Raw genomic sequence first — 72089 nt, 5'->3', positions numbered from 1 at the left:
CAGCGGGTTGCGGGAGAGTGGACCGCTGAATATAGATGGGGGAAGGTGACGGAGATGTTGGTGAAGATGGCGGAGGTGTTGGTGTAGATTGCGGTGATGATGATGGCCCCCGGCGGCGTTCCGGCGCCACCGGAAGCAAGGGGGAGAGATCCCCCCTTCTTCTTCTTCCTTGACCTTCTCCCTAGATGGGAGAAGGGTTTCCCCTCTGTTCCTTGGCTCCCATGGCGTTGGAGGGGCAAGAGCCCCTCCAAGATTGGATCTGTCTCTCTGTCTCTCTCTGTTTCTGCGTTCTGGAATTTTGCCCTCGCACCGTTTCTTTTATATCCAGAGATCTGTAACTCCGATTGGATTGAAACCTTTGCCTAGATCTTTTTCCAAAAATTAGCTTTCTCGCGGCCAAAGGAGGGCATCAACCACCTTACATGGGGCCCACGAGGGTGGGGGCACGCCCACCTAGAGTGGGCGTGGGCCCATGTCTCGTGGCCACCTCGGGTACCGTCTCGCGTTGATACTTCTTCCCAAAAATCACAAATATTCCAAAATAATTCTCCATCTGTTTTTATCCCTTTGGACTCCGTTTGATATTGGGTTTCTGCGAAACATAAAACATGCAACAAACAGGAACTGGCATTGGGCACTGGATCAATATGTTAGTCCCAAAAATAGTATAAAAAGTTGCCAAAAGTATATGAAAGTTTAATATTGGCATGGAACAACCAAAAATTATAGATACGACGGAGACGTATCACTCCTCAAGACCTCAACCTATCAAGCAAAAAAACATGCCACTCATAATTCCAAAGCTTAGTTGTTGAAATATGAATCTGATATGATGCTGATATTACTAAAACAAAGAATGTTTAATTGGTCAGCTAATGTTCCTATATTCGTTTCGAAAAGCATGGGCGCTACACACTGGCGAAGCTATAATTAAAATGTTGGGTGGGCCAGATGGCTTAGGCTACAGGGGAACCCAAATTTTGGTACATACCTTCACTCCTTTGTATATTGGACTAGGGCTGGGCAGGCCAGGGCATTGTTTTGTTCTTATGTAGCTCCACTAGTGGTGCCACATATAGAGAGACAGCAGGGATATGCATTTCTCTGTGCGCTCTGGTTCATCATGGGTGGGAAACACACATTGTATTATCTAACTAGCAAGATGCTCATGCATTGCACGGAACATCAAGATGCATCTGCATGAGTAGTTTATCTTGTGGGAGAAAAGGATGAACGAGGGAAGGCCTTATCTGCAAATGTGGAGAGGAGTGCGGGTAAACTATCATAGTTTCCTTCCTATCCGTTAGATATAGATCGGACAACCTATATTGCAGGATGGCAGGCACACCATCATCATCAACTCTGCTTTTTATAAGAGTAGAGAGATAGCGATAAGAGTATAAGAGTAGAGAAAAAAGTAGAGAAATCTGCTTGCTCTTTGTTATCATATTCCTCTTCTGTTCTTCTTAATAAGTATATTACTTCCTCCGTTCCTAAACTGCCTTGGGTGCGTGTGTGTGTTGTGGGGGCATGCGTTTGTACCGGGTGTTGTTCATCGTTGCTTTATTTAAAAAGCGGGGCGAAAGCCTTTTTAAGTAAAATATAAGTCTTTTTAGATATTCCAATAAGAACTACATACGGATGTATATAGACATATTTTAGAGTGTACATTCACTCATTTTTCTCTGTATGTAGTCTGCATTTGAATCTCTAAGAGATTTATATTTAAGAATGGAGGGAGTAGTACAGTATGTTCCTTGTCGGGAAGTGGAGCAGGGACATTTGCAGTTGACAGGTCTATTGGGTTGCTTCAGATGGATGCTTTCAACGATTCTAGATGGTCTGCCATAATATCCGGAAAATGTTGGGAGCTATGTCATCTTTGATAGTCTAGACTGATAGTAGCAGTATTGTGCCTTCAGTTGAACAGAGTTGCCCCTTTTGGGGCTGAAGCCTTTCCGAACCCTTTCTTGTCGTACCGGCAATACAAACCCATATGGTCCAGCTAGTTCCACTTTCCTGATTTTACTCTTGATGCTTCTGGTTTTCCCCTTTTATCTACCCTGTTATGATTTGTGTAGGTGCTTTTTATCGTACTAGCAGTACTACTTCAAGCTAAACAACACAACACTCATAATTCCAAAGCTTAGTTGTTCAAATATGATACTAATATTAGTTAATAGACACAGTTAATTGGTTAGCTAAAGGTCCCACTTGAGTTTTCAAATGCATGTCGCGACATATAGAGAGATAGCAGAATTGCATTTCTTTGTCACTTCTTGATTGTACTTTCTTGTCCATACCAAATCTTAGTTGTTATTTCAAAGCAAACATTGGTTGCTAACTACCCTTTGCGCGGTTTGCAGCTTCAGATCTGCCATCCCACTACCACGGTCAACACTATACTCATCATGCTTATGGTTTCCCCATTTTATGATGACCACGATCAGCCTACGTGGTTCGTGTTGTAATGGCACTGCTCCACCCATCGAGCTAAACAAGCTTAGTTGTACAAATTCGAATTTGATATTATGCTGATATTAGTAAAACTGAGACATGTTTAATTGGTCAGCTAAATGTTCCTACTTTAGTTTCGATATGCATGTGAGCCACATATGGAGAGACTGGAAGGAATAGTATTTCTCTGTGTGCTCTGGTTCATCATGGGTGGGCAACAGACATTGTATAGAAAGACTTGTAATAGCTTCAATCTACTTGCTCTTTTGCTCTTCTTTAACATGATCCTCTTCTCTTCTTTAATAAGTATGTTCCTTGTTGGGAAGAGTAGCAGAGACATTTGCGGTCGACTGGTCAGGTCGAGTTGTTCCCCTTAGTATATTTTGAATCTGTCAGGTCAGGTCGACTTGTTCTTCTTTACCATATGTTGAAGATGTCATCTGCGAAGTATCATCACTTCTGGAGCTCTCATATTTTGAGTAGTAGGCCACATTGTGTCAATGCACACACCAAATTACAGCATGCATGTCATCTCTAAGAAGAATTGCAGAGATAACACAAAGGGGCTTATAGGGAGGCAGTATTGGATTAGAATCACTTCTGCATTACAAAGATAATCTCACTTGTTTTTATGTTTTCATTCATGTCAGGTATTGAACATGATAAAAATGGATATGACAATGGGAGCACGAGAGGAATATTGCGGAACAATCCACTGGCTAACAAACTTGGCATGGCGGAGGATGGCCTATCTTATTCACCCATCAAGGTGCTTGCTCTAACTTGGCAAGGTTGTATTGGTCGCACATATTTTGCAAAACCTCTTGCATTACTTCTACTTTGTTACACCACCATCTTCTTAGTTTAAGCATCATATATGAGTATATGCCATACCTATCCATTTTATGCACCTATTCCATGTGTCATCATACTATGTTTTTCCAGTCAAATATTGTTCTTTCGTAATAGATGTCCAAAAGGAAGAGGGTGAGTGCAGATCCTCAAGGAGTACAAACTAGTTATTTGGAAAAGGTAGTGATACATGTTAAATCAGATAGATCAACAGCCACAGAAAACACAGGCCCAACTGTACCACACTTTACCCCTACTCCCCTGGCCAAACCCCTATTAGAACTGCAGAGAGCCCAGCGTCAGGTATTGTCTATGATATCAATTCAAAATTTGAACTCAAAATTTTCTGCATGTGTGATACGTCCATTTTGCATCATGCTTTTATATCAATATTTATTGCATTATGGGCTGGTATTACACGTTATGTCACAATACTTATGTCTATTCTCTCTTATTTTACAAGGTTTACCATGAAGAGGGGGAATGCCGGCAGCTGGAATTCAGGCTGGAAAAGGAGCAAATATTAGAAACCTATTCTGCACAGCTCCAAAAATCCTAAAACTCTACGGAAGTCACTTTTGGAATTAATAAGAATTATTGAGCGAAGAAAATACCAGAGGGGGCCCACACCCTGGCCAGGAGGGTGGGGGCGCGCCCACCCCTACTGGGCGCGCCCCCCGTCTCCTAGGCCCCCTGGTGGCCCTTCGGTGCCCATCTTCTGTTATATGAAGGCTTTTACCCTGGAAAAAATCATAAGCAAGCTTAAGGGACGAAACTCCGCCGCCACGAGGCGGAACCTTGGCGGAACCAATCTACGGCTCCGGCGGAGCTGTTCTGCCGGGGAAACTTCCCTCCAGGAGGGGGAAATCATCACCATCGTCATCACCAACGACCCTCTCACCGGGAGGGGGTCAATCTCCATTAACATCTTCACCAGCACCATCTCCTCTCAAAACCCTAGTTCATCTCTTGTATCCAATCTTGTATCAAAACCACAAATTGGTACCTGTGAGTTGCTAGTAGTGTTGATTACTCCTTGTAGTTGATGCTAATTGGTTTGTTTGGTGGAAGATCATATGTTCAGATCCTTAATGCATATTAATACTCCTCTAATCATGAACATGAATATGCTTTGTGAGTAGTTACATTTGTTCCTGAGGACATGGGTGAAGTCTTGCTATTGGTAGTCATGTGAATTTGGTATTTGTTCGATATTTTGTTGAGATGTATGTTGTCTCTCCTCTAGTGGTGTTATGTGAATGTCGACTACATGACACTTCACCATTATTTGGGCCTAGATGAAGGCATTGGGAAGTAATAAGTAGATGATGGGTTGCTAGAGTGACAGAAGCTTAAACACTAGTTTATGTGTTGCTTCGTAAGGGGCTGATTTGGATCCATTAGTTCCATGCTATGGTTAGGTTTACCTTAATACTTATTTTGTAGTTGCGGATGCTTGCAATAGGGGTTAATCATAAGTGGGATGCTTGTCCAAGAAAGGGCAGTACCCAAGCACCGGTCCACCCACATATCAAATTATCAAAGTACCGAACGCGAATCATATGAGCGTGATGAAACTAGCTTGACGATAATTCCCATGTGTCCTCGAGAGCGCTTTTCTCATTATAAGAATTTGTCCTGGCTTGTCCTTTGCTACAAAAAGGATTGGTCCACCTTGCTGCACTTCATTTACTTTCATTTCTTGTTACCCGTTACAAATTATCTTATCACAAAACTATCTATTACCTACAATTTCAGTGCTTGCAGAGAATACCTTACTGAAAACCGCTTGTCATTTCCTTCTGCTCCTCATTGGGTTCGACGCTCTTACTTATCAAAAGGACTACGATAGATCCCCTATACTTGTGGGTCATCAAGACTCTTTTCTGGCGCCGTTGCCGGGGAGTGAAGCGCCTTTGGTGAGTGGAACTTGGTAAGGAAACATTTATATAGTGTGCTGAAATTTTCTGTCACTTGTTACTATGGAAACTAATCCTTTGAGGGGCTTGTTCGGGGTATATTCACCCCGACCAGTAGAGCAAAGAGTTGCTCCTCAACCTACTAAACCTACTAAAAGTGTTTACTTTGAGATTCCTTTGGGTATGATAGAGAAATTGCTAATCCCTTTGCAGGAGATGGAACATTGCATCCCGATTTACACCTTATCTTTGTGGATGAAGTTTGTGGATTATTTAAGCTTGTAGGTATTCTTGATGATGTTGTCAAAAGGAAGGTCTTCCCTTTATCTTCGAAGGGAGATGCATTGACATGGTATAGGCTATGTGATGATACGGGATCTTGGAATTATAAATGATTGAAGTTGGAATTTCACCAGAAGTTCTATCCTATGCATCTTGTATCGTGATCGTAATTACATATATAATTTTTGGCCTCGCGAAGGAGAAAGCATAGCTCAAGCTTGGGGGAGTCTTAAGTCATTGTTGTATTCATGCCCCAATCATGAGCTCTCAAGAGATATAATTATTCAAAAAAATTATGCTCGGCTTTCTCTCAATGATCGCACCATGCTCGATACTTCCTGCGCTGGTTCTTATATGTTGAAGACTACTGAATTCTAGTGGGATTTATTGGAAAGAATTAAATGCAACTCTGAAGATTGGGGTTTCGACGATGGTAAGGAGTCAGGTATAACACCTAAGTTTGATTGTGTTAAATCTTTTATGGATACCGATGCTTTTCGTGGATTTAGCGCTAAATATGGACTTGACTCTGAGATAGTAGCTGCTTTTTGTGAATCTTTTGCTGCTCACGTTGATCTCCCTAAGGAGAAGTGGTTTAAATATAATCCCCTCATTGAAGTAAAAGTAGTTGCACCTATTACAGTTGAAGAAAAGACTATCACTTATAATGATCCTATTGTTCCTACTACTTATGTCGAGAAACCACCTTTTCCTGTTAGGACAAAGGATCATGCTAAAACTTCAACTGTTGTTCGTAAGAGTAATACTAGAACTTATACACCCCCTGAGCAAATTAAAGTTGAACCTAGTATTGCTATGGTTAAATATCTCTTGGATGCTAATTTATATGGGCATGTTATTTATTTCTGTGGTGAAACTGCTAATATTGCTAGGCTAGATGCTAAGATACATAGACCTGTTGTAGGCATGCCTGTTATTATGTTAAAATAGGAGATCATTGCTATCATGGCTTATGTGATATGGGTGCTAGTGCTAGTGCAATACCTCATTCCTTATATGAAGAAATTATGCATGATATCGCACCTGGTGAATTGGAAGGTATTGATGTTACTATTAAGCTTGCCAATAGAGATACTATTTCACCAGTTGGGATTGTTCGAGATGTTGAAGTCTTGTGTGGGAAAGTTAAATATCCTGCTGATTTTCTTGTTCTTGGTTCCCCACAAGATGACTTTTGTCCCATTATATTTGGTAGACCCTTCTTGAATACTGTTAATGCTAGGATTGATTGTGAAAAGGATATTGTTACAATTGGCTTAGGGGATATGTCTCATGAGTTTAATTTTTCTAAGTTTCGTAGACAACCCCGTGATAAAGAATCACCTAGTAAGGATGAGATTATTGGTCTTGCTTCTATTGTCGTGCCTCCTACTGATCCGTTAGAACAATATTTGCTAGACCATGAAAATGATATGTTTATGAATGAAAGAAGGGAAATAGATGAAGTGTTCCTTCAACAGGGTCCTATTCTGAAACACAACTTTCCTGTTGAAATCCTAGGGGATCCCCCTGTCGGTGTCAAAACCGGCGGATCTCGGGTAGGGGATCCCGATCTGTGCGTCTTAGGTAATGGTAACAGGAGGCAAGGGACACAATGTTTACCCAGGTTCGGGCCCTCTCGATGGAGGTAAAACCCTACTTCCTGCTTGATTGATATTGATGATATGAGTAGTACAAGAGTAGATCTACCACGAGATCGTAGAGGCTAAACCCTAGAAGCTAGCCTATGATGATTATGATTGTGATCGTCCCTCTAAGGACCAAACTCTCCGGTTTATATAGACATCGGAGAGGGCTAGGGTTTACATGGAGTCGGTTAAAAAGAAGGAAACATAATATCCGGATTGCCATGCTTGTCTTCCACGCAAAGGAGAGTCCCATCCGGACATGGGACGGAGTCTTGAGTCTTGTATCTTCACGCTCCAACAGTCCAGACAAAGCATATAGTCCGGCTGTCCGGATACCCCCTAATCCAGGACTCCCTCAGTAGCCCCTGAACTAGGCTTCAATGATGATGAGTCCGGCGTGCAGTTTCATCTTCGGCATTGCAAGGCGGGTTCCATCTCTGAATCCTACAAAGTAATCATCAAACACTTGAACCGTGTCCGGATCTGCAAGATGATCTTCACATACCACTGTAGGGGGCATAAATCTGATCTGCTAGCAATCTTTGTGCGTCGTGCCCTTGTATCGTGGCCTGGCCCAACACGAACCGGTTTTGCTTAGCCCACCTCGATACACATTGCGGGGCGGTTTTATTGGCACGCCTTGCCAAAGCAGAGATCGTGTTCCCCTTATTATGGGATCTTCCACCAATACGGGCGTGCGCCACCCCACGACGACTGTTGGTATGACTCCGTGTTTTCAGATAAGTCCCAAACGGCTACGCTGAGGACTCTTGATATTCACCCCCTTTATAAAGGGGCCGAGGCCTATACCTCTTTTCCACCACCCTTGCCCTTTCACATCTCGAGTTCGAACACCTGAGACTCAAACTCAAACACCCCAGATCCTCCAATATGTCCGGATCCAACCTTCAAGGCCAGTGGGTGGCTTCCTCGATCAAAGAGGAGGACATTGCGAGGCTTAGGGAGGTCAGATATCTGACTGCCGACATCTAGCATAGGCTTCCTGCTTCAGGGCAGGTCATCCCTACTCTCGAGCCTAATGAGAGCGTCGTATTTGTTCCTCACTTCCTCCGCGGCTTGGGCCTCACCCTTGATCCCTTTGTGAGGGGGCTCATGTTCTATTACGGGTTAGATTTTCATGATCAAGCTCCGGACGCTATCCTCCATATCTTGTCGTTCATCATTGTGTGCGAGGCTTTTCTCCACGTCACCCCACACTTCGGCTTATGGCTCAAGACCTTCAATGTGAAGCCAAAGATGATCGAGGGGTGACATGCGGAGTGCGGAGGCGCCATAATAAGCAGGAACGCCAATGCCCCATGGCCAAAGGGTTCTTTCCCAGAGGTATCTGATTTATGGCAGCGGAGGTGGTTTTACATCACGGCTCCCAGAGGCACAAAGTGGGTGGCTGCCCCCGACTTCCTCTCAGGCCCTCCGTCACAACTGGCGTCATGGACCAACGTGGGACGAGATTGGGGGTCTGCTAGTGATGTACCAACACTGCAGATCTGTACCCGGCAGCTTCTTGAAAGGGACATTAACCTTGTCAGCATAATTCAGGTAATGCTAATCTGACGGATGTTACCGTGCAAACGCCGGCCTCTCCGGATGTGGGAGTTCAATCCAGAGGGTCCGCGGACTATTAAGCACTTCTTCGGCCTGAAGCTCGAAGGGATGTGTAAATTATTCTTCGAACCACAAGTAAAGTGTCCGGACACCACCGAGGATGCGGGCCTAAGCTGCAATCGCCTAGATACCCCAGTAAGTAACCCCGAAACCGGACACTTCGTTTATGTTTATCATAATCATCATTCTGAAAATCCTCCATGGCCAGGAATGGCTCAGCAAAGCAAAGAGAATCAGGTGTCCGGCGCCACTTCTCGAAGGCTCGCCTAGTCCTACCATAGCCAAGATGCTTGGCTAGGTGCTTAGCAAAATGCCCTTAGGGAAAGACGAAGGGAAGAACAGTGAAGCCGAAATTCACACACTGCGCATCCGAACCGGGGGAATTGCTACCTCCCCTAAGGAGGATAGTCGGGGAGGGGAGTCTAAAGCCTCCACCCCGCGCGGGAAGAAGAGGCCGCCTCCGAAGACTTGTAGACGGAGGTGCCCAAGCAGGGGAAGAAAACGTCACCAGGGGGCCCTGTCCCGAAGGATGCCCTTACCGCGTCATGCCCGCCGACGGGCCAGCCCTCAACCGAGCTATGAGTTAATCGTTAATTTGTAGGTACTGCATTTCTCCGAAAACAATAACCAGGATTCATTTTTTGCAGTCCGGCTAGCAGCTCTTCTCAACAGAGTTCGTCTTCTGGGGGTCTCCCTCCGGAGATGATGGAGAGTGAGACCCCACCAACTTCTCTGCCTCATGAGGCGGGCGACCCCGAGGTGTTGTCACGGAGGAATCCAGACCTGCCGAAGCCAGAAGCTACTCCTTCGGCTGCCCTAAGCCCGGAGCGGTCGGCTCCCACGGGGGGCGATGAGAAGGGTCCGGCACAGGTCGATGTCCGGCCGGACATACTGACGGGCCTTCTGGAACAAGCTGCACTCTCGAAGGAGCACCGCTCATTAATGAGCACGGTGCTCAAGAAGATTTCATCCGCCACAAGCGATTTGAATGAAGCATTTATGAGCCTGCTCAGAGGCTTCGAGGTATGTAATGAAAAATACATAATTTCTTGGCTGTGAGGCACGCGCTAGGTGTGCTCCATATGGATAGTAGCCCCTGAGACTCTGGTTGCCCGCCCTAGGTGGCAAACGGAGGATTGTATTGTGTAAGTAATGAATGCGCTGTATATATGCGCAGGTGTCTAAGGATCCGGCAGCCGACCAGTCCGTTGAAGTTGCCGAACTAAGGAGGCAGATTGGAGCTGTTGATGTCGATATCACGCTGGTGAATGAGCGGCTGAACGAGTCACAAGGTATGTGCCCTGCTTTCCTAAATATGTTTTATAGGAAAATTTGAGAGGCACATGATATTAATGCAATATGCTTGGACTGTAGACGGTGCTGCTGCCGTGGAAGCCCTGAGGGCGGAACTTGCCCAGGCCAAGGAACAAGCTCGGGCTAGCAATGCGGCTGCCCTAAAGGCGGCCGAAGAGTTGAGAGCCGAACAGGCTGCTCATCGCTGAAGCGAGGACAAGATGGCCGAAATGGTTGTGGAGTTGAAAAACGCCGCCGACCGGTATGAGCTCCTTAAAAAGGAGAATTAGGTTAATTCAGCTGACCTGAACAAGGCACTTAATGCAACCAAGGAGATGCAGACCGAAATCAGGGATGTGCGGGAGGAGCTTCGACAGGCCGGGAAAATCACGGCTGGGAGCCCCTACTTATTGCGGATGAAGTTTTTGGATCCGAAGTATGCTCCCCTAGATCGACGCTGGAGTCCTACAGACGCGTATGCGGACTTGGCGAAGAGTACAGCTGATGCGGCCAAGTTTTTCGAGGATCAAGGTGATAAAGAAGTGGAGAAGTTGTTATGGTCTCAATTTAATGCTCCCGCGCGCCCATTGCCGTTGAGTGAGAAAATGGCTGCTGTGGCTGAGCTTCATAGGTTGTCCGGGCTTGCAATGCGGTCTATAATAGACCATCTTTAGCCGAAGGGTCCTAAGCCGGACAGTTATTTTGGTTTGGTGCAGCAATTCCTCGGTGCCGTATCTCAGATCGACGCCATGAGAAGGTCGGCGTGCATAGAGGGTGCACGAATGGCTCTTGCCCGCGTTAAAGCATATTGGACAGATATGGAGGCCACCATCATTGTGACCCAGAATCCGGCGGGAGGCTAGGATCCGGCCGAGCACTACTTGGAGCAGGTAAAAGAAGGTGCTCGTTTGATAGAGGCTCTGTGCTCGAAGAATGTCATGTTCGAGTGACAAATCGTGTCATTGTAAAAACAATGTTATTTTGGTTATGAGGCTATATTTATACTTTGTGCCCGAAAGTATTATTGTGCCTCCTGTGCGGCCGTTTTTATGTATAGTATAATCTGAAAGTTAGCAGTCGTTGGCTTCAGCCCCCACAAATACAATGCGGGGGTGTTCGAGAAAAATATGCGTAATCACACTTGATCCAATGTCTTGGTCCGTTAAGGAGGTGATCGCACGTCGAACTTGGCAACCGGACTATATAGTTGTAACACTTTCACTTAGCCATAGGAGTTTGACGGTGGGGCTACTATATAGCCCCTGGTACCTTTGCATGCATCCGAATACGGGTGCGTGTGTACATGGCCGAAAAACGGTCCTTCGTTAATGCAGCGGAATCCTAAAGATTCCGATAAGTCTTCGAGTGGTTGAACAGTCTCTCACTGTATCATGAGAGTCAGTTTTCGGCTTTCTCTACTGAGGTGCTCGTCCGGAATAACCAGGGCACAATCGCAGTAGTTCTCCTTTGGCTGCCTTAGCCGATAGGAACGGAACGTAAGGTGGCAAACCCAGGAGCCGGGCAAACCCAATATTTGACCCAAGACATGATTCGGAGCTGATGCATATAAGGCCAAACTCATGACGTCGAACACTCCCGAAGGTATTCAAACTTTATAACATAAAATGGGCTGAAGAGTGCCCTTTCTTTATGAACCCTGTAGGTCCAGGTACGTGCATTAATCTGTCGTGGCGAAATGCCAATAACGACAGTAACCTCTATGGGTATAGTACCCATGGGATGTGAAAACAACAAGAGACAATAAAAAGGTTTACACAGGGGCTTAATCTAGAGAGAAACCTGTGAGCGGGGCCCTGCTGCACGTCTGCGCCTTTGTCTCCATTGTGCCATTTCCTGGAAGGGTATCGCACGAATTGTGTCTATAAAAAAGAAAAACTCATGTAGAAGAGTATAACGTAAGCGTGCGGTGGATAGTAAAAGTGTAAGACATTGGCCTGCTAATAAGGTCAAGCCAAGAGTGGGGCTAGTATTAAATATCTAAAGCCCCTGGTGTCCTCTATGGGATTACGTACATGGCGCCCTGGACCAGTTTTATCTGGGCTGCCGGACTCGTCTAACCGTGTCCATGGTCTTAACGACCAGTCATGTTTTCTGGTATTGGAGGCTGCTTAGAGTCCGGCTGATGGAGTCGTCGCGTATTCCTCCGCGCATGAAGAGCGCTATGTGTTTCCGTTAACGGTGATGATGCCTCGTGGACTGGGCATCTTGAGTGTGAGGTAGGCGTAATGCGGTACTTCGTTGAAGAGGGCGAAGGCCGTTCTCCCAAGCAATGTGTGATAGCCGCTCTGGAAGGGTGCAATGGTGAAGAGTAGTTCTTCACTTCTGGAGTTGCCTGGGGAGCCGAATGTTACCTCCAGTATGACGCAGCCCCTGCCGTAGGCTTCAGCGCCTGGTATCACCCCTTCAAAGTGGTGTTGCTTTGGTTGATTCTGGATGAGTCTATCCCCATCCTGCGGACAGTGTCCTGGTATATTAAATTGAGACTACTGCCACTGTCCATGAGGACGCGAGTAAGATGGTATCCGTCGATTATTGGGTCGAGCACCAAGGCATTTGATCCTCCACGCCGAATACTAGTCAGGCAGTCCATGTGATCAAAGGTGATCAGACAAGCCGACCAGTGGTTAGGTGTGGGTATGACGGGCTCTGTAGCGTATGCGTCTCTGAGCGCGCATTCGTGCCTTCTCGTGGATGTGTGAGTTGCGTGGATCATGTTTACTGTTTTTACCTCTGGTGGGAATTTTTTCTGTCCCCCAGTGTTCGGCTGGTGAGGCTCATCCTCGTCTTCACTTGGTGTTTCCCTTGCCTTGTGTTCGGCATTTATTTTGCCGGCCTGCTTGAAGACCCAGCATTCTCTGTGAGTGTGGTTCGCAGGTTTGTCGGGGGTGCCATGAATTTGGCACCGTCTGTCCAGGACTCTATTCAGACCGGACGGTCCCTCTTTACTGCCTTTAAATGGCTTCTTTTGCTGACCAGGTCGAGATCCCCTGAATCCGGCGTTGACCGTTGTGTTGTCCGGGCTCTCTTCCTTGTTTTGGCGTTTGTGTTTACTACGCCATGGCTTCCCGTTGCCATCCCTTATTTCGGATGTGCTTGGGTCGCTGGTGCCTTTACGGGCCAACCAGCTATCTTCACCCGCGCAAAAGCGGGTCATAAGGCTTGTTAAGGCTGCCATTGTCCTTGGCTTTTCTTGGACGAGGTGTCTGGCAAGCCACTTGTCTCGGATGATGTGTTTGAAAGCCGCTAAGGCTTCGGCATCCGGACAATCGACAATTTGATTCTTCTTAGTGAGGAATCTGTTCCAAAGCTTGCGGACGGACTCTCTGGGCTATTAGATTATGTGACTTAAATCATCCGCATACGGAGGCCAGACATAAGTCCCTTGAAAGCGTCCTCGAGTTCCTCCCAACTTCCAATTGAATTTTTGGGGAGGCTATTCAACCAGTGTCGAGCTGGTCCCTTCAGCTTGAGGGGAAGGTATTTGATGGTGTGGAGGTCATCCCCACGATCCATGTGTATATGCAGGATAAAATCCTCGATCCAGACCCCTGGGTCTGTGTTCCGTCGTATGCCTCTATGTTCACAGCTTTAAAACCCTATGGAAATTCATGGTCTAGTACTTCTTCGGTGAAGCACAGGGGGTGAGCAGCCCCTCTGTATCTGGACGTGCTGTGGCATGCCGTCGGCTGTTGTTGTGTCCGGTGCTTATTCCGGACTGGTATCCGATCGGTATGATTGTTTTGGTGACCATAGTCCCGCGCTGGGGTGTGTCCTTTAGATCCGTAGATGGACCTAGCCGCGCCGGCTTTCTTATCCAGGAGCTCTCGTAAATCGTGTTCGGCGTCGGTAGCTGCTCTGTTGCGGTTATGAAGTGGTTTGTCCGGCCTCCTGGCCGTGTTGTCACTTGGTGGAACGGCCTCGTCATCGAATTCTGGTAGCAGCTTGCATTTTGGGTAGCTCTTTGTATGGCGATCGTCGTCGTACTTTTCTTCAGTGTCTAGCACTTTATTCCATCTCCGATTGAGCGTTTCCTATGCGGCCCTTAGCCGTTGCTTCTGCTTCTTTAGACTTCTCACAGTGGCCATAAGCCTTCTATGGAGGTTATCTCGTTCAAAGCGTGTTTCCGGGATGATGAATGCATCGTCATCCGGACTGTGTTCTTGTCCCGGGGCGGTTTGATTAATTTGTCCCTCGAGATCATTGTGATCGGGCATCTGCTCTGAGCTGTGTTCGGCGTGACCTGGCTCATCCTGCTCCATTGCTAGGTCCATATGGTCGCTTTTGCCTTCGGAGTTGACTGGGGTGTCGATCTTTCTGGCGCTATTGTCGCTATTTTTACTGTTGCTGGACTTGGAGCGGCGTCTGTGTTGTCGTTTTGGCTTTTGCCCGGGGGGTTTATCTTCCAGATTGTCGCCGTCGTCCTCCTTGGGCGTATCCACCATGTATATATCATATGACGAGGTGGTAGTCCAGCACCCCAGTGATTCTGAATCTTCTCTTGCATCGTCGTCCATACCGTCGATGTCTTCGGAGTCGGAGTCAAGCACGTCTGATACATCGTCGACAGTGGCGATGAAGTGGGTGGTGGGTGGGCAACGAATTCCTTTGTCGCTTGCTTCCCACTCGAGCCGGACATAGTTCGGCCAAGAGTCTCTTGACAAAGAGAGAGATTTTAATGAGTTCAGCACGTCGCCAAAGGGTGAGTGCTGGAAGATATCCGCAGCGGTGAACTCCATTACAGGAGCCCATCCAGGTTTGGCGGGCTCAGGAGCGCGCGGACTAGAACCTACAGCCGGATACGAGCCCGGGGGTCGTGTCATAGGCTTCTTTAGGGATGAGGCCTGTGTTCAGATCTAACACTGATGGGTGGGCGGCCCGCGGGATGGGGTCCATCCACCCGTCCTCGGGCGACGCAATCTGCTCCGGATTTAGGTCCGAGGCTCCTGCAGGGGCGATATCCCGAGGTTGCCCGACAGCAGGTCTAAGCCGTGCTCATCGTGATTGTCCGGTGCTCCTGGCGCAGGCCCGAACCCGTCAAAGATCAAGTCTCCGTGGATGTCGGCCGTGTAGTTCAGGTTTCCAAACCTGACCTGGTGGCCAGGGGCGTAGCTGTCGACCTGCTCCAGATGGCCAAGCGAATTGGCCCGCAGCACGAAGCCGCCAAACATGAAGATCTGTCCGGGGAGAAAAGTCTCACCCTGGACCATGTTGTTGATGATTGAAGGAGCCATCAAGCCCTGCAGCGACGACATAGAGGAACTTTCAATGAAAGCACCAATGTCGGTGTCAAAACCGACGGATCTCGGGTAGGGGGTCCCGATCTGTGCGTCTTAGGCTAATGGTAACAGGAGGCAAGGGACAAAATGTTTACCCAGGTTCGGGCCCTCTTGATGGAGGTAAAACCCTACTTCCTGCTTGATTGATATTGATGATATGAGTAGTACAAGAGTAGATCTACCACGAGATCATAGAGGCTAAACCCTAGAAGCTAGCCTATGATGATTATGATTGTGATCGTCCCTCTAAGGACCAAACTCTCCGGTTTATATAGACACCGGAGAGGGCTAGGGTTTACATGGAGTCGGTTACAAAGAAGGAAATATAATATCCGGATCGCCATGCTTGTCTTCCACGCAAAGGAGAGTCCCATCTGGACACGGGACGGAGTCTTGAGTCTTGTATCTTCACGCTCCAACAGTCCGGACGAAGCATATAGTCCGGCTGTCCGGATACCCCCTAATCCAGGACTCCCTCACCCCTCCACCCAAGGGTGATCCCGTGTTTGAGCTCAAACCATTACCTGATAATCCTAAGTATGCTTATCTTTATGAAAAGAAAATATATCCTATTATTATTAGGGCTAATCTTTCAGAGCAAGAAGAAGAAAGATTATTAAAAACTCTAAAGAAACACCGTGTTGCTATTGGATATACTCTGGATGATCTTAAGGGCATTAGTCCCACTCTATGCCACCACAAAATTAAAGTGGAGAAAGAGGCCAAACCAATTAGAGATCCTCAACGACGGTTAAATCCTAAGATGAAAGAAGTGGTAAGAAAGGAGATACTAAAGCTCCTTGAGGCAGGTATAATTTATCCCATTGCTGATAGTGATTGGGTAAGTCATGTCCATTGCGTTCCTAAAAAGGGAGGTATTACTGTTGTTCCTAATGATCAAGATGAATTGATCCCGCAAAGAATTAGTACAGGTTATAGGATGGTAATTGATTTCCGTAAATTAAATAAAGCTACTAAGTGTTGGGAAATGTAGTAATTTCAAAAATTTCCTACGCACAAGCAAGATCATGGTGATGCATAGCAACGAGAGGGGGAGTGTATCTTCATACCCTTGAAGATCGCTAAGCGGAAGCGTTTATCAACGCGGTTGATGTAGTCGTACGTCTTCACGATCCGACCGATCCAAGTACCGAACGCACGGCACCTCCGAGTTCTGCACACGTTCAGCTCGATGACGTCCTCGCCTTCTCGATCCAGCAAGACGGGCGAAGTAGTAGATGAGTTCCGACAGCACGACGGCGTGGTGACGGTGTTGGTGAAGAACAATCTCCATAGGGCTTCGCCTAAGCACTATGGAAACAATGACGGAGGATAAACTAGAGGGGACGGGGTTGCCGGCACACGGCTTGGTGTTTCTTGATGTGTCTTTGGTGCTAGCCCTGCCCCTCTATTTATATGTTGAGCCTTGGGGTCGAAACTTGGAGTAAAAGCCTCCACAAAGTCGGTTTTCACCCGAAAGGCAAGAGTCCTTCTCGGACTCTAGGGCCAGACGCCAGGGTTCCCGGCGTCTGGACCCATACGCCAGGGACCCTGGCGTCTGGCCCCTGGACTCCGCAAAACTTCTTTTTGCGCTTTCCAAAAACCTTGTGGGCTTTCCCCTTTGTCCCAAATAACGTGTTCTCGTACCCAAACATTTCGAGAAACATCCGGAACTCCTTCCGGTGAATTCCGGAACCGTTCCGGAGATCAAACACTATTATCCCATATATCAAACTTTATCTCCGGACCATTCCGGAGTTCCTCATCATGTCCATGATCTCATACGAGACTCCGAACAACATTCGGTCACCAACATACATAACTCATATAATACTATATCATCAATGAAACGTTAAGCGTGCGGACCCTACGGGTTCGAGAACTATTTAGACATGACCGAGACACGTTTCCGGTCAATAACCAATAGCGGGACCTGGATGCCCATATTGGCTCCCACATATTCTACGAAGATCTTTATCGGTCAAACCGCATAACAACATACGTTGTTCCCTTTGTCATCGGTATGTTACTTGCCTGAGATTCAATCGTCCGTATCTCAGTACCTAGTTCAATCTCGTTACCAGCAAGTCTCTTTACTCATTCCATAATACATCATTCCGCAACTAACTCATTAGTTGCAATGCTTGCAAGGCTTTAAGTGATGTGCATTACCGAGTGGGCCCAGAGATACCTCTCCGACAATCGGAGTGACAAATCCTAATCTCGAAATACGCCAACCCAACAAGTACCTTTGGAGACACCTGTAGAGCACCTTTATAATCACCCAGTTATGTTGTGACGTTTGGTAGCACACAAAGTGTTCCTTCGATAAACGGGAGTTGCATAATCTCATAGTCATAGGAACATGTATAAGTCATGAAGAAAGCAATAGCAACATACTAAACGATCGAGTGCTAAGCTAACGGAATGGGTCAAGTCAATCACATCATTCTTCTAATGATGTGATCCCGTTAATCAAATGACAACTCATGTCTATGGTTAGGAAACTTAACCATCTTTGATTAACGAGCTAGTCAAGTAGAGGCATACTAGTGACACTATGTTTGTCTATGTATTCACACATGTATTATGTTTCCGGTTAATACAATTCTAGCATGAATAATAATCATTTATCATGAAATAAGGAAATAAATAATAACTTTATTATTGCCTCTAGGGCATATTTCCTTCAGTCTTCCACTTGCACTACAGTCAATAATCTAGTTCACATCGACATGTGATTTAACACCAATATTCATATCTGTATATGATTAACATCCATAGTTCACATCGTCATGTGACCAACACCCAAAGGGTTTACTAGAGTCAATAATATAGTTCACATTGCTATGTGATTAACACCCAAAGAGTACTAAGGTGTGATCATGTTTTGCTCGTGAGAGAAGTTTAGTCAACGGGTCTGTCACATTCAGAGTCGTATCTATTTTGCAAAATATTCTACGTCTACAATGCTCTGTACGGAGCTACTCTAGCTAATTGCTCCCACTTTCAATATATATCCAGATTGAGACTTAGAGTCATCCGGATCAGTGTCAAAACTTGCATCGACGTAACCCTTTACGATGAACCTCTTGTCACCTCCATAATCGAGAAACATATCCTTATTCCACTAAGGATAATTTTGACCAATGTCCAGTGATCTACTCCTAGGCCACTATTGTACTCCCTTGCTAAACCATGGCAGAGTATACAATAGATCTGGTCCATAGCATGGCATACTTTTATAGAACCTATGACTAATGCATAGGGAATGACTTTCATTCTCTTTCTATTTTCTGCCGTGGTCGGGATTTGAGTCTTACTCAATTTTACACCTTTGTAAGACAGGCAAGAACTCTTTCTATGACTGTTCCATTTTGAACTACTTCAAAATCTTGTCAAGGTATGTACTCATTGAAAATCTTATCAAGCGTCTTGATCTATCTTAATAGATCTTGATGCTCAATATGTAAGTAGCTTTACTGAGGTCTTTCTTTTAAAGAACTCCTTTCAAACACTTCATTATGCTTTCCAGAAAGATTCTACATCATTTCTGATCAACAATATGTCACTCACATATACTTATCAGAAAGGTTCTAGTGATCCCACTCGCTTTATTGTAAATACACGATTCACTGCAAGTCCATATAAAACTATATGCTTTGATCAACTTATCAAAGCGTATATTCCAACTCCGAGATGCTTGCACCAGTCCATAAATGGATCGCTGGAGCTTGCACACTTTGTTAGCACCTTTTGGATCGACAAAACCTTCTGGTTGCATCATATACAACTCTTCTTCTAGAAATGCAGTTTTGACATCCATTTGCCAGATTTCATAAAATGTGGCAATTGCTAACATGATTCGGACAGACTTTAAGCATCGATACGAGTGAGAAAAAACTCATCGTAGTCAACATCTTGAACTTTGTCAAAAACCTTTTTCGACAAGTCTAGCTTTCTAGATAGTAACACTACTATCAACGTCCGTCCTCCTCTTGAAGATCCATTTATTTTCTATGGCTTGCCGATCATCGGGCAAGTCAATCAAAGTCCACAATTTGTTCTCATACATGGATCCCATCTCAGATTTCATGGCCTTCAAGCCATTTCGCGGAATCTGGGCTCATCATCGCTTCCTCAGAGTTCGTAGGTTCATCATGGTCTAGTAACATGACTTCCAGAATAGGATTACCATACCACTCTGGTGCGGACCATACTCTGGAAGACCTACGAGGTTCTGTAGCAACTTGATCTGAAGTTTCATGATCATCATCATTAGCTTCCTCACTAATTGGTGTAGAAATCACTGGAACTAATTTCGGTGATGAACTACTTTCCAATTCGGTAGAATGTATAATTACCATATCAAGCTCTACTTTCCTCCCACTCACTTCTTTCGAGAGAAACTCCTTCTCTAGAAAGGATCCACCTTAGCAACGAATATCTTGCCTTCGGATCTGTGATAGAAGGTGTACCCAACAGTTTCCTTTGGGTATTCTATGAAGACGCACTTCTCCGATTTGGGTTCGAACTTATCAGGTTGAAACTTTTTCACATAAGCATTGCAACTTCAAACTTTAAGAAACGACAGCTTAGGTTTATTGCTAAACCATAGTTCATACGGTGTCGTCTCAACGGATTTTGATGGTGCCCTATTTAAAGTGAATGTAGCTATCTCTAATGCATAACCCCAAAACGATAGTGGTAAATTGGTAAGATACATCATAGATCGCACCATATCCAATAAAGTGCGGTTACGACGTTCGGACACACCATTACGCTGTGGTGTTCCATGTGGCGTGAACTGTGAAACTATTCCACATTGTTTAAAATGAAGGCCAAACTTGTAACTCAAATATTCTTCTCTACGATCAGATTGTAGAAACTTTATTTTCTTGTTACGATGATTCTTCACTTCACTCTGGAATTCTTTGAACTTTTCAAATGTTTCAGACTAGTGCTTCATTAAGTAGATATACGCATATCTGCTCAAATCATCTATGAAGGTCAGAAAATAACGATACCCGCCACGAGCATCAACACTCATTGGACTGCATACATCGGTATGTATTATTTCCAACAAGTTAGTAGCTCGTTCCATTGTTCCGGAGAACGGAGTTTTAGTCATCTTGCCAAAAAGGCACGGTTCGCAAGCATCAAATGATTCATAACCAAGTGATTCCGAAAATTCATCTTTATGGAGTTTCTTCATGCGCTTTACACCGATATGACCCAAATGGCAGTGCCACAAATAAGTTGCACTATCATTATTAACTTTGCATCTTTTGGCATCAACATTATGAATATGTGTATCACTATGATGAAGATTCAATAAACCATCACCATTGGGTGTATGACCATAGAAGGTTTTATTCATGTAAACAGAATAACAATTTATTCCCTATCTTAGATGAATAATCCTATTGCAATAAACATGATCTTATCATATTTATGCTCAACGCAAACACCAAATAACATTTATTTAGGTTTAACACTAATCTCGAAAATATAGGGAGTGTGCGATGATGATCATATCAATCTTGGAACTACTTCCAACACTCATCGGCACTTCCCCTTCAACTAGTCTTTGTTTATTCTGTAACTCCTGTTTCGAGTTACTAATCTTAGCAACTGAACAAGTATCAAATACTCAGGGGCTACTATAAACACTAGTAAGGCACACATCAATAACCTGTATATCAAATATACCCTTATTCAATTTGCCATCCTTCTTATCCACCAAATATTCAGGGCATTTCCGCTTCCAGTGACCATTTCCTTTGCAGTGTAAGCACTCAGTTTTAGGCTTTGGTCCAGCTTTGAGCTTCTTCGCGGGAGTGACAACTTGCTAGTCATTCTACTTGAAGTTCCCTTTCTTTCCCTTTGACCTTTTCTTGAAACTAGTGGTCTTGTCAATCATCAACACTTTATGCTCTTTTCTTGATTTCTACCTTCGTTGATTTCAACATCGCAAAGAGCTCGGGAATGGTTTTCGTCATCCTTTGCATACTATAGTTCATCACGAAGTTCTACTAACCTGGTGATGGTGACTAGAGAACTCTGTCAATCACTATCTTATCTGGAAGATTAACTCCCACTTGATTCAAGCCATTGTAGTACTCAGACAATCTGAGCACATGCTCACTAGTTGAGCGATTCTCTTCCATCTTTTAGCTATAGAACTTGTTGGAGACTTCATATCTCTCGACTCGGGTATTTGCTTGAAATATTAACTTCAATTCCTGGAACATCTCATATGGTCCATGACGTTCAAAACGTCTTTGAAGTCCCGATTCTAAGCCGTTAAGCATGGTGCACTAAACTATCAAGTAGTCATCATATTGACTAGCCAAACATTCATAACATCTGCATCTGCTCCTGCAATAGGTTTGTCACCTAGCGGTGCATCAAGGACATAATTCTTCTATGCAGCAATGAAGATAAACCTCAGATCACGGATCCAATCCGCATCATTGCTACTAACATCAACACAATTTTCTCTAGGAACATATCAAAATAAACATATGAAAGCAACAACGCGAGCTATTGATCTACAACATAATTTGCAAAATACTACCAGGACTAAGTTCATGATAAATTTAAGTTCAATTAATCATATTACTTAAGAACTCCCACTTAGACAGACATCTCTCTAGTCATCTAAATGATCACGTGATCCAAATCAACTAAACCATGTCCGATCATCACGTGAGATGGAGTAGTTTTCAATGGTGAACATCACTATGTTGATCATATCTACTATATGATTCACACTCGACCTTTCAGTCTCCGTGTTCCGAGGCCATATCTGTATATGCTAGGCTCGTCAAGTTTAACCTGAGTATTCCGCATGTGCAACTGTTTTGCACCCGTTGTATTTGAACGTAGAGCCTATCACACCCGATCATCACGTGGTGTCTCAGCTCGAAGAACTTTCACAACGGTGCATACTCAGGGAGAACACTTCTTGATAATTTAGTGAGAGATCATCTTAAAATGCTACCGTCAATCAAAGCAAGATAAGATGTATAAAAGATAAACATCATATGCAATCAAAAATATGTGACATGATATGGCCATCATCATCTTGTGCCTTTGATCTCCATCTCCAAAGCATCGTCATGATCTCCATCGTCACCGGCATGACACCATGATCTCCATCATCTTGATATATATCAATGTGTCGTCACATGGTCGTCTCGCCAACTATTGCTCTTGCAACTATTGCTATCGCATAGCGATAAAGTAAAGCAGTTATTTGGCGCTTGCATCTTATGCAATAAAGAGACAACCATAAGGCTTCTGCCAGTTGCCGATAACTTCAACAAAACATGATTTATCTCATACAACAACTTATATCTCATCACGTCTTGACCATATCACATCACAACATGCCCTGCAAAAACAAGTTAGACGTCCTCTACTTTGTTGTTACAAGTTTTACGTGGCTGCTACGGGCTGAGCAAGAACCGTTCTTACCTACGCATCAAAACCACAATGATAGTTCGTCAAGTTAGTGTTGTTTTAACCTTCTCAAGGACCGGGCGTAGCCACACTCGGTTCAACTAAAGTTGGAGAAACTGACACCCGCCAGCCACCTGTGTGCAAAGCACGTCGGTAGAACCAGTCTCGCGTAAGCCTACGCGTAATGTCGGTCCGGGCCGCTTCATCCAACAATACCGCCGAACCAAAGTATGACATGTTGGTAAGCAGTATGACTTGTATCGCCCACAACACACTTGTGTTCTACTTGTGCATATAACATCTACGCATAAAACCTAGGCTCTGATACCACTGTTGGGGAACGTAGTAATTTCAAAAATTTCCTAGGCACATGCAAGATCATGGTGATGCATAGCAATGAGAGGGGGAGTGTATCTTCATACCCTTGAAGATCACTAAGCGGAAGCGTTTATCAACGCGGTTGATGTAGTCGTACGTCTTCACGATCCGACCGATCCAATTACCGAACGCACGGCACCTCCGAGTTCTGCACACGTTCAGCTCGATGACGTCCTCGCCTTCTCGATCTAGCAAAACGGGCGAAGTAGTAGATGAGTTCCGGCAGCACGATGGCGTGGTGACGGTGTTGGTGAAGAACAATCTCCGCAGGGCTTCGCCTAAGCACTACGGAAACTATGACGAAGGATAAACTAGAGGGGATGGCATTGCCAGCACACAGCTTTGTGTTTCTTGACGTGTCTTTGGTCCTAGCCCTGCCCCTCTATTTATATGTTGAGCCTTGGGGTCGAAACTTGGAGTAAAAGCCTCCCCAAAGTCGGTTTCACCCGAAAGGCAAGAGTCCTTCTCGGACTCCAGGGCCAGACGCTAGGGTTCCCAGTGTCTGGACCCTGGCGTCTGGCCCCTGGACTCCGCAAAACTTCCTTTTGCGCTTTCCAAAAACCTTGTGGGCTTTCCCCTTTGGCCCAAATAACGTGTTCTCGTACCCAAACATTTCGGGAAACATCCAGAACTCCTTCTAGTGAATTCCGGAACCGTTCCGGAGATCAAACACTATTATCCCATATATCAAACTTTATCTCCAGACCATTCCGGAGTTCCTCATCATGTCCATGATCTCATCCAGGACTCCAAACAACATTCGGTCACCAATATACATAACTCATATAATACTATATCGTCAACGAAACGTTAAGCGTGCGGACCCTATGGGTTCGAGAACTATGTAGACATGACCGAGACACGTTTCTGGTCAATAACCAATAGCGGGACCTGGATGCCCATATTGGCTCCCACATATTCTACGAACATCTTTATTGGTCAAACCGCATAACAACATACGTCGTTCCCTTTGTCATCGGTATGTTACTTGCCCGAGATTCGATCGTCGGTATCTCAATACCTAGTTCAATCTCATTACCGGCAAGTCTCTTTACTCGTTCCATAATACATCATCCCTCAACTAACTCATTAGTTGCAATGCTTGCAAGCCTTTAAGTGATGTGCATTACCGAGTGGGCCTAGAGATACCTCTCCGACAATCGGAGTGACAAATCCTAATCTAGAAATATGCCAACCCAACAAGTACCTTCGGAGACACCTGTAGAGCACCTTTATAATCACCCAGTTATGCTGTGACGTTTGGTAGCACACAAAGTGTTCCTCCGATAAACGGGATTTGCATAATCTCATAGTCATAGGAACATGTATAAGTCATGAAGAAAGCAATAGCAACATACTAAACGATCGAGTGCTAAGCTAACGGAATGGGTCAAGTCAATCACATCATTCTTCTAATGATGTGATCCCGTTAATCAAATGACAACTCATGTCTATGGTTAGGAAACTTAACCATCTTTGATTAACGAGCTAGTCAAGTAGAGGCATACTAGTGACACTATGTTTGTCTATGTATTCACACATGTATTATGTTTCCAATTAATACAATTCTAGCATGAATAATAAACATTTATCATGAAATAAGGAAATAAATAATAACTTTATTATTGCCTCTAGGGCATATTTCCTTCACTAAGAAAGATCATTACCCTTTACCTTTTATTGATCAAATGCTAGAAAGACTATCCAAACATACACATTTCTGCTTTCTAGATGGTTATTCTGGTTTCTCTCAAATACCTGTGTCGGCGTAGGATCAATAAAAAACTACTTTTACTTGCCCTTTTAGTACTTTTCTTATAGACGTATGCCTATTGGTTTATGCAATGCACCTGCTACCATTCAAAGATGCATGATGGCTATATTCTCTGACTTTTGTGAAAAGATTTGTGAGGTATTCATGGATGACTTCTCCATTTATGGATTCTCTTTTGATGATTGCTTGATCGAGTTTTGCAGAGGTGCGAAGACACTAGTCTCATCTTGAATTGGGAAAAGTGCCACTTTATGGTTAATGAAGGCATTGTCTTGGGGCATAAGATTTCCGAGAGAGGTATTGAAGTTGATAAAGCTAAAGTTGATGCTATTGAAAAGATGCCATGTCCCAAGGACATAAAAGGTATAAGAAGTTTCCTTGGTCATGCCGGTTTTTATAGGAGGTTCATTAAGGACTTTTCTAAAATCTCTAGGCCTCTGACTAATTTATTACAAAAAGACATTCCTTTTGTCTTTGATGATGATTATGTAGAAGCATTTGAAATACTTAAGAAAGCTTTGATCACTGCACCTATTGTTCAGCCACCTGATTGGAATTTACCCTTTGAAATTATGTGATGCTAGTGATTATGCTGTAGGTGCTATTCTAGGGCAAAGAGTTGATAAGAAATTTAATGTTATCCAGTATGCTAGTAAAACTCTTGATACTACCCAGAGAAATTATGCTACTACTAAAAAAGAATTCTTAGAAGTTGTGTTTGCTTGTGATAAGTTCAGACCTTATATTGTTGATTCCAAAGTTACTATTCACACTGATCATGTTGCTATTAAATATCTTATTGAAAAGAAAGATGCTAAGCCTAGACTTATTAGATGGGTTCTCTTGCTCCAAGAATTTTATTTGCATATTATTGATAGAAAGGGAGCTGAGAACCCCGTTGCAGACAACATGTCTAGGTTAGAGAATGTTCTTGATGACCCACTACCTATTGATGATAGCTTTCCTGATGAACAATTAGCGGTCAGTAATGCTTCTCATACTGCTCCATGGTATGCTGATTATGCTAATTACATTGTTGCTAAATTTATACCACCTAGTTTCACATACCAGCAAAAGAAAAAGTTATTTTATGATTTAAGACATTACTTCTGGGATGACCCACACCTTTATAGAGAAGGAGTAGATGGTGTTATTAGATGTTGTGTACCTGAGCATGAACAGGAACAGATCCTACGCAAGTGTCACTCTGAACCATATGGAGGACACCACCCTGGAGATAGAAGTGCACATAAGGTATTGCAATCCGGTTTTTATTGGCCTACTCTCTTCAAAGATGCTCGTAAGTTTGTCTTGTCTTGTGATGAATGTCAAAGAATTGGTAATATTAGTAGACGTCAAGAAATGCCTATGAATTATTCTCTTGTTATTGAACCATTTGATTTTGGGGGCTTTGATTATATGGGACCTTTTCCTGCCTCTAATGGTTACACACATATTTTAGTTGTTATTGATTACATTACTAAGTGGGTTGGAGCTATTCCAACTAGTAGTGCTGATCATAACACCTCTATTAAGATGCTTAAAGAAATTATTTTTCCGAGGTTTGGAGTCCCTAGATATCTTATGACTGATGGTGGTTCACATTTTATTCATGGTGCGTTCCGTAAGATGCTTGCTAAGTACGATGTTAACCATAGAATTGCATCTCCTTATCACCCGCAGTCTAGTGGTCAAGTAGAGTTGAGCAATAGAGAGCTCAAATTAATTTTGCAAAAGACTGTGAATAGATCTAGAAAGAATTGGTCCAAGAAACTTGATGATGCATTATGGGCCTATAGAACTGCATATAAAAATCCTATGGGTATGTCTCCGTATAAGATGGTTTATGGAAAAGCATGTCACTTACCTCTTGAACTTGAACATAAAGCATATTGGGCTATTAAAGAGCTCAACTATGACTTCAAACTTGCCGGTGAGAAGAGGTTATTTGATATTATCCCACTTGATGAATGGAGAACCCAAGCCTATGAGAATGCCAAGCTGTTCAAAGAAAAAGTTAAACGATGGCATGACAAAAGGATACAAAAGCGTGAGTTTAACGTAGGTGATTATGTGTTGCTATTCAACTCTCGTTTAAGATTTTTTGCAGGAAAACTTCTCTCTAAATGGGAAGGTCCTTACGTTATCGAGGAAGTCTATCGTTCCGGTGCCATAAAAATCAACAACTTCGAAGGCACAAGTCCGAGGGTAGTTAACGGTCAAAGAATCAAACATTATATCTCAGGTAATCCTATCAATGTTGAAACTAATATTATTGAGACCGTAACCCCGGAGGAATACATAAGGGACACTTTCCAGAATGTTTTAGACTCCGAAAAGGAATAGGTATGTGGTACGGTAAGTAAACCGACTCCAAAACAATTCTAATGGCAATTTTTCTTCGTTTTGGAATATTTACGAATTTTGGAAAGCAAGAAGTAATTCGGGAAGGATACAAGGTCTCCACGAGGGTGGAGGGCGCGCCCACCCCTACTAGGCGCGCCCCCCTGTCTCGCGGGCACCTCGTGTGCCTCCCGGACTCCGTTTTCTTGCACGTTACGTATTTTGGTCGGTAAAAATTCATTATATAATCTCCCAAAGGTTTTGATCACCGTATCACGCAAATATCCTCTGTTTTCATTTCGAGCTATTTTTCTGACAGATCTAGAGCACCATGACGTCTCCAAGCGCTCCCAAGGACAAGTTTTTCGAGAGGGTTATCAACACCTATCTCGTGGAGGTGCTGCAACACCCTCAAACCATTGAGATGCGTGAGGGGGTGCTGCACATCCGCGATGTGGAGGGACCAAGGCGTACCAGAAGCATGGAGACAAAGCTCGAAGCCATGGAGCAACAAGTTTTCAAGTGCCAAGGGATGGTGGAGCGTGGACTCAAAGCCAACCAGATGATGATCACGGAGTTCACTAACAACCACAAGCTGGATGCCAAGATCATTGGGGAGACCATCTTTAAGCTTCAAGAGAAAATCAAACACCTCCAAGCCCATATCTATGACCTGTAAAACCAAAACTGTGAGTATGAATATAGATTCAAGAGGATGAATTTGGCTGCAGATTTGAGGATCCTGGAGACTCGATCATCCTTCTATGATGGTGAGCCTATGCCTTGGAAGATGGACGACAAGCCTACATCATCAACAACTCCTACTTCATCACCTCCGAGGACATAATTAATCACATGGGTATGGGCACTCCCCTTGGCAACTGCCAAGCTTGGGGGAGGTGCCCCGGTATCGTATCACCATCACGCTCCTATCTTTACCATTTTATTTAGTTCGATCCTTTTAGTAATATCATGATCTAGTATATTGAAGTTTTGGTATCAAGTAGTTTTGAGTTTTGCTTTGTGATCCCTTTATGTAATCGAGTCCGTGAGCTATCTATAATAAAGATTAGTGTTGAGTCAAGGGCTTTGCTATCTTGCTATGATCTTGAGGAAGTAGAAAGAATAAAAAGAATAAAAGAGTTCATATTGATTTTATGGATAGTAATGACTTCACATATAAAGAGTATGAGGCATAAAAGTTGTTGAGAGTTGACAAAACATAGTTTTAGTCATCGTTGCAATTAATAGGAAGTAATAAGGAAAGAGAGGTTTTCACATATAAATATACTATCTCGGACATCTTTTATGATTGTGAGCACTAGTTAAGTATGACATGCTAAAAGAGTTGATGTTGGACAAGGAAGACAACGTCATGGTTTATGTTTTCTCACATCTCAGTTAAAGTATATTGTCATTGATCTTCCCAACATGTTGAGCTTGCCTTTACCCCTCATGCTACCCAAAACTCCTTGCACCAAGTAGGGATACTACTTGTGCTTCCAAATATCCTTAAACCCAGTTTTGCCATGAGAGTCCACCATACCTACCTATGGATTGAGTAAGATCCTTCAAGTAAGTGGTCATGTTGCAAGCAATAAAAATTGCTCTCTAAATATGTATGACTTATTAGTGCGGAGAAAATAAGCTTTATACGATCGTGTGATATGGAAGTAATAAAAGCGACGGACTGCATAATAAAGGTTCATATCACAAGTGGCAATATAAAGTGATGTTCTTTTGCATTAAGATTTTGTGCATCCAACCCTAAAAGCACATGACAACCTCCGCTTCCCTCTTCAAAGGGTCTATCTTTTACTTTATGTCTTTTACTTTATGCAAGAGGCAAGGTTATCTTCACCTTTCCCTTTTTCATTTTATCCTTTGGCAAGCTCCTCGTGTTGGTAAGATCCTGGTCTATATATCCAATTGGATGTAAGTTAGCATGAACTATTATTGTTGACATCACCCAAAGGTGAATACGTTGGGAGGCAACACAATAAGCCCTATCTTTCTCAGTGTCCGATTGAAACTCCATAACCACAAGTATTGTGTGAGTGTTAGCAATTGTAGAAGACTATATGATAGTTGAGTATGTGGACTTGCTGAAAAGATCTATTCTTGACTCTTTCTGATGTTATGATAAATTGCAATTGCTTCAATGACTGAGATTATAGTTTGTTAGTTCCCAATAAAGTTTATGAACCATACTTTACATTGTGAATCGATTGTTACTTGAGCATAAGAAATCATATGACAAAATCTTTATATATTGTTGTTATAAGAATGATCATGATGCCCTCATGTCCGTATTTTATTTTTTATCGACACCTCTATCTCTAAACATGTGGACATATTTTTCGATTTCGGCTTCCGCTTGAGGACAAGCGAGGTGTAAGCTTGGGGGAGTTGATACGTCCATTTTGCATCATGCTTTTATATCGATATTTATTGCATTATGGGCTGGTATTACAAGTTATGTCACAATACTTATGGCTATTCTCTCTTATTTTACAAGGTTTACCATGAAGAGGGGGAATGCCGACAGCTAGAATTCTAGCTGGAAAAGGAGCAAATATTGGAAACCTATTCTGCACAGCTCCAAAAATCCTGAAACTCCACGGAAGTCACTTTTGGAATTAATAAGAATTATTGAGCGAAGAAAATACCAGCGGGGGCCCACACCCTGGCTAGGAGGGTGGGGGCGCGCCCACCCTACTGGCGCCCCCCCCTGTCTCCTGGGCCCCCTGGTGGCCTTTCGGTGCCCATCTTCTGCTATATGAAGGCTTTTACCCTGAAAAAATCATAAGCAAGCTTACAGGATGAAACTCCGCCGCCACAAGGCGGAACCTTGGCGGAACCAATCTAGGGCTCCGGTAGAGTTGTTCTGCTGGGGAAACTTCCCTCTGGGAGGGGGAAATCATCACCATCGTCATCACCAACGATCATCTCATCGGGAGGGGGTCAATCTCCATCAACATCTTCACCAGTACCATCTCCTCTCAAAACCCTAGTTCATCTCTTGTATCCAATCTTGTATCAAAACCACAAATTGGTACCTGTGGGTTGCTAGTAGTGTTGATTACTCCTTGTAGTTGATGCTAATTGGTTTATTTGGTGGAAGATCATATGTTCAGATCCTTAATGCATATTACTACTCCTCTGATCATGAACATGAGTATGCTTTGTGAGTAGTTACGTTTGTTCCTGAGGACATGGGTGAAGTCTTGCTATTAGTAGTCATGTGAATTTGGTATTCGTTCGATATTTTGATGAGATGTATGTTGTCTCTCCTCTAGTGTTGTTATGTGAATGTCGACTACATGACACTTCACCATTATTTGGGCCTAGAGGAAGGCATTGGGAAGTAATAAGTAGATGATGGGTTGCTAGAGTGACAGAAGCTTAAACCCTAGTTTATGTGTTGCTTCGTAAGGGGCTGATTTGGATCCATTAGTTTCATGCTATGGTTAGGTTTACCTTAATACTTATTTTGTAGTTGCGGATGCTTGCAATAGGGGTTAATCATAAGTGGGATGCTTGTCCAATAAAGGGCAGTACCCAAGCACCGGTCCACCCACATATCAAATTATCAAAGTACCGAACACGAATCATATGAGCGTGATGAAACTAGCTTGACGATAATTCCCATGTGTCCTCGGGAGCACTTTTCTCATTATAAGAATTTGTCCAGGCTTGTCCTTTGCTACAAAAAGGATTGGGCCACCTTGCTGCACTTCATTTACTTTCATTGCTTGTTACCCGTTACAAATTATCTTATCACAAAACTATCTATTACCTACAATTTCAGTGCTTGCAGAGAATACCTTACTGAAAACCGCTTGTCATTTCCTTCTGCTCCTCTTCGGGTTCGACACTCTTACTTATCAAAAGGACTACGATATATCCCCTATACTTGTGGGTCATCAATGTGCCTTACCTTCTCTCTTGTATGAAAACTAATTCCAGATGAATCTCCTTGCTCAAAGGATCATAGGATCTCACAACAATACTAGGCACTGCATTGCTCTTGTCAGTTCCTCTTGCCCTTTGTCAGCATACTTACACTCATTGATGTTTGAAGCATCATTGTAAATGTTCGCTTCTTTATCCTCCCTTTGCTCGAAATTATAAGATCTATATTTACTCTTAGATAAATGTAGAATTAACACAATGGTTATGAAGTTTTGGATTGCTCATGTAAGTACGTGTTGTCATGTACTCCCTCTGTATTTAATTAATTGTTGCTCAATTGGATAGAACTTAATAGTGCTGGATACATCCATTTGAGCGACAAGTAATAACGGTCTGCATCTTATCTACCATGTCCTCCACTTTCTCCAAATTATCAGATCTACATTTACTCTTACCAAAATGTTGAATAAAGCCAATGCCACTGCACACGTTGATGTCTGAATTCCTCTTGTCAGTACCTTTTCCCTTGTAACCTTGTACTTAATTAATTGCTATTTGATTATGTATCATCACTCTGCACCTGAGCTTCATAATCCTCTATTTCTTCCAATATTATTTGATCTATATTTACTCTTTACAAAATGTAGAATAATGGCAACGCTTATAAAGAAGTTTCTTTGGGGAATTTATTGAATTATCCTTCCATCGACATGGAGAAGGGCTTTGTCCAGCCTGTGTTAACATGTAATGTAAGCTCATCCTTCTCAAGCCTTCAAACTTTGTTCTACTATAGATTTGGATAGGCATCATTTCCTCCACTGTTGTTTACTTTGGTGTTTACATCTGATTGGATGTTTGCAACAACTACCAGTTTTAAATTGTAGTTGTAAAAATATGTTCCTTATGCAGAACAGATCCATTTATTTTCTTATATAATTGTGAAACATGTTACATGTCTCCTTGTTTCTCTTTCAGAGTCATATCTCTTATGCCAGGCAGAACTTTAGGGAAGATAGTGAGCCAAACCATCTTGAAGAAAGTGAGATGAACCCAAGGTCATGTCTTGATGAAGATAGTGAGTTGAAGCTACTCACCAGCAGCCGTGAGACAACCTCTGTGTAGTTGCTGCCTCAATTAGTTTGACTTCTTCAGTCTCCACTTAAAGTGGAAAGGCTTGCTTTAGCTTAGCTCCAACTTGATGTCAATGATGCAAAGAAGATCTCAGAGGACTGCCTTGCAGGCTTTGGTGCTATACAACTAGGGATAGAGCATCTATCGTTGACACAACTAAGGTCTCATCAGCTTGTTCGGCTGCTTGCGGTGCACGTCCAGGCCAGGCCTAATGCCTTCTAAAGTGCTCTCGGTTTTGTATATTCTTTTGTCAGCGCATTTATATGCACTGGTGGCGACCTTTGATGCCCAATATATGTAATCCGTGGTCACGTTGCGCTTTATTATCACCTGTGGCGAACTTTGATGCCCAGTGGATGTAATATATCGTAATTTCTTTATTGTATAGTCTAGGTTTATTCTTAGTTGATATGCTGTAATTTAGGCCGGAAGCTTCAATGGATCTCAATGTTGTCGGTCTTCAGGCCGGCCCGTAACTCACTATATATGGGCCAAAACGTGGGCCTATAATCATCTTGGGCCATTAGCAGCTCTAAACGTATAGTAGTTTTCCGCCTTTAAGAGGCCGAGTAAAGTTCTGGCGGTTGGGCCAGAGAATACCATGGGCTTTTAACAAGCTAAAAACTAGATTGGGCTAGCGTTGAGCCGAAAAATTCACGGGCCAATACAGGCCAAAACTGCCTAAGGCCCATGTTTGGCCAAATAGAATGAGTCGTTAACAAGCCAAAATATATCTCGGGCCCTGTTTGGCCCATAAAATTATGGACGTTAAGCAGGCCAGTATCAACGCGGGCCGTAGGCCCAACGGTGTCACGTGCCATTAACAGATGGGCTGTAAGCAGGCCGGATTCAACGTGGGATGTAATTAGGCCAACTGTTACACGGGCCATTAACAGACCTGTAGGCTAGTTTGGCTGAAATATATCCACGAAGACTATGAGCCGTTAAGAGGCCTGAAGTTACTTTGGACAAGAAATAACCCAGTTTCTGCCTGGGCCATTAAATGGCCTAAAGTGAAACCGGGCCGACAACGTCCCAAATGCACCACGGGCCGCTAACAGGCCAAAACTATTATGGGGCCGAACTGGTAAACGGGCATTTAACAGGCTGAAATACAAACCCGACTTAGAATGGGCCCAAAAGAACAGTGGCCTATTAACGGGCCTGCTACCTCTTGAGCACTGCGTTGGATTTCCCCGAAGAGGAGAGGATGATGCAGCAAAGTAGCGTAAGTATTTCCCTCAGTTTTTGAGAACCAAGGTATCAATCTAGTAGGAGACCACACACAAGTCCCTCGTACCTACACAAAACGATAGCAACTCGCAACCAACGCTTAGGGGTTGTCAATCCCTTCACGGTCACTTACGAGAAAGGTGAGAAAGGGCAATGCACGGTACCGAAGAGGCTAGCAAAGGCGGAAAGGTGAGAGTGCGTATAATCCATGGACTCAACATTAGTCAAAAGAACTCATATACTTGTTGCAAAAATTTAGAAGTCATCAAAAATTCAAATACTACGCACATGCTCCTAGGGGGATAGATTGGTAGGAAAAGACCATCGCTCGTCCCCGACCGCCACTCATAAGGATGCACAAGCCAGGTACACTTCATGTTTCAAATTTGTTACACAACTTTAACCATACATGCATGCTACGGGATTTGCTAACTTCAACACAAGTATTTCTCAAATTCATAATCACCCAACTAGCACGACTTTGATATTATCACCTCCATATCTCAAAACAATTAGCAAGCATCAAACTTATCTTAGTATTCAATTCACTCAAAAGAAAGTTTCACATATCTTGAATACCAAGTATATTAACATTAAGCAAATTACCATGCTATTAACGACTCTCAAAATAATCTAAGTGAAGCATGAGAGATCAAGTTTCTTTAAAACAAATCCACCACCGTACTCTAAAAGATCTAAGTGAAGCACTAGAGTAAAAATTATCACGCTCAAAAAGATATAAGTGAAGCACTATGAGCAAAAGTATCAAGCTCAAAAGATATAAGTGAAGCGCATAGAGTATTCTAACAATTTTCAATTCATGTATGGCTCTCTCAAAAGGTGTGTACAACAAGGATCATTGTGGTAAACTAACAAGCAAAGACGCAAATAATACAAGACGCTCCAAGCAAAACACATATCATGTTGGTGAATAAAAATATAGCTCCAAGTAAATTACCGATGGAAGCGTACGAAAGAGGGGATGCCTTCCGGGGCATCCCCAAGCTTAGGCTCTTGCTACTCCTTGTTCCATAATCCATCAAAAGAGTTCACCCAAACCTTGAAGACTTCACAACACAAAACTCAACAGAAATCTCGTGAGCTCCGTTAGAGAAAGAAAACAAAAGACTATTTCAAGGTACTATAATGAACTCATTCTTTATTTATATTGGTGTTAAACCTACTGTATTCCAACTTCTCTATGGTTCATAAACTATTTTACTAGCCATAGATTCATCAAAATAAGCAAACAACACACGAAAAACAGAATCTGTCAAAAACAGAACAGTCTATAGTAATCTGTAACTAACGCAAACTTCTGGAACTCTAAAAATTCTACCAAAATAGGAAGTTCTAGACAATTTGTTTATTGCTCAGAAGCAAAAAGAATCAACGCAAAAGTACGTTCCTGTAATTTATCATAATTATATTCGTGCATACAAAGTTTCTATTTTTCGGCAGAATCAAATCAACTATCATCGTAGGTTATCCTATAGGTCCTACTTGGCACAAACACTAACTAAAACATAAAACCACATCCAAACAGAAGGTAGATGGATTATTTATTCCTAAACAGAAGCAAAAACAAAAAACACAAAATAAAATTGGGTTGCCTCCCAACAAGCGCTATGGTTTAACGCCCCTAGCTAGGCATAAAAGCAAGGATAGATCTAGGTATTGCCATCTTTGGTAGGCAATCCATAAGTGGCTCTCATGATAGATTAATATGGTAATTTTACTTTCTTTATAGGGAAGTGTTCCATACCATTCTTTAAGGGAAATTGGAATCTAATATTCCCTTCCTTCATATCAATAATTGCACCAATCGTTCTAAGGAAAGGTCTACCAAGAATAATAGGACATGAAGGATTGCAATCTATATCAAGAACGATAAAATCTACGGGCGCATAATTCCTATTTGCAATAATAAGAACATCATTAATTCTTCCCATAGGCTTTTTAATAGTGGAATCCGCAAGATGCAAGTTTAGAGAGCAATCATCAAAATCACGGAAATCTAGCAAATCACATAAAGTTTTGGGAATAGTAGAGACACTAGCACCCAAATCACATAAAGCATGAAACTCAAAGTCCTTAATTTTAATTTTAATAGTAGGTTCCCACTCATCATAGAGTTTTCTAGGGATAGAAACTTTCATCTCAAGTTTTTCTTCATAAGATTGCATCAAGGAATCAACAATGTGTTCGGTAAAGGCCTTATTTTGACTATAAGCATGAGGAGATTCTAACACGGATTGCAACAAGGAAATACAACCAATCAAAGAGCAATTTTCCTAATTAAATTCCTTGAGATCCAAAATAGTTGGTTTAGCAACATCACGATTTCTATTTATTTCAATCCCACTTTCATCAATTTCATCATCAAGATCTAGAAACTCCGAATTCTTAGAACGCCTTCTAGGTAAAGGAAGATAATCTTCAGATTCATCAAGATTCATATTGCAAAACAAAGATTTAATGGGGGACACATCAACAACTTTTAGATCTTCATCTTGATTTTCATAGGAATTCGGTTTAGCGGCCATCTTATTGACTAAGGTAGCTTGCATATCCGAAATTTCAGCGGTCATCTCTTCAAGACGAGCAATTTGGGCCCTTATACCATCAAATTCTCTAGACATATCATCGAGTTCTTTATTCATAAAGCTCATAAAACTTTTTTGTTCCTTAAGTTCATTCCTAAAGAAATTATTGTGCTCAAATTGCAAAACCATAAATTTTCTAACATTGCTTTCGATCTCCTCAAGCCTTTTAAAGTGAAGGTCACCAAATCTAGGTAGAGCCATCACAGCAAATAGGCAAACTAACACACGAGCTAAAAAAAGGGAGAGGAAAAAGGCAACGGAAAGAGAGGAGGAGATTGGGAAAGAGAGGGCGAATAAAACGGCAAGGGTGAAGTGGGGGAGAGGAAAATGAGAGGCAAATGGCAAATAATGTAATGCGAGAGATAGGGATTGTGATGGGTACTTGGTATGTTGACTTTTGCGTAAGCCTCCCCGGCAACGGCGCTAGAAATTCTTCTTGCTACCTCTTGAGCACCGCGTTGCATTTCCCCGAAGAGGAGAGGATGATGCAGCAAAGTAGCGTAAGTATTTCCCTCAGTTTTTGAGAACCAAGATATCAATCCAGTAGGAGACCACACACAAGTCCCTCGTACCTACACAAAACGATAGCAACTCGCAACCAATGCTTAGGGGTTGTCAATCCCTTCACGGTCACTTACGAGAGTGAGATCTGATAGAGATAATATTTTTGGTATTTTTGATAGATAGATGCAAAGTAAAAAGTAAAAGCAAAGTAAAAACAAGGCAAGTAAATAAAGTGATATAGATTGATATGATGAGAATAGACCCGGGGGGCATAGGTTTCACTAGTGGCTTCTCTCAAGAGCATAAGTATTCTATGGTGGGTGAACAAATTACTGTTGAGCAATTGACAGAACTGAGCATAGTTATGAGTATATCTAGGCAATGATCATGTATATAGGCATCATGTCCAAAACAAGTAGATCAAAATGATTCTGCATCTACTACTATTACTCCACTCATCGAGCGCTATCCAGCATGCATCTAGAGTATTAAGTTAAAAACAGAGTAACGCCGTAAGCAAGATGACATGATGTAGAGGGATAAATTCATGCAAAATGATAAAAACCCCGTCTTGTTATCCTTGATGGCAACAATACAATACATGCCTTGCTGCCCCTTCTGTCACTGGGTAGGGACACCGCAAGATTGAACCCAAAGCCATGCACTTCTCCCATTGCAGGAACTACCAATCTAGTTGGCCAAACCAAACGGATAATTCGAAGAGACTTGCAAAGATAACTCAATCATACATAAAAGAATTCAGAGAAGAATCAAATATTTTCCATAGATAATACTGGATCATAAACCCACAATTCATCAGTCTCAACAAACACACCGCAAAAAGAAGATTACATCGAATAGATCTCCACGAGAGAGGGGGAGAACATTGTATTGAGATCCAAAAAGAGAGAAGAAGCCATCTAGCTACTAGCTATGGACCCAAAGGTCTGAAGTAAACTACTCACACTTCATCGGAGGGGCTATGGTGATGATGTAGAAGCCCTCCGTGGTGGATGCCCCCTCCGGCGGAGCTCCGGAACAGGCCCCAAGATGGGATCTCGTGGATACAGAAGGTTGCGGCGGTGGAATTAGGTTTTTGGCTCCTGTTCTGATCGTTCGGGGATACGTAGGTATATATAGGAGGAAGGAGTACGTCGGTGGAGCTCCGAGGGGCCCACGAGGTAGGGGCGCGCCCAGGGGGCGCGCCCTCCACCCTCGTGACCTCCTCGGAAGCTTCTTGGAGTAGGGTCCAAGTCTTCTGGATCACGTTCGGTTGGAAAATCACGATCCCGAAGGTTTCATTCCGTTTGGACTCCGTCTAATATTCTGTTTCTTCGAAATACTGAAAAAGGCAAAAAACAGCAATTCTGGGCCGGGCCTCCGGTTAATAGGTTAGTCCCAAAAATAATATAAAAGTGGAAAATAAAGCCCAATATAGTCCAAAACAGTAGATAAAGTAGCATGGAGCAATCAAAAATTATAGATACGTTGGAGACGTATCAGGGCCTGATCTGATATGGGCCGTAATTTGGCCCAAAACACGACAGGCTTTGAATGGGCCCGATCTTATATGGGCCTCAATTTGACCCAAACGTGGCAGGCTGTTAACGGGCCAGCCCACTAGTGTCTGAAAAAATATGGTGGGCCTTTAGCTGGGCCGGCCTTTTTACCTTAAATGGGCCAGTATTGGGCTGTGCCATGTGTTGACATATCGTAGGCGTATTCCGTCCATTGTAGGGATGACATTTGTCCCAACGATGAGCTGACACGTGCATTATCCGGCGAATGAGAATTTTACATGTGGAAAATCCCCATTGGTCGGGGTTCTTAACGGGTTATCCGATCCAAACCGGAACCTGATAGCTTAACAGCGACCCGTTACGGTGGATGCCACGTGTCGGTTACCCTTGACGAAAGCACTTCTATGACACGCGATTTATCGTCATGGAAGTGGACACTTCCATGATGATAATTCTGATAATGGCATGGAACACTTCTACGACAGCACGGGTATGACTATCTTGATTCTGTCATAAAATTATCATGGATGTACATGCATGACAGAAAACGTGACCCACTGTGACAAACATGTATCATCACGAAAGTGTTTCTTTAGCGGTTGATGCCCTCGCCAAGCTAAATGCTGCGGACAAAGGTCAACAAGGAGGGGTGAGTCTGCTGCAATCGTGCGCGGGGGAGACAAATGATGCAGAGAGGAAGGAGAAAGTGGATGCGAGGCGGAGGATCAACGGATGTGTGTGTCCGCATCTTATGGTTCGCGAGCGACCGATCTTCTGTTTGGATCAGTCGACCGATGTAGGGTCCAAAGGGCATCTCCAAGGCGGACCCATAAACCTCCCGCAACCGTCCGAGCCGCGTTGTCGATACCGCCGAAGCCATCCAATGTGGTCCTGTATCGGTCCACGGGGCGGCCCGGACGTGATTTCTCCCGCAAAACGGAGACAAAAGTGGGGGGTGCGGGAGAGCGGACACACCAAACGTACGAATCCGACACCCCAGGCCCACCCAAAACCCTTCCCCGGCCCCGCGACCCCATCCTCTTCATTTTTGTCCTTCCTTCTTTCTCTGTTGCTGTCGTCGCCGCTCCACCACCCCGACCACCACACCACACCCCTACCGGAAATCTGCTTCTCCGTCACTTCCAGTGATCCAGCAGGGCTCCCTGCCGCTTCTTCTCCTTCTCCGTTCAACCCCCTGTCCTTCGATCGCCCCGCCAAGTACCATCCTCTACCGTGCTCGACAACTGTTCGATGAATCACCGGAGCTGAAAACAGTTGTCCCTTCTATGTAGCAATGGATTCCAATTTGGAGCACATATACGAGCGGTATGTTGAGTCGTCCGACAACTCATCAGACGATGAGTACTCCGATGAGATGGCGATGATGCGGGCGGTTCGTGAAGATGCAGAGCGTGCGGAGGAGCATGTTCTCAATTTCAAGAGCTCGGTCAAGGGTCATATAGTGCTCAACTGCAATAGGGTGCACGGGCATTTGACACTGATGGCCGACTACTTTGCCCCCGATGCACTATTCGCTGACCATTTTCGCCGGCATTTTTGGATGCGCTAGATTGTCTTTGATCGTTTGTACCATGGCCGGTCCTATGATGACTACTTCATCCTGAAGAAGGACGTCGTGGGAACAATTGGATTCTCTGGTTACCAGAAGTCCACGGGGGCACTTCGGATGCTTTCATATGGCGCGGTCACTGATTCGTGGGACGAGTACTTATGGATGTTTGAGAGCACATGCGGAGATGCCATGATCATGTTTGCAACTGCCATGGTCGAGGTGTTCGGACCTCATTACCTGATAGAACCAATTGTGGCAGACACTGCTGACAATCTCAGAAGCAAGAGAGTGGCACTTCATGCATTGGAAATGGAAGAACTGCTCGAAGGCTTTATGAGGGCAATATCAAGGTCATGTTAAGAAGCCCACCATCATTCTTTAATCAGTTGCATCACAAGATCTTTGGATTTGACACGCTTTCTTTGGCATATACCCGGGTCTCACAATGACATAAATGTGCTGCAACGATCATCGTTGTTTACGAGGCTAACTGAATGAAAAGCTCATCCTTGCCACTATATAATCAATGGACATGAGTACAAGATGGGCTACTATCTGGTTGACACTATCTATCCTCCATGGGTTACCTTTGTCAGCACCATCACAAATCCAGTTGGCCAGAAAAAAGGCTCACTTTGCTCAAAGTCAAGAAGCAACAAGAAAGGATGTCGAGAGGGCATTTGGAGTTCTTCAGGCCCGTTTTGCAGTTGTTCGTGGACCTGCAAAACAATGGGATCCGGAGACCTCGTGGGAGGTGGTGACATGTTGTATGATTATGCACAACATGATCGTCGAGGATGAGGGTGACGATATTGCCGCAACTCTGAAATTTGAGAACATGGGTGATCCTATCCAACTTCCTGACCAGAATCCGGTCACATTTGAGGAGTTTATTCAAATGCATCAACAAATTCGACATTGACCAACTCACGGGCAGCTGAAGGGAGATCTGATTGAGCATCTCTGGGCGGTGAAAGGGGACAACAATGTTGGGATGTAATATTTGAACTTTTTTAAAATTTAAACTTGTGTTGCATGCGGCTATTTGAACGTGTGTACCCTTTGCATGCGACTACTTGATCATACAGACTAGAAAAAAACTTAAAAGGTCGGATGTATGCCGCTACGGTTGGATGCCATTCTTTTGCATCCTTGTCTATGAAGTGGTCCCTCTATTCGTGAACAGAGAAAATTTGCGGGTTGCGATTGGAGTTGCCTTTTGGTTTAGCCATCGGCTATGGTTGGGATCGACCAAAAGTTTCCGATTTTGAGTTTTAGCTACTGATTCTCTCTGTTACCTGAAACCCCCAAAAACGGGCGTCAGTCATGTCTGCCCTCCCACCCCAGCTACCGGGAACGTGAGTCGCCGGAAAGCATAGGCGACGGTCCATGCCGAACCCTACCGCCGATCACGTCAACTCACCGTGGACACTGGCCATCCGCGCTGCCGCAGACCAGGGCCTCCCGCGCCGCGCCATTGCGCTCTACCTATCGTCCTTCCGCTCCGGCGCCGCCCACCGCCCCTGCCCCTTCGCCCTCGCGGCCGTCCTCAAGTCCGTCTCCCGCCTCCCCGCCCATACTGTGGCCACGGCTGCCGCTTCCTTCCACGCTCATATTCTTCGCCTAGGCCTCCTCGCGCACCCGTACCCACACGCCGCGCTTGCCAACCTCTATTCCCGCGACCCCGTCGCTGCGCGCAGCCTGCTCGACGAAACGCCTCCCTCGGGAGCACGGGCGCCGCATTCCCTACTCGTTTCCCGGAACTCACTGCTCGCCTCACTTCTCCGCTCCGGGGACCTCTCTGCCGCGCGCGCTCTGTTCGACCAGATGCCCGTGAGGGACATTGTGTCATGGAACTCCATGGTCGCGGGCCTCGCCAAGGCTGGTCGCCTCGACAGCGCCATCGAGCTCTTCGACCAGATGCCTGAGCGGAACGCCGCGTCCTGGAATGCCGTCATTTGTGGGCTCATCGCCCATGGCCACCTGACTCGAGCGAGGGAGATGTTCGAGCAGATGCCTGTCAGGAGCAACATCTCCTGGATCACGATGATCTCCGGGTATGCCAAGGCTGGCGACGTTCAGGCTGCTGCTGGCCTGTTTGAACGGATGGAGAACAAGAATGATCTTTATGCGTGGAATGTGATGATTACATGCTATGCACAAAATGGCTGTGCGAGGGAGGCGATTGGAGTTTTCAACCGGATGCTCAAGCCTCATGTCTGTGTTCTGCCCAATGAGAAAACTTTCTCATCTGTCATCTCCGCTTGCTCCCAGCTAGGGAACTTGAGGTTTGGGCTGTGGGTTAAGAGCTTCATGGGGTCTCTGGGAATTGAACTGGATGATCACTTGCGCACCGCCCTCGTGGATTTGTACACCAAGAGTGGGCGGATTGATAGCGCTTTTGATTTGTTCAAAGGCCTGAGGACAAGAGACGTGGTATCTTACAGTGCAATGATTGTGGGCTGCGGGATGAATGGCAAGTTAAACGAAGCTATAGGTTTATTCAAGGAGATGTCTGACGCAAATATTCGTCCTAATGCAGTGAGCTTTGTGGGATTGTTGTCTGCATACAACCATGCTGGGCTAGTGGAAGAAGCTCGAGCTTGTTTTGCTTCCATGTCAAGCAAATATAAGATTAGACCTTCAACGGAACACTACACCATCATGGTAGATCTCCTTGGGCGTAGCGGGAAGTTGGATGAAGCGTTTCAGCTGATCAGGCAGATGCCGATGCAACCACATGCTAGCGTTTGGGGTGCTTTGCTTCTTTCTTGCAGGTTGCATAACAATGTTGAGCTTGGGGAGGTCGTTGCTTCCAAGTGCTTTGAACAGGCGCCTGGAGAGAGTGGATATTACATACTGTTGGGGAACATATATGCACAAGCAAACAAATGGGACAAGCTTAAGAGGTTAAGGAAGACAATGAAGGAAAGAGGCTTGAGTAAGATGCCTGGGAGTAGTTGGGTGCTGGCTGAATAGATACGTTTTACTGATCTTAGTCATTTTGATAAATTTGGTCAGTCGATAACTCAACCTATAGCTCCTCAAATTTTAGGGTGATCGTTGGCTCCATTGCTCAGTTATTTACCATCTTTCCTGACTTCTCATGTAGGTTCAGGTAATACTGGATTCAATTGATTATTCTTGCTCTGGATTGGGCAGTTTGATGTGTTTATGTTGGTATCTGAGAAATTCCAATCATTACTAAGGAGGTACATTATGGTCTGTATCCATCACCTTTCACACCTTTCACTCAATTCATGTATCTTCCTTAATATCCTTCACAGTTGTACACTAGCTATGTGACTTGTGATTTAGATAGTTGAGACTAATGTTTGCGTCTCCATAAATAGCTGTTGACGACGAAGTCCATATTTCTCAAAAGTTGCTTTCTGGTATGTAGAAGAACAACTGTTGTCAAGGTATGGGCACATTGCCCTTCTATCAGAATTTTGTTGTCATGCAACATCTATGTATAAATTGTACGGTTAGGATTACAGGTCACAATATATTTAAAATAAAAACAAATTAAAGATCACTTATAAATGGATGAAATGGAATCTTCTGCGAGGCTTTCACCACTACTTAGCCTTCTTATAATGTCATTTACTCTCTCGTCACTCGTCAGGAGTGATTTCTGGAGAAGGTATATGCATAATGCTGTAAGCTGCAACCATGACAGTGTCCTCTCCACTTATTCGTGCCAAAAGAGGTGCTTACCGGCAACAGCACCTGGCAAGTACATTGTTAGAGCATATTACTGCTTTGGTCTAATATTTCCATCTCGGTCAAATTGTATACAATTAGTAATCAGCTGAAGGGCACTCACGAAGTGAAAAGCGGGCTGGCATTTTCTTGATCGACTCGTGCGCTTTATTTTCAGGCACTGAGTTAAGGTACTCCCTCCGTTTTTGTTTACTCCGCATATTAGGTTTGTATAAAGACAAACTTTAAATACTTTCAACAAGTTTGTAGAAAAGTATATTAACATATACACCACCAAATCAATACCATTGGATTCATCATTGCATATATTTTCACATCATATAAATTTGTTACTGTAAATGTTCATATTGTTTTCTACAAACTTGGTCAAACTTTATAAAGTTTAACTTCAGTCAAAACTGCGGAGTAAATAAAAATGGAGGGAGTATGATTTTTGTAACTTCTTATAACAGATTCTAAGTTTGTGAATGTGGAAAGCCCCAAGTGTGTACATAGTCTCTCTTAAATCCTTCTTAGTTCCCATGTCAGGACATACTTCCCATAGACGGTTTTTGTTGTTGCAAAATTGTTTGTCGTAAGTCGAATTGCATATTTGTTTATGAAAAATTATTGCCTAATAAAATTCTGCAGCTGTGTGTTCTTAGCGTATGGTTGGAAAAAAGGTTCAAAATACGTGCCACCCTCGGCAAATTGTTCTCGCACTTTGATTGACGATACTATTTTTTTTTTGAAAACTACCAGCAATTGCTGGCCTTTTATATTATGAGGCAGGGAGCAGTATTTACATCACCGTTTGCATGGTCTTAAGGAATAAAGGTCAGAGGAAAGGAAGAGTGATAGGGCCTAGAAAACCCTAAAGAGCGGGGTGACACTATTTCACGTCGGGTCCCCAAAGGGGTGCAGCATGCATCTCGCTCCCGTCAGTCGCGGGGATTCCAGGGCTCGTCTGACGGCTTGAAGGATGGCCGGAGGCGCAGCGATCTTCTTCTGGAACACTGTGCGGTTGTGCTCGAGCCATAGCTCCCATGAGATGAGGATGGTGATAGACCTGATTCCTTTCTGATGCTTAGCTGGTGTGGCATTCAGGATATGGGACCAATACACCTCCGAGCGGTCACCTTCAGGCCAAGTGCTTGGGCCGAGGGCGGAGCAGCCGCACCAGCCTGCTGCCGTGCTCCAGACCTGTCGCGCATCCGGACAGTGCCATAGTAGATGAACAGAGGTTTCTAAGTTTCGAACACAGAGCGGGCAGAAATAGTCGTTCTGCCACCCTCATCGCTGCAGTCTGTCCGCGCACCACAGCCTGTCCAGCATCAGCAATCAGGTGAAGAATTTGCAGCGTGGTGGAGCCCAGGCCTTCCAGAACATGGTGGCATAATTGGAGTCTATCCTACCGGCGAACTGCAGTCTATACGCTGCCGCCGCGCTGTAGCTGCCGGAGGCAGTTGTCTTCCAGGTAATACTATCCGGCACATCCGGCTTTGACGATACTATGACCAAAGAACAACACCTTAGAAGAGGTTATTTATTTCTGGTCATTTTGTTGGTACAGGGTATTTGCAGTGAGTGAGATATGGTGTTATCTCTGATGGTGATATTTGCTTGGCCTATGAACTATGGTGACATATTCGATCAAATATTGCACTTTGTCGCGGGAAACCACGGCCACCTATGGGACCAGGACAGCCCCTTGCTGGTTCGGCGGGGGGAGTCGCGTTGCACAAAGAGCAGACCAACGTGGGGCAGCGCGACAGAGATCATGCGGGCAGTTTTACCGAGGTTCGGGCCTCCGGGAGGCGTAAAACCCTACTCCTGCTTTGGTGGATTGATGGTAGAAATGTGGTGATGGTGCGTAATACAGTTGCCCGGCAGGGGTTGCCTCAGGGCAACAACGACTACACGTACGGGGGTGCGAGTGATCTAACTTTCCAACCCCTCTAACTGTTGCAATGGGCCTCCTTTTATAGGTAAATTAGTGATTAGACACTGATATGATAGCAAATAGTGCTATCATACCTAACTCTGCAGGCTGACAGTGTGCATTTAATGCACCACTTAGCGTCACGTCGTTGGTTGCCCGACATGGCTTGCCGGGCTATCTTGCCAGCTCCACGCCTGCTTGCTTGACACGTCATGGGACGGGTGTCGTCTGTGGGTTCTCTTGGTGGGAAGTGGCCGCCATGTGGCGAATGGCTGCCACTTAATCACTCTGTGGCTTGACACCGCACTGATCAACGACGCGAGTCGTGGTGGAGCGGTCGGTGGGGCGATCTGGCCTCCGCAGGTCCCGGCAGGCCCTGCCGCGACACCTTGGTCATCTTCTTCTGAGGGTGGCCTCACCCCTTGCCGGGCTCGCCTACCCGGCAAGGGAGGCTTCTTTCCTGCCGATACCTTGTTCTTCTGGCTTGGTCTTGGTCCCTCTGGTCTGCTTGTTAGTTCTTTGAGTCTCTTGATCCCTTGTTCATCTTGGTCTGATGCTTCAATCTTGATCTTGTGCCTGTGCACAGTTAGGGCGACAGGCCCAGAGTCTGTTGCACCGACACACTTGTTTGAAAATGTAATGGTTCAGTGCTTGAACTGTTTCGACCCTGTGTGCTAATTTTTCGAGACTGGACACCTTCGAATGTGCTGAGATTGCAAAGAAAACGAAGAGCTTTATTGCCTTGGCGCAATAACATCACTGCATGGTTGTCAGTGTTTGTATGGTACTCCCTCTGTTTTGATATAATCATATAGACATGCATGTTTATAAGACTGAACTTTGACAAACAATTACTCCAACCATATGTGGAGTCGTGGACAGCGTGCTACAAAGTTGATATCATTATATTTGTATCCATAAATAAATAAATTATACTGTTATTTTTTTGCACAAACAAAAAACTTTTCATTTGTCTCAGTTTTGTAGTATGCGAACTAACCTACGTACAGATAGTTAATCCAAGGTGAGATTTTCTCTGTTGACTGAGACGTAGAGAGACTACAATAAGGTCAACTAAGAAGAAAAAATCTAGTCAGTTTTACAAATTTATTCATATACTACCTGTATATCTAAAGAATGTGCACCATGTTGTAATAACGTGTTCTTGTAGTGCGAAAGATATACTGGTTTTTGTTAGTAGGATTTTGTTAGCAAATTAAGCGTAGAATCTCCACTTATCCTAAGAGCATCTCTCTTAATCCCCCAAGCATTTCTACTCTTTACCGAACACCAAGCGGCGCGTTTTCTGTCTGTGCCCTTGAAGGAGATAAATACAACCCAACTTTAAAATACGCACGTTACGGTCACTGAATACGATGGAACGTGAATATACAATCATTGTAGCGCGTATGCAGTGCGTATAGGCCTAGTTTGACAAACTGTTGACCGACATGTAGTGGTCTCTCATTTGGCCAATGATTCATGGAGGGTTTTTTTGTAAAAGAACCAAAATCCCCAATCCCTAACTCGCGGCGCCCCTCTCAAATCCCTAACCCCCTCGCCCCCTCCGCCTTTGTCGCTCTGCTCTGCCACCATCGTCGCCGCCGTCGAATCGGGCAGAGCCCGACATATCCAATCTAGCCGGCAGCTAGTTCTACTCTGCCGCTTTCCCCCGCAAGCTCTGGCGGTCATGTCTGCCGCAAGCTCGTCCTTCTCTGTTGTCCGCCGATGGGGGTTGGCGCTGCCGTTGAGCCGCTGCGGAGGCTGCAAGGAGAAGGTGCGCATGTTTGTCTCCACCACTGAGAAGCACGACGGGTGGGTCTTCTACAAGTGCAAAAATCATGGGGTTAGTGCTTCGATTCATCTGCTTTGCATGGATTTGTTATGTTTTGGATCCAAAGATTGAAGTTTTTGACCTTGGCATGTCTTTTTGGGATAGGTGAGTTGTGAGTTCTGGCATTGGGAATTGGAGTCCGTCGAGTACCTCATTGAGAATCAGTATCTGGTCGGCGATGTCGTTGTGGATGCTATTGGTATCGCTGTGGATGCTATTGGTATGGCTGAGGAACGCAGGAAGGAACTTCTGAAAGCACAAGAGCTTACCTACATGAATGGATCAACCAGCTGGACCAAGAAGTTTGTGGAGAGAGAGAGAGAGAGAGTGGCAATGTCATGACTAGGCAGCAAGTTGCTGCACTGCTGAAGCTTGAGACAGAGCTGGTGATGCTCATGAAGTTGTTGCTTGCTGTTGTGCTGATGTTAGGTGTTGCTGCATTAGTGGTATTCATGGTGAAGAAGTGAAGATGTTGAAGATGAGCTGCATTGGTGATGCCAGGTTCATTTTGGGAGTCTGAAGTGATGTTAGTAGTGGTGGCAGTCCTAGTTCATGTGGTGGCAGTCCTAGTTATTTTGGTTATGTGTCATGTAATGGCGTCAATGTTGAACTGGAAAATGCTATGTTGAACCATGTTTAGTTTGGTTTAGTCTGATGTAATGGTGTGAAAGTTCAAGTGACAATGCTATGGTCAACCCTGTGTTATCTTTGATGAATATGCAGTTTTTATATCATCCCTTCTGAGTGTGTGATCACTTGTTTTGTCTTATTGAAAGGTAGTGCTGGCCTAAATTGATCAAATGGCAAAATTGATCAAAATGGATCACTTGTTTTGGTTTTGTCATATTGAAAGGCAGTGCTGGCCTAGTTTGGTTTGTTACAATGTAAGGCAGTGCTGCCCAAAATTGTATTCAGCACAAGTGGCAAATATGACCAAATTTGCATCCATCATTAGAAGTGCATCAAAACTTGACAGACATAATGCCAAACTTGACAGACATAATGCCAAACTGACATGACAATTTGCATCCATCAATACAGTTGCATCAAAACTTGACACTAGATAACCAAACTGACATGATAACCAAATAAGTCTTGCCCATCATCCACATACAAAAGAAAGTAGCCTTGTTTCTTACAGGAGATTGTTGCAGTCACCTACTAGAAAAAGACCCCTCCATCACCTACTAGAAAAAGACCATCTCTAGATCCCTCCACATAGCAGGTGTTTGCAAATTCTGTTGCCTTCTCAACCTTCTTCCTGATCTTTGGGCATATATCACCAAGTCATTTATCTGACTCCATCTGCTTGTTGTAATGCCTTGTCATAAGCTGCCTATAAATCCTATCAACAATGGTAAGGATTGGTCGCTCCCTAGCCTCCAAAATGTACCTGCATTGAACATGTTGATCACATTAGGTTGCAGCAAGCACTACTATATCACTCATATGTAGTTATGTACAGGTACATCATAAATGTTGATCATAGAAGATGGTCTTACCTGTTGAATACTTCACAAATGTTGTTAAGCAAGATGTCACATTTTGGCAAGTCACTCTGGAAAGCTTTAACCCAAATTTCAGGCTCTAACTCATGCAACCAGTTATGGGCATCTTCATTGAGAATCTTCATTTCCCGCATACTCTGCTCATACAGCTGCACTATGTTGCTCCTAGCTATCTTCCACAGTTGATTCTTCAAGACATCACCCTTGAAAGACTACTGAAAGTTTTGCCACATGTGCCTAACACAAAACCTATGTTATGACTCAGGGAACAATTCTTCAACTGCATTGATTAGCCCCTTTTGTTTGTCTGACATAATTATCCAAGGTTTAGTGTTTATGATGCCTAGATCTCTTTTAAGTGTGTCAAGAAACCATGTCCAGTTAGGGGTGTCCTCCACTTCAACCACATCACTTGAAATTGGAAAAATGCAGTTATTTGGATCTACCCCAAGAGCTACAAGCAGTTGACCTCTGTATCTAGTCTTAATGTGACAACCATCAAGAAAGATGACAGGTCTGCAACCTTCTAAAAATCCTCTCTTGCATGCATCTAGGCACATGTACAACTTACTGAACCTTCCATTATCAAGGGAGACATAGAAAGATGAGCGAGGGTTGCTTCTCCTTACATCATGTGCATAATTCCAGAGAAGCTTATACTGCCCTTCTTCATCACCATAAATAATTTTCATAGCCATTCTCCTTGCCTTCTGGAGTTTCATCCTACCAGCTGTCATGTGCCATTCCTTCTGAACAACCCTAGAGAAATTCATCAAGTTCACATCTTGATCAGCCCTAAAGCTCTCTAAGTACTTCAGTGCTAGGAATTTAGATGTGAAAGCCCTAATCTTCCACTTCTTGTTGCATGTGTGCTCATGCACATATCTCTTCACCATGAATGCCTTTGTCCTGTTGTCATATGATGCCCACAAATACCATGTGCATTCATCATCACACTTCGCTTTAACTCTTTTCCTATCATTGACTGGCAGCTTGATATCAACTCTGTTTTGGCAGGAGTACGCTTTAATTGATGTCCTCAGTAGTTCTACACTCTTAAAGACTTGGCCTACATGGAATTTTGGCCTGTGTAGATCCTCTGGTCTGAAAGTTTTGAACTTCAAGTGTAACTCTTCATCATCTGAATCAGGTGCCCACAAATCTTCACCTTCAGACAAGTCTTCATCTGGATTATACTTCTGTTTGCCTTTGTCTTGAGCTTTAGTTTGGACTTGATTTCCTTTCTGCTTTCCTCTCTCATTTGATTTGTTCTCCTGTTTCTGTTTTCGTTCATCCTCATCTACATTATCTGCATACAAGTCATCATCATCATTGCCAATCTCATTGTCACTGTCCACAATTAGACCAGGGTCATAATCCTCATCATCTATGTCACTAACTGCATCATCTTCTTCCATTGCATAATTGATTTTGGTCTGCCTAGCACTCCTCCTCATTGATGTGCTTCCTACACCATCATGTGCTTGCATTTCATTATCATTGTGCTGACTTGGTTGTTGCATTGGCTCTGCTTCCTACATTTGATTACCCACACCTTGTTGTGTTGATGGCCTCCTTACAAACTCAAACTGATTCACATCCCCATCTTCATCAACATCAGGGAATAAAACCTGGAGAGGAATTGGTGCCCCTGTCCCTGGCTCTGCATCTGCCCCTACCTCTGTATGCTCTGTTTCTGCCTCAACCTCTTCAGTGTGTACACTACTACTGGGAACTCTCTTTGCAGGGCTCAAGACAGGAGACAGATGTGCTCTTGGATTGTGGACAACATCATCTTCATCTGGATTAGCCTGAAAGCTTTCATCATGATCCAGGTAGATGCTAAAGAAGTGGTGCCCAATATCAACAAACACCATCATTCTATCTGTCTGTTCATCATCACTCAGTTCCCTCAGACCATTAGTGCTGGGTGTAAGGATGGGGACACAGTAGAAAACCTTGAGCCTGCCAGCCATCTCATAGCCAATTTCCTCAACTAGGCTTTCAGTAAAAATTGGTAACCAAGTAACCTTCTCCACATGATCATACCAAATGGCACGGCCATTAACATAAGCATGGTTCCTTCCATGCCCAACAAAAAATCCACCAAGATTGATTTCCACAGAGAAATTGTTGCTTCGACGGCCTGAGACACCAACACATATACAACATACATCATAATCGACATGACATCTCCACATGAGCATCAATTTATTTGAACATCTAAAACCCTAAGCCCCAATTCTCGTAACCCCAAATCCCATGCCAAAACCCTAACAGAATCTGGCCTATCTAGCAACTACAACACATCTAGTAAGGCAATGCGGGCTGAAAAGGAGGGTTTTTCAACATCAAAACGCCAAAAAGCGGGATTCTTCAGTTTACGGGACTTACTGTACACGAGGGCTGCCGCCCCTTCTGCACGATGAACAGGGGACATTGTCGCCGCCTCCCACGGGTGGCGAAGGCGCGCGGCGGCGGCGCCTCCTCAACCACGCACGAAATCTGGCTGCCGCCTCCGTTGTACCGCCGATGATCGCCGGGGCGGCGTCGCCTATGCAACACCCCCTTTCTCTAACGACGAAGACGAACATGCGAGTTGAGTGGAGAAGGGATGAATGGGGGATGCGGTGATGCCTGAGGGCTTTTTTGCATATTTCCACAGGCACGCCTCCACGGTTCGCCACCTGTCCCCAACGAGCGGTCAACACGTGGAAGCACCGCATACGCGCTGTATTCAGTGACCGTAACGAGCGTATTTCAAAGTTAGGTCATGCTTTCGACGCAATTAAATGACCGTGGGTGTATTTATCTCCCCTTGAAGCCGCAGCCCCTCCCACGGCGAGTAGAGGCAACGCCGAGCGCGAAGCACGGTTGGTTCAGGCAGAACCTGGAAGCGCCCCCCGCGGAACCTCGATCTGAGCAGTGCGGACGCTGTCCCTGCTGGCTGCTGCAGCTGTGAGTGTTGGGAGGCGGAGGCGTGCGCGCCAGGTGTTCGACGAGGTGTCGCAACCATGTTAACGCCATTGCGCGTGTTGCTGCGGTGCCGTCGGCCGCCGATCCGCGCCGCCGCCACGTTCTTTACCAGCTCAGGAAGCGCACCCCTCGCGCCTCCTCCTGCGTCTGTGGAGTCCGCTGATGAGTCGGAGCAGGAGGGGTCGCTGGCGCAACGGGTGGAGCGGGCGGCGTCGGCGTGCGCGGCCATTCGGGGGTGGATGGCCGCCGGCCGCGCTGTGCATCGCGGCCACATCTTCCACGCCATCAACCGCCTCCGACGCCGCCGCCTCCATCGCACCGGACTCCAGGTGCCCCCCCCCCCCCCCCCCCCCCCCCCCCCCCTGTTCTTTTGTCTGTCTCGGACTCCTCGAGTCTTCCATTATTATGCCGCTCGTCGGTGTGAAGATGAACAGAGGATCCGAGGGATTTTCCTTTTTACTACTAGTACTGTTTTTTAGTCTGTTATAAGGAAGTAACACTCCATTTCGTTTGTTCCCCTACAGGTCATGGAATGGGTGATCAGAGAGAGACCCTACAAGCTGAGTGAGCTTGATTACTCCTATCTCCTAGAGTTCACAGCTAAAGTTCATGGCATTTCTGAAGCCGAGAGCCTCTTCCTCCGTATACCTCAAGAATTCCGGAATGAGCTGCTCTACAATAACCTTGTAATGGCTTGTTTGGAGCAGGGCTTGATTAAGCTTTCATATGGTTACATGAGGAAGATGAGGGAACTGTCCCTGCCAATTTCGCCGTATGTTTACAACCGCTTGATCATCCTCCATTCTTCTGAGGGGCGTCGGAAGACTATCTCCAAAATCCTCGCTCAGATGAAAGCCAGTAGAGTGACCCCCCACACCTCAACCTACAACATCTTACTGAAGATACAGGCCAATGAGCACAATATTGATGGAGTGGCGAGGGTGTTCAGTGATATGAAAAGAGCAAAGATTGAGCCAAATGAGATCACTTATGGCATTCTAGCAATTTCACATGCTGTAGCAAGGCTATATACTGTTTCCCAGACATACATAGAAGCCATCAAGAATTCTATGACAGGTACTAACTGGTCTACACAGGAAATTCTTCTTATCTTGTATGGGTACCTTGGAAAGGAACATGAGCTAAAGATGACGTGGAACCTCATGCAATGCCTTCCTCATATTCGATCCAAAAGCTTTACACTAGCAATTGAAGCATTTGGAAAGGTTGGCTGTGTTGAGCAGGCAGAAGAGATTTGGCGAGAGATCAAATCAACAAGGAAGCTAAAGCTTACAGAACAGTTCAATTCCATGTTATCAGTTTACTGCAGGCATGGCCTTGTGGATAAAGCAGCGGCCGTGTTCAAAGAAATGAGAGCAAGTGGTTGTCAACCGAATGCTATTACGTATCGCCACTTGGCATTGGGTTGCTTGAAAGCAGGTCTTGTGAAACAAGCTGTGAACACAATGGATATGGGAAAAAAGAAAGTTGTCACAAGGAAGGTGAAAAGTTCAACACCATGGTTGGAGACCACTCATTTATTGCTTGAAAATTTTGCAGAGATTGGTGACTTGGAAAATGCGAAGAAAGTTTTTGCAGAACTGAATGAATCAAAGTACTGTAGAAATTCCTTTGTGTATAATACCCTTCTAAAAGCTTATGTTAAGGCAAAAGTTTATGAGCCAGATTTTGTAAAGACGATGATTTTAAGAGGTGCAATGCCTGACGCCGAGACACATAGCCTTCTGAGACTGATTGAACAGTACAAGACATGATACTGTCCATGCAGTAACCAACTGCTGGGGCTTTGAAGGATTAGGATGAAAAGGAAACATCAGTGCTAAGTTGAGCCATTTCTTCTGCACGCAATGCATTCAATCGTCATTTGACTGTGGAAGTGGTACATGAACATGTGCACAATCCAATTGATGAAGTGCACCTTTCTTTTGGTATCCAAGCAGCTTGTCCAAAACTTTCATGGTCAAAATATCGAAACTGGTGTTTCCTTTGTGTATGAGTTGCATAAAACAATCAGCTAGGTCAACGAGTCTTTTGATAGAATGTAAAGTTTTTTTTATTGCCATTTTGATTTTGTTTCTGTAAACATTGCAGGAGATCTGCATTTCACTTAAAACTAGACTAGAAGGGTCCAAGGGAAATTACACCAGTCGCTGGACAAACACGTCCAAGAAAAATTACAAACTCAGCATTTTACAGTTACGGCGAGACTAGATAGACATGTTACACGTACTGAAGATATTGTACTACCCATAACAGTATTTGTAGCTCTCTATTGCTACTTTGTTCCCAGATGCTGGTCAGAAAATGAGCAATCATGTATTCATGTGCATATCCAGGAGCAGTCTGACATTCTTGCAGAGGTTTGCACATGGACAAGGTTTGAGAAGCTGGTGAATTCTATGAACTCTTTTTGACGCTGACCCATCCAACCATCTTGATCTCCAGAACTGCCAATGGTGATACTTTCGGACCTCACGGAATATCTGTGATATACTCTAGTGTTTCCTGTTGTTCGGTGTAATCAAATGACAATCCTGAAATGTAAATAGCAAATGTTCATCTGTTCAAACAAATTTGGTCATCTTTCAGTTTGCAGCAAAACGATGCTGGTTCTTTTTTTTTCTCAGAGGGAGACTGGTTCTTGATATGCAGGGGCAGACAATGTGCCCCATGAGATGCTCGACTAAAACTGGACAGCTGGTTGCTTGTTTGGGACAGAAGTAGAGTACTGCTGCCTGTTCCAAACATTGACAACCTATTTGTGTACTATCCACTTTATACAATGTCAAAACAGCTGGCTGCGGTGGCAAATCCAGAAGAACTTTTCATGTTTTGCAGGAGCTTAAAGGAAAAATATCTTCATCTTTTTTCGCGGTGACTTATACTGCAAATTACATTGGACCATCATTTCAGATCATGGGAAAAACAAAAAGATTTATCCAAGATCTGGATGCCAATCTTTGTGGACACTAGATCAAGTCATTAAGACAAGAGGAAACCTTAAAATAGAAAACAATGGTGCATTTGTTGCTACATTCATCAGTCTTGACAGTACAAAAGCTGTAGCTGAGGAAATTAACTATCTTCAAATTTCTAAACTAAGTAGTACCAAGAAACGTAATGGCATACACAGTACAGAGATAACAATTAACAATTCACTGAAAAATAAACAGATGCAATATCAGGGAAATTTATCCCCACATACATGCTAATAATTCCTTTTCCATGAAAAAGGTATACATGAGCAAAGCAATAGCATATACACTCCTACCTTATAATCTTGACTATGTTTTTGGAGCTTGACATGGTACAGACAAAGCATGATCTATATATGTTTTATTGGAGAAAATGGCAGCACCACTTTTACCTACTGCTGCTGCCTCCTCCTTGTTCTTCTTGTGGTTGTGGACTCCGAAGGTCTGGACCTCCTACTTTGGGCTGCCTGTCCCACTATAACAGCCAGGGTGCTAGAAGTCGATGCCTGCTCCATGGATGACGACTGCTGAGTAACTGCGGGTGCAGCATTAACGGAATTAGAAGATGGCAATCGGACCTGATTGCCACTCTCAGGGGCTGCGTTGCTTGCACGCAGCATTATTGGGGAGGGTGAAACAAGACTGTGTCTTTGCTGTCTCCGTACCCTAGCCCTTGACCGGGCTGCGGGAAGTACAGTCACCTCAACCCCGCCTGCAGGTGGAGCTGCCTGGCCTCTCACTATATCCTGGTTTTCTATCAACCGTCTCACCATGCTTGCAATGCCTCTTGGGTCTGGCATTTGCAGCTGCTGCCTCAAGCTCTCACTCCTGTTTGCGCGCGGTCTGGGAGGAACATCATTGCTGCAGGCATCCCGTTCACCACCTCCTCTTCCATATATTGGTGTGACATTTACTTCGAGCACCTCTCCCTTGCAAACAGGGCACTCAGAGTGGGCTGAATGTCCATGGAGCCACTGGTACAAGCATGGCCAGCAGAAGAGGTGGCCGCACGGTGTAACCACGGGCTCTTTAGCCGCTTCAAGGCAGATATTGCACTCGAAACTGGAGTTGCACCCACAGTTCCCGTCCTTCTTGACAGCACCAATTCCTGTCATCTTGCCATCACCATCGAGCTTCTGCCGCCTTGATGCATCTAGAGAGCTATGAGACCGCTGGATGGCTTGCGCCAGTCTTTCTGCTTCTGGGCTGGTCGCCCGGTGGTTGCGGTTCACTGACCCCGGCCGCACAATGCGGTGCTGTTCACTCACCTGGATCAACCTCTGCAGGCGGAGCTCAGGCGTCATGTCTTCAATTGCATTCACAGCCCCCATAGATTGCCTCATCACCCTCGTGCTCACCATCTCTGCTCCGGCTGCAGGAGTCACCAGAATAGGGTGAGAAAGCCTTTCCACCCATTCAAGGCGAACCCCTTCTAGCCCAGGAAGAGACAATGGCGCTGGCGGCGGTGGTGAGACATTGGCATCATGTGAGGACGCGTCGCGCACCACAGCCGGTTCACCAGCATCAAGAGCCTCTTCACTGTCCGTACTGAGGCCATCAAGCCAATCAAATAGCATCGGATCTATCAGCGATAGCTCCGGCGTGGAGAGCGCATTGGACGGCGAGTATACAACGGGCAGTGGCGGCATCTCCTCTGGTGCCGGTAGTACTGCAGGCTCATCCATTCTTGGAGATTCCGGAACCGGAATGGCCGAGGTGGCCGGCGGCGGGCAATCCATAGCTACACCCAGCCGACCTGGAGGCCGCGGCAATGGAGGGAGGCCCAGGTACAGGTTTAGATCCATCCGCCTCCTGTTCCCGCTTCCCTCCGCGGCCTCCTCCCCCGCCATCAAGGGCGGATCTAAATGGTGAGCCGGGTGTTAGAAGCTGTGAAGGTGAGCGGCGGGAATTGACTAATCGCTTCACGAAAACAAGGTCATACCTCAAAACCCAAAGGCCGCGGACGGGGTGCAGATAGCAGGAACGCGGATGTCCAGACGAGACGAGCAAGAACTGCAACGGCGATGGCAGCGAGGCGCGTAAGGCGATGGTCAGGACGAACAGGAAAAGAAGTTGGGAGAGTCGGTCGAGGGCTTTTGTCCACGGACGGCGAGCAGTTCTTGCGGCGCGAAATTGCTTGCTCCGGGTCCGGGAGCTTGCGGCGATCAGTGGGAGGGCGGATTTCGGCAGGGAGTCGATTGGATTTGGGGAGGAATCGGGCCGGTTTTGGGGCTGCTCGAGTGGATCGAACCGAGAAGAACGACGAACAGGGGGAGGGGAAGGAGAGGTTTTATTTTCGGCTTTTATCGCCCTCTTCCCTTCTTCTCCCGCTGTCTTCCCTCAACAAACTTGGCTGGAAGCCATTTTTATAGCACAATTGCATTTATTTTTGGTGGACAAGATTTGGAAGATTTTAATTGTATGTAAATTATGGATCCCCTCTTCATAAATACCCATGAATTATTTAAAATTTACGCTCAAAACAAAAAAAAACGATAATCCCCTCAAAACATTTTAGATCGTCGTTATATGTGTGGACTTATTAGATTACTTGCACGGATCGCAAATCAAACGCTCCACCCTTTAAAAAAAATATATAAGGTCTATATAGGAAACCTTTTAAAGTTTCACCAAGTACATGAAAATAGATTATTATTTATAATAATAATTGAATACCATATTTCATAGAAGCTCTATGGATATTGATATAATATTATAGCTATTGGTATTTTTCATAAACTTGACAATAATAATTGTTTTACACAGGTTAAAATATATAGCAAATAGGATTATGCTCTGAGAAGAAGAAATATAAACATCAACAATAACAATCTAAAATATCGTCAAGAAATAAATGTCGCAATCGTTGACCAGGCTCGTCGACAGCCATGTGCGAGTGGTGTGATTGCACTGTGCCTCAAAATCGTGGCGTCTCGAAAAACCTGAGAAATCAGTTCCCGGTCCATGAGAAAACCAGAAAAAATGTTCATGTCGGCTTGGGGCAGGCTGAACAGAAAGCAACAACCCAAGTCGCACAACTCACTAGAGGCCGCCCTATAAACTCGTGAAAGAACTGAATTAGGCCACAAAGCCCATAACAGGCACACAACATGTTTTCCAGTAGGATTTTTACGGGACGGCTCACAACCACGCCACCTCTCGTTCCCATTCTCTTGGCCTTTGCCCAAACAACACATACATTATGCACTTTTCCTCATTTGTTCATCTGCGAGTTACCTCGCGCATTGCCCCAAGCAACCTGGATCTACATGCTTGGGCACTTTATCCACACCATGCTCTCGTGTCTGTGCGATCTGCCATGCTGACAACTCTATGATGGGTTGAATCATAGAATCTTAATTGGTCATATGCATTTGCGGTTTGCTGTAACAATCTAGCACCTGCCAAACGCCAAGCGCAATCGATTGTCGTCGACATGAAGTCGAGCATCAGAGCATGAAGCACTTTTTACTTGTACCCAACGTCGACCTGACTTGCATTTGTATAGGGCCCCTACACACGAGTTAATGACCAAGGTCCCTTGCAGGCTCGCACCCTTCGTCTCTGGATTTGTATGGTTGTCCAATGATTGAATTCTAAAGTAAGTGAGTCATCACTCATGCAATTGAACACATTTTTGTATGAAAGTTTTAATATTAGAGCCCCAAGTTGTGTTTCAAACCGATGCCATAAATTTCTGTTGATGGGTGTCTAGTGGTAAACTATTGACTTTTTAATACAATTTTATTATATGAATCTTTTTAGCAAAATGTAACTATGAATCATCCCATAAAAAGGCTTCCAGCCAAGCATCTTGGGGGCAAAACATAGGGTAAAACAAGATTTATGATGAACAATGCACATTTTTGGTTTTATCGCCACTCTCTTCATGTTCTTCCATTTATTCTCTCATGAAAATTGGTTGGAGCCGTTTCTTAACATATTTTATATTTATGTATTCATTTATTATAAAGATTTGCAAGATTATATTGTATCAAAAATACTAATATTTTCATAAATGGTTGTGACATCTTCCCATATTTATTCACAATATTTCATATTACTGGCATTTATTACCACAAGGAGTGGTTTCTTGCGTAAATAACATATCCATAATAATAAATGACAATCATATGAAAGATTGAGAAATGTTATAGGAACCGATAAACCGTGAAAGCTTTAGAGTATTAAACAATCAAGTATTTTGATAGTGTTAAATCATCCAAAGCTTCTATCACGACCCAGTCCCAAGAGGGGCCCCGAATCTTCGCGCTTTCTGTGTCAATCCCTGGATCAATAGCTAACACGCACACTCGTCGATGAATCCATGAATATATCACATGTCATAGTATTACATCCTCGATCCAGTGCTTTACAACGCAAACCAGCTTAGCTCATGTCTAGCTTATAATACAATCATGCAACAGAGATAATATTCTAGTCTTGTGGCGTCCATCCACTCACACGGAAGAGTTGAGTATAGTGTCGTAATCCTACTTCTTATATTTCCTTCGATACGGTAAACATGTGATACACTTCCAATGTATTTATAACTAATGAAGTATTCATGCCATGTTTACAATATTTTTATATAGTTTTGGTGCACTTTTATATTGTTTTTATGGACTAACATATTAATCTAGTGCCCAGTGTCAGTTATTGTTTTTTGCATGTTTTTTGTTTTGCAGAAAAAACATATCAAACAAAGTCCAAACATGATGAAAATTTATGATTTTTTATGGAATATATGTGATTTTTGGGAGAAAAGATCAACACAAGATGGTGCCCGAGGGCCCCACAAGGCAATAGGGTGCGCCCTGAAGGAAATATGCCCTAGAGGCAATAATAAAGTTATTATTTATTTCCTTATTTCATGATAAATGTTTATTATTCATGCTAGAATTGTATTAACCGGAAACATAATACATGTGTGAATACATAGACAAACATAGTGTCACTAGTATGCCTCTACTTGACTAGCTCGTGAATCAAAGATGGTTAAGTTTCCTAACCATAGACATGAGTTGTCATTTGATTAATGGGATCACATCATTAGGAGAATGATGTGATTGGCATGACCCATTCCGTTAGCTTAGCACTTGATCGTTTAGTATGTTGCTATTGCTTTCTTCATGACTTATACAAGTTCCTACAACTATGAGATTATGCAACTCCCGTTTACCGGAGGAACACTTTGTGTGCTACCAAACGTCACAACGTAACTGGGTGATTATAAAGGATCTCTACAGGTGTCTCCAAAGGTACATGTTGAGTTGGCGTATTTCAAGATTAGGTTTTGTCACTCCGATTGTCGGAGAGGTATCTCTGGGCCCTCTCGGTAATGCACATCACTATAAGCCTTGCAAGCAATGTAGCTAATGAGTTAGTTACGGAATGATGCATTACGTAACGAGTAAAGAGACTTGCCGGTAACGAGATTGAACTAGGTATTGAGATACTGACGATCGAATCTCGGGCAAGTAACATACCGATAACAAAGGGAACAACGTATGTTGTTATGCGGTTTAACCGATAAAGATCTTCATAGAATATGTAGGAGCCAATATGAGCATCCAGGTTCCGCTATTGGTTATTGACTGGAAACATGTCTCGGTCATGTCTACATAGTTCTCGAACCCGTAGGGTCCGCACGCTTAAGGTTTCGATGACAGTTTTATTATGAGTTTATGAGTTTTGATGTACCGAAGGAGTTCGGAGTCCCGGATGAGATCGGGGACATGACGAGGAGTCTCGAAATGGTTGAGACGTAAAGATCGATATATTGGACGACTATATTCGGACTTCGGAAAGGTTCCGAGTGATTCGGGTATTTATCGGAGTACCGGAGAGTTAGGGGAATTCGCTGGGGAGAAGTATTGGGCCTTATTGGGCCATACGGGAAAGAGAGAGGGGCTGCCTAGGGAAGGCCGCGCCCCCCCAAGGCCTAGTCCGAATTGGACTAGGGGGAGGGGCCGCACCCCCTCCTTCCTTCCCTTCTCTCTTCCCCTTCCTTCTCTCCTACTCCTACTAGGAAAGGAGGAGTCCTACTCCCGGTGGGAGTAGGACTCCCCCCTTGGGCGCGCCTCCTCCTCCTTGGCCGGCCCTCCTTCCCTTGCTTCTTTATATACGGGGGCAGGGGGCACCCCAAAGACACACAAGTTGATCATCGTGATCGTTCCTTAGCCGTGTGCGGTGCCCCCCTCCACCATATTCCACCTCGGTCATATCGTTGTGGTGCTTAGGCGAAGCCCTGCATCGGTAGAACATCATCATCGTCACCACGCCGTCGTGCTGAAGGAACTCATCCCCGACACCCTGCTGGATCGAAGTCCGGGGATCGTCATTGAGCTGAACGTGTGCTGAACTCGGAGGTGCCGTACGTTCGGTGCTTGGATCGGTCGGATCGTGAAGACGTACGACTACATCAACCGCATTGTCATAATGCTTCCGCTTACGGTCTACGAGGGTACGTGGACAACACTCTCCCCTCTCATTGCTATGCATCACCATGATCTTGCGTGTGCGTAGGATTTTTTTTGAAATTACTACGTTCCCCAACAGTGGCATCCGAGCCTGGTTTTATGCGTAGATGTTATATGCACGAGTAGAACACAAGTGAGTTGTGGGCGATACAAGTCATACTGCTTACCAGCATGTCATACTTTGGTTCAGCGGTATTGTGAGATGAAGAGGCCCGGACCGACATTACGCGTACGCTTACGCGAGACTGGTTTCACCGTTACGAGCACTCGTTGCTTAAAGGTGACTGGCGGGTGTCTGTCTCTCTCACTTTAGTTGAACCGAGTGTGGCTACGCCCGGTCCTTGCGAAGGTTAAAACAACACTAACTTGACGAACTATCATTGTGGTTTTGATGTGTAGGTAAGAATGGTTCTTGCTCAGCCTGTAGCAGCCACGTAAAATTTGCAACAACAAAGTAGAGTACGTCTAACTTGTTTTTGCAGGGCATGTTGTGATGTGATATGGTCAAGACATGATGCTATATTTTTATTGTATGAGATGATCATGTTTTGTAACCAAAGTTATCGGCAACTGGCAGGAGCCATATGGTTGTCGCTTTATTGTATGAAATGCAAACGCCCTGTAATTGCTTTACTTTATCACTAAGCGGTAGCGATAGTCGTAGAATCAATAGATGGCGTAACGACAACGATGCTACGATGGAGATCAAGGTGTCGCGCCGGTGATAATGGTGATCACGACGGTGCTTCGGAGATGGAGATCACAAGCACAAGATGATGATGGCCATATCATATCACTTATATTGATTGCATGTGATGTTTATCCTTTATGCATCTTATCTTGCTTTGATTGACGGTAGCATTTTAAGATGATCTCTCACTAAATTATCAAGAAGTGTTCTCCCTGAGTATGCACCGTTACGAAAGTTCTTCGTGCTGAGACACCACGTGATGATCGGGTGTGATAGGCTCTACGTTCAAATACAACGGGTGCAAAACAGTTGCACACGCGGAATACTCAGGTTAAACTTGATGAGCCTAGCATATACAGATATGGCCTCAGAACATGGAGACCGAAAGGTCGAACATGAATCATATAGTAGATATGATCAACATAGTGATGTTCACCATTGAAAACTACTCCATCTCACGTGATGATCGGACATGGTTTAGTTGATTTGGATCACGTGATCACTTAGATGATTAGAGAGATGTCTATCTAAGTGGGAGTTCTAAGTAATTTGATTAATTGAACTTAAATTTATCATGAACTTAGTCCTGGTAGTATTTTGCAAATCATGTTGTAGATCAATAGCTCGTGTTGTTACTTTCATATGTTTATTTTGATATGTTCCTAGAGAAAACTGTGTTGAAAAATGTTAGTAGCAATGATGCGGATTGGATCCGTGATCTGAGGTTTATCCTCATTGCTGCACAGAAGAATTATGTCCATGATGCACCGCTAGGTGACAAACCTATTGCAGGAGCAGATGCAGACGTTATGAACGTTTGGCTAGCTCAAAATGATGACTACTTGATAGTTTAGTGCACCATGCTTAAACGGCTTAGAATCGGGACTTCAAAGACGTTTTGAACGTCATGGACCATATGAGTTGTTCCAGGAGTTGAAGTTAATATTTCCAGCAAATACCCGAGTTGAGAGATATGAAGTCTCCAACAAGTTCTATAGCCAAAAGAGGGAGGAGAATCGCTCAACTAGTGAGCATGTGCTCAGATTGTTTAGGTACTTCAATCGCTTGAATCAAGTGGGAGTTAATATTTCAGATAAGATAGTGATTGACAGAATTCTCTAGTCACCATCACTAAGTTACTAGAACTTCGTGATGAACTATAGTATGCAAGGGATGACGAAAACGATTCCCGAGCTCTTCGTGATGTTGAAATCGACGAAGGTAGAAATTAAGAAAGAGCATCAAGTGTTGATGATTGACAAGACCACTAGTTTCAAGAAAAGGGCAAAGGGAAAGAAAGGGAAACTTCAAGTAGAATGGCAAACAAGTTGCCACTCCCGTGAAGAAGCCCAAAGCTGGACCAAAGCCTGAAACTGAGTGCTTCTACTGCAAAGGAAATGGTCACTGGAAGCGGATCTACTCCAAATATTTGGTGGATAAGAAGGATGGCAAAGTGAACAAGGGTATATTTGATATACAGGTTATTGATGTGTACCTTACTAGTGTTTATAGTAGCCCCTGAGTATTTGATACTTGTTCGGTTGCTAAGATTAGTAACTCGAAACAGGAGTTACAGAATAAACAGAGACTAGTTGAAGGGAAGTGACGATGAGTGTTGGAAGTAGTTCCAAGATTGATATGATCATCATCGCACACTCCCTATACTTTCGGGATTAGTGTTAAACCTAAATAAATGTTATTTAGCGTTTGCGTTGAGCATGAATATGATTTGATCTTGTTTATTGCAATACAGTTATTCATTTAAAGTCAGAGAATAATTGTTGTTTTGTTTACATGAATAAAACCTTCAAATGGTCATACACCCAATGAAAATAGTTTGTTGGATCTCGATCGTAGTGATACACATATTCATAATATTGATGCCAAAAGATGCAAAGTTAATAATGATAGTGCAACTTATTTGTGGCACTGCCGTTTGGGTCATATCGGTGTAAAGCGCATGAAGAAACTCCATAAAGATGAATTTTCGGAATCACTTGGTTATGAATCATTTGATGCTTGCGAACTGTGCCTTTTTGGCAAGATGACTAAAACTCCGTTCTCCGGAACAATGGAACGAGCTACTAACTTGTTGGAAATAATACATACCGATGTATGCAGTCCAATGAGTGTTGATGCTCATGGCGGGTATCGTTATTTTCTGACCTTCATAGATGATTTGAGCAGATATGCGTATATCTACTTAATGAAGCACTAGTCTGAAACATTTGAAAAGTTCAAAGAATTCCAGAGTGAAGTGAAGAATCATCGTAACAAGAAAATAAAGTTTCTACAATCTGATCGTAGAGAAGAATATTTGAGTTACAAGTTTGGCCTTCATTTTAAACAATATGGTGCGATCTATGATGTATCTTACCAATTTACCACTATCGTTTTGGGGTTATGCATTAGAGATAGCTACATTCACTTTAAATAGGGCACCATCAAAATCCGTTGAGACGGCACCGTATGAACTATGGTTTAGCAATAAACCTAAGCTGTCGTTTCTTAAAAGTTTGGAGTTGCGATGCTTATGTGAAAAAGGTTTCAACCTAATAAGCTCGAACCCAAATCGGAGAAATGCGTGTTCATAGAATACCCAAAGGAAACTGTTGGGTACACCTTCTATCATAGATCCGAAGGCAAAACATTCGTTGCTAAGAATGGATCCTTTCTAGAGAAGGAGTTTCTCTCGAAAGAAGTGAGTGGGAGGAAAGTAGAGCTTGATAAGGTAATTTGTACCTTCTCCCGAATTGGAAAGTAGTTCATCACAAAAATCAGTTCTAGTGATTCCTACACCAATTAGTGAGGAAGCTGATGATGATGATCATAAAACTTCAGATCAAGTTACTACAAAACCTCGTAGGTCTTCCAGAGTACGGTCCGCACCAGAGTGGTACGGCAATCCTATTCTGGAAGTCATGTTACTAGACCATGATGAACCTACGAACTATGAGGAAGCGATGATGAGCCCAGATTCCACGAAATGGCTTGAGGCCATGAAATCTGAGATGGGATCCATATATGAGAACAAAGTGTGGACTTTGGTGGAGTTGCCCGATGATTGGCAACCCATATTGTATAAATGGATCTTCAAGAGGAAGACAGACGCTGATAGTAGTGTTACTATCTACAAAGCTCGACTTGTCGCAAAAAGGTTTTCGACAAGTTCAAGGTGTTGACTACAATGAGATTTTCTCAACTGTAGCGATGCTTAAGTCTGTCCGAATCATGTTAGCAATTGCCACACTTTATGAAATCTGGCAAATGGATGTCAAAACTGCATTTAATGGTTTTCTTAAAGAAGAGTTGTATATGATGCAACCAGAAGGTTTTGTCAATCCTAAAGGTGCTAACAAAATGTGCAAGCTCCAGCAATCCATCTATGGACTGGTGCAAGCATTTCAGAGTTGGAATATACGCTTTGATAAGTTGATCAAAGCATATAGTTTTATACAGACTTGCGGTGAAGACTGTATTTACAATAAAGTGAGTGGGAGCACTACCGCCTTTCTAATAAATATATGTGAGTAACATATTGTTGATCAGAAATGATGTAGTATTTTCCTGGAAAGCATAAAGGAGTATTTAAAAGGAGTTCTTTAAAAGAAAGACCTCAGTAAAGCTACTTACATATTGAGCATCAAAATCTATTGAGATAGATCAAGACGCTTGATAAGTTTTTTTCAATAAGTACATACTTTGTCAAGATTTTGAAGTAGTTCAAAATGGAACAGTCAAAGAAAGAGTTCTTGCCTGTGTTGCAAAGGTGTAAAATTGAGTAAGACTCAAATCCCGACCACGACAGAAAATAGAAAAGAGAATGAAAGTCATTCCCTATGCCTCAGTCATAGGTTCTATAAAGTATGCTATGCTATGTACCAGACCTATTGTATACCTTGTTCTGTATTTGGTAAGGGAATACAATAGTGATCTAGGAGTAGACCACTGGACATTGGTCAAGAATATCCTTAGTGAGGACTAAGGAAATATTTCTCGATTATGGAGGTGATAAAAGAGCCCGTCGTAAAGAGTTACATCGGTGCAAGCTTTCAAAATGAACCAGATGACTCTAAGTCTCAATCTGGATACATATTGAAAGTGGGAGCAATTAGCTAGAGTAGCTCCGTGCAGAGCATTTTAGACATAGAATATTTGCAAAATACATACGGCTCTGAATGTAATAGACCCGTTGACTAAACTTCTCTCACGAGCAAAACATGATCATACCTTAGTACTCTTTGGGTATCACATAACGATGTGAACTAGATTATTGACTCTACTAAACCCTTTGGGAGTTGCTCACATGAGGATGTGGACTATGGGTATTAATCACATATAGATGTGAATGTTGGTGTTAAATCACATGGTGATGTGAACTAGATTATTGACTCTAGTGCAAGTGGGAGACTGATGGAAATATGCCCCAGAGGCAACAATAAAGTTATTATTTATTTCCCTATTTCATGATAAATGTTTATTATTCATGCTAGAATTGTATTAACCGGAAACATAATACATGTGTGAATACATAGGCAAACATAGTGTCACTAGTATGCCTCTACTTGAGTAGCTCATGAATCAAAGATGGTTAAGTGTCCTACCCATAGACATGAGTTGTCATTTGATTAATGGGATCACATCATTAGGAGAATGATGTGATTGACATGACCCATTCCGTTAGCTTAGCACTTGATCGTTTAGTATGTTGCTATTGCTTTCTTCATGACTTATACAAGTTCCTACAACTATGAGATTATGCAACTCCCGTTTACCGGAGGAACACTTTGTGTGCTACCAAACGTCACAACGTAACTGGGTGATTATAAAGGATCTCTACAGGTGTCTCCAAAGGTACATGTTGAGTTGGTGTATTTCGAGATTAGGTTTTGTCACTCCGATTGTCGGAGAGGTATCTCTGGGCCCTCTCGGTAATGCACATCACTATAAGCCTTGCAAGCAATGTAGCTAATGAGTTAGTTACGGAATGATGCATTACATAACGAGTAAAGAGACTTGCCGGTAACGAGATTGAACTAGGTATTGAGATACCGTCGATCGAATCTCGGGCAAGTAACATACCGATGACAAAGGGAACAACGTATGTTGTTATGCGGTTTGACCGATAAAGATCTTCGTAGAATATGTAGGAGCCAATATGAGCATCCAGGTTCCGCTATTGGTTATTGACCAGAAATGTGTCTCGGTCATGTCTACATAGTTCTCGAACCCGTAGGGTCCGCACGCTTAACGTTCGATGACGATTGGTATTATGAGTTTATGTGATATGATGTACCGAAGTTTGTTCGGAGTCCCGAATGAGATCACAGACGTGATGAGGAGTCTCAAAATGGTTGAGACATAAAGATTCATATATTGGAAGGTTGTATTTGGACATCAGAATGGTTCCGAGTGGTTCGGGCATTTTTCCGGAGTACTGGGAGGTTACCGGAACCCCCCGGGAGAAGTTATGGGCCTTATGGGCCATAAGAGGGAACCACACCAGCCCACAAGCGGTTGGTGCGCCCCCCTTTGGGCAGGAGGCCGAATTGGACTTGGGAAGGGGCGCCACCCCCTTTCCTTCTCCTACTCCCTCTCCTTCCCCTTTCCCCCTCCGGTAGAAGGAAAAAAGGGCGGGGCCAAATCCTACTAGGACTGGAGTCCTAGTAGGACTCCCCTCTCCCTGGCGCGCCCCTTGTTGGCCCGCCTCCTTCTCCCCTCCTTGATATACGTGGGAAGGGGGCACCCCAAAGGCACAACAAACAATCTCTTAGCCGTGTGCGGTGCCCCCTTCCACAGTTTTACACCTCGGTCATATCGTCGTAGTGCTTAGGCGAAGCTCTGCACCGGTAACTTCATCATCAGTGTCACCACGCCGTCGTGCTGACAGAACTCTCCCCCAGCCTTAGCTGGATCTAGAGTTCAAGGGATGTCACCGAGCTGAACGTGTGCAGATCGCGGAGGTGTCGTGCATTCGGTACTTGATCGATCGGATCGTGAAGACGTACGACTACATCAACCGCGTTGTCATAACGCTTCTGCTTTCGGTCTACGAGGGTACATAGACAACACTCTCCCCTCTTGTTGCTATGCATCAGCTAGAGATAGATCTTGTGTGATCATAGGGAATTTACATCGTAGGGAAAGTATGACATGCTGGTAAGCAGTATGACTATTATCGCCCACAACTCTTTGTGTTCTACTCGTGCATATAACATGTACGCATAGACCTGGCTCTGATACCTGTTGGGGAAGCCAGTTTTATACAGCGGGTGCAAGCCAGTTTTATACACGCAGAATACTCGGGTTAAACTTGACGAGCCTAGCATATGCAGATATGGCCTCCGAACACTGGAGACCGAAAGGTCGAGCGTGAATCATATAGTAGATATGATCAACATAGTGATGTTCACCATTGAAAACTAGTCCATCTCACGTGATGATCGGACATGGTTTAGTTGATTTGGATCACATGATAATTTAGATGACTAGAGGGTTGTCTATCTAAGTGGGAGTCCTTAAGTAATATGCTTAACTGAACTTTAATTCATCATGAACTTAGTCCTGATAGTATTTTGCAAATTATGTCATAGATCAATAGCTCGCGTTATAGATTCCCTTTATTTTTGATATGTTCCTAGAGAAAAATAAGTTGAAAGATGATAGTAGAAATGATGCGGACTGGGTCCGTGATCTGAGGTGTATCCTTATTGCCGCACAGAAGAATTATGTCCTTGATGCACCACTAGGTGACAAGTCTATTGTAGGAGCAAATGCAGACATTATGAACATTTGGATAAGCTCAATATGATGACTACTTGATATTTTAATGCACCATGCTTTATGGCTTAGAATTGGGACTTCAAAGACGTTTTGAACGTCATGGACCATATGAGATGTTCCAGGAGTTGAAGTTAATATTTCAAGCAAATACCCGAGTTGGGAGATATGAAGTCTCCAACAAGTTCTATAGCTAAAAGATGGAGGAGAATTGCTCAACTAGTGAGCATGTGCTCAGAATGTCTGGGTACTACAATCACTTGAATCAAGTGGGAGTTAATCTTCCAGATAAGATAGTGATTGACAGAGTTCTCTAGTCACCATCACCAAGTTACTGGAACTTCGTGATGAACTATAGTATGCAAGGAATGACGAAAACGATTCTCGAGCTCTTCGTGATGCTGAAATCGACGAAGGTAGAAATCAAGAAAGAGCATCAAGTGTTGATGATTAAACAAGACCACTAGTTTCAAGAAAAGGGCAAAGGGAAAGAAAGGGAACTTCAAGTAGAATGGCAAGCAAGTTGTCACTCCCGTGAAGAAGCCCAAAGCTGGACCAAAGCCTGAAACTGAGTGCTTCTACTGCAAAGGAAATGGTCACCGGAAGTGGAAATGCCCTGAATATTTGGTGGATAAGAAGGATGGCAAATTGAACAAGGGTATATTTGATATACAAGTTATTGATGTGTACCTTACTAGTATTTGTAGTATCCCCTGGGTATTTGATACTTGTTCGGTTGCTAAGATTAGTAACTCGAAACAGGAGTTACAGAATAAACAGAGACTAGTTGAGGGTGATGTGATGATGTGTGTTGGAAGTGGTTCCAAGATTGATATGATCATCATCGCACACTCCTATACTTTCGAGATTAGCGTTGAACCTAAATAAATGTTATTTGGTGTTTGCGTTGAGCATAGATATGATTAGATCATGTTTATTGCTATAAGATTATTCATCTAAGAGAGAGAATAAATTGTTATTCTGTTTACATGAATAAAACCTTCTATGATCATACACCCAATGTTGATGGTTTATTGAATCTTGATCATAGTGATACACATATTAATAATATTGATGCTAAAGGATGCAAAGTTGATAATGATAGTGCAACATATTTATGGCACTGCCGTTTGGGTCATATCGGTATAAAGCGCATGAAGAAACTCCATAAAGATGGACTTTTGGAATCACTTGATTATGAATCATTTGATGCTTGCGAACCGTGCCTTGTGGGCAAGATGACTAAAACTCCGTTCGCCGGAACAATGGAACGAGCTAGTGACTAATTGGAAATAATACATACCGATGTATGCGGTCCAATGAGTGTTGATGCTCGAGGCGGGTATTGTTATTTTCTAACCTTCATAGATGATTTGAGCAGATATGAGTATATCTACTTAATGAAACACAAGTCTGAAACATTAGAAAAGTTCAAAGAATTTCAGAGTGAAGTGGAGAATCATCATAACAAGAAAATAAAAGTTTCTACGATCTGATCGTAGAGGAGAACATTTGAGTTACGAGTTTGGCCTTCATTTAAAACAATGTGGAATAGTTTCATAGCTCACATCACATGGAACACCATAGCGTAATGGTGTGTCCGAATGTCGTAACCGCACTTTATTGGATATGGTGCGATCTATGATGTCTCTTACCGGGTTACCACTATCGTTTTGGGGTTATGCGTTAGAGACAGCTGCATTCACTTTAAATAGGGCACTGTCAAAATCCATTGAGGCGACACCTATGAACTATGGTTTGACAAGAAACCTAAGCTCTATCGTTTCTTAAAGTTTGGGGTTGTGATGCTTATGTGAAAAAGCTTCAACCTGATAAGCTCGAACCCAAATCAAAGAAGTGCGTCTTCATAGGATACCCGAAGGAAACTGTTGGGTACACCTTCTATCACAGATCCGAAGGCAAGATATTCGTTGCTAAGAATGGATCCTTTCTAGAAAAGGAGTTTCTCTCGAAAGAAGTGAGTGGAAGGAAAGTAGAGCTTGATGAGGTAATTGTACCTTCTCCCGAATTGGAAAGTAGTTCATCACAGAAATCAGTTCTAGTGATTCCTACACCAATTAGTGAGGAAGCTAATGATGATGATCATGAAACTTCAGATCAAGTTACTACAAAACCTCGTAGGTCTTCCAGAGTACGGTCCGCACCAGAGTGGTACGGCAATCCTATTCTGGAAGTCATGTTACTAGACCATGATGAACCTACGAACTATGAGGAAGCGATGATGAGCCCAGATTCCACGAAATGGCTTGAGGCCATGAAATCTGAGATGGGATCCATATATGAGAACAAACTTTGGTGGACTTGCCCGATGGTTGGCAAGCCATATTAATAAATGGATCTTCAAGAGGAAGACGGACACTAATAGTAGTGTTACTATCTACAAAGCTCGACTTGTTGCAAAAGGTTTTTGACAAGTTCAAGGTGTTGACTACAATGAGATTTTCTCAACTGTAGCGATGCTTAAATCCGTCCGAATCATGTTAGCAGTTGCCATATTTTATGAAATCTGGTAAATGGATGTCAAAACTACATTCCTTAAGTGGATATTTCTTAAAGACGAGTTGTATATGATGCAACTGGAAGGTTTTGTCGATCCTAAAAGTACTAAAAAAGTGTGCAAGCTCCAGCGATCCATCTATGGACTGGTGCAAGCATCTCGGAGTTGGAATATACACTTTGATCAGTTGATCAAAGCATATAGTTTTATACAGACTTGCGGTGAAGACTGTATTTACAATAAAGTGAGTGGGAGCACTACCGCCTTTCTGAGAAGTATATGTTAATTACATATTGTTGATCGGAAATGACGTAGAATTTTCTGGAAGCATAAAGGAGAGTTTGAAAGGATTTTTCAAAGAAAGACCTCAGGGAAGTTGCTTATATATTGGGCATCAAGATCTATAGAGATAGATCAAGATGCTTGATAAGATTTTTCAATGAATGCATAGCTTGACAAGTTTTTTGAAATAGTTCAAAATGGATCAGTCAAAGAAGAAGTTCTTGCCTGTATTAGAAGGTGTAAAGTTGAGTTAGACTCAAATGCCGACCCCGGCAAAAGATATAAAGAGAATGAAAGTCATTCCCTATGCCACCGTCATAGGTTCTATAAAGTATGTTGTGCTGTGTACTAGTCCTATTGTATACCTTGCCATGAGTTTGGCAAGGGGGTACAATAGTGATCTAAGAGTAGATCACTGGACAGCGGTCAAAATTATCCTTAGTGAGGACTAAGGAAATGTTTCTCGGTGATGGGGGTGATAAAAAGTTCATCTTAAAAGTTATGTCGATGCAAGCTTTTACACTGATCCAGATGACTCTAAGTCTCAATCTGGACA

The 72089-nt window shown here is 43.8% G+C and overlaps 3 protein-coding genes across 4 annotated transcripts; 2 read left to right on the top strand and 1 right to left on the bottom strand.

Moving 5' to 3' along the window:
- The first annotated feature begins 41102 nt into the window (after window positions 1–41102).
- On the top strand, window positions 41103–46427 carry LOC123161344 (pentatricopeptide repeat-containing protein At4g22760). Of its 2 annotated transcripts, XR_006480675.1 has the most exons (3): window positions 41103–42835; window positions 42932–45001; window positions 45098–46426. XR_006480675.1 is itself a non-coding variant. In XM_044579184.1 (2 exons), the coding sequence occupies exon 1, from the start codon at window positions 41209–41211 to the stop codon at window positions 42796–42798; it is 1590 nt and encodes a 529-aa protein (XP_044435119.1). In that variant the 5' UTR covers window positions 41103–41208; the 3' UTR covers window positions 42799–42835; window positions 42932–46427. The 2 variants fall into 2 exon arrangements, 1 of the variants encoding a protein (XP_044435119.1); XM_044579184.1 differs by having other exon boundaries at window positions 42932–46427.
- A 5173-nt stretch (window positions 46428–51600) lies between these two features.
- Window positions 51601–53845, top strand: LOC123155861 (pentatricopeptide repeat-containing protein At1g07590, mitochondrial). The gene is made up of 2 exons (XM_044574006.1): window positions 51601–52113; window positions 52309–53845. Exons 1-2 carry the CDS (start codon window positions 51823–51825, stop codon window positions 53557–53559), a joined length of 1542 nt encoding a protein of 513 aa, XP_044429941.1. The 5' UTR covers window positions 51601–51822; the 3' UTR covers window positions 53560–53845.
- Window positions 53846–54971: 1126 nt separating this feature from the next.
- On the bottom strand, window positions 54972–57114 carry LOC123155862 (uncharacterized). The gene is made up of 2 exons (XM_044574007.1): window positions 56723–57114; window positions 54972–56641 (listed from the first exon to the last, which is right to left on the bottom strand). The coding sequence occupies exon 2, from the start codon at window positions 56628–56630 to the stop codon at window positions 55173–55175; it is 1458 nt and encodes a 485-aa protein (XP_044429942.1). The 5' UTR covers window positions 56631–56641; window positions 56723–57114; the 3' UTR covers window positions 54972–55172.
- Window positions 57115–72089: the final 14975 nt, after the last annotated feature.

This window comes from Triticum aestivum, chromosome 7B (assembly GCF_018294505.1).
Source record: "Triticum aestivum cultivar Chinese Spring chromosome 7B, IWGSC CS RefSeq v2.1, whole genome shotgun sequence".
Lineage (NCBI taxonomy): Eukaryota > Viridiplantae > Streptophyta > Magnoliopsida > Poales > Poaceae > Triticum > Triticum aestivum.
Note: the sequence above shows the minus strand (reverse complement) of the source record. Positions and strands in the feature narration are given on the sequence as shown.

Excerpts from the sequence above, each read along its gene's own strand:
- LOC123161344 (XM_044579184.1), top strand. The coding sequence starts at position 41,209 with ATGCCGAACCCTACCGCCGATCACGTCAACTCACCGTGGACACTGGCC.
- LOC123155861 (XM_044574006.1), top strand. The coding sequence starts at position 51,823 with ATGTTAACGCCATTGCGCGTGTTGCTGCGGTGCCGTCGGCCGCCGATC. Across the intron at positions 52,114-52,308 it reads TCCATCGCACCGGACTCCAG|GTCATGGAATGGGTGATCAG; the intron begins GTGCCCCCCCCC and ends GTTCCCCTACAG.
- LOC123155862 (XM_044574007.1), bottom strand. The coding sequence starts at position 56,630 with ATGGCGGGGGAGGAGGCCGCGGAGGGAAGCGGGAACAGGAGGCGGATG.